The sequence below is a fragment of the Lycorma delicatula genome, chromosome 1 (genome assembly GCF_047948215.1).
Source record: "Lycorma delicatula isolate Av1 chromosome 1, ASM4794821v1, whole genome shotgun sequence".
Taxonomy (NCBI): Eukaryota; Metazoa; Arthropoda; class Insecta; order Hemiptera; family Fulgoridae; genus Lycorma; species Lycorma delicatula.
Window position 1 is genome coordinate 333,725,584 of NC_134455.1, and position 53,146 is coordinate 333,778,729.

General features: G+C 31.2%; 1 protein-coding gene across 2 annotated transcripts; it reads right to left on the reverse strand.

Annotated features, from left to right (window-relative positions):
- Positions 1-3,053: 3,053 nt before the first annotated feature.
- LOC142334280 (uncharacterized) lies at positions 3,054-38,937 on the reverse strand. 2 transcript variants are annotated; one of them, XR_012758819.1, is made up of 6 exons: positions 38,427-38,937; positions 32,977-33,153; positions 20,871-21,028; positions 16,422-16,553; positions 12,959-13,089; positions 4,979-5,099 (listed from the first exon to the last, which is right to left on the reverse strand). XR_012758819.1 is itself a non-coding variant. In XM_075382195.1 (5 exons), the coding sequence occupies exons 1-5, from the start codon at positions 38,646-38,648 to the stop codon at positions 4,925-4,927; spliced, it is 864 nt and encodes a 287-aa protein (XP_075238310.1). In that variant the 5' UTR covers positions 38,649-38,937; the 3' UTR covers positions 3,054-4,924. The 2 variants fall into 2 exon arrangements, 1 of the variants encoding a protein (XP_075238310.1); XM_075382195.1 differs by lacking the exon at positions 12,959-13,089 and having other exon boundaries at positions 3,054-5,099.
- Positions 38,938-53,146: the final 14,209 nt, after the last annotated feature.

Sequence of the window (53,146 nt, forward strand, 5' to 3'; positions counted from 1 at the left end):
ACTACTCTTCCAACCTTGTTAAAAGCATTGAATGCCCTTCCTTCAACCTGCATTTCATGATCCTTGTATTCCTGCTGATCATCAATTACTATACCCCAATAGCTCTGGATTTGGCTTGGCATACCTATGTTCATCTCTCTGATATTTTCAATGGCTTTCTCTGAAGGGCACCTTTAAGATCATTGCTGTCTTCTCCGCACTGAAGTTCATTTTGTGCTATTCACTCCATTTCCTTAGTACCTCCACTGTTCTTCACTTTTCCAACTGCATCCTGGAATTGGCTTTCACAGTTAGCACTGGGCGTCATTTACAGATACTCCTAACTTGCATCCCTTTGACAACTATAGCTGGACAAATGAGTCAAATTCTACAATTCACATTAATGGTTCCATATGCTTTCTTGTAGGCACCATCAGCTCAACTGTTTCTTCTATTCCACTGATTGACGCCTCAGTATTACCTTTTCCTTGAAGTAGCTCCATAGGGAGTTTACTCTTTCCCAGTCAATCTTCTTCTCGCAAACTGGTAAAACACTGAAGGCAGCTACATTTGGTCAAACACTCCTGAGATAACAAGAAAGATGCAGAATACTGAGTTACCTTCCGCGAACAAAGATGAAATCATATCCTCAGTACACCTACCAAGATGAAAACCATTGTCTGATGATCTTAACCACCATCATTGTGATCTGAAAGAAGGCTATTCTCATTAATTCTACCATAATATATGCTGTTAAACAGGAATTTCTTACTCAACTTCCCTAATACTGGTAACAATTTTAGAGGCCTATATGACTTTGGCAAGATCAGGTCTTTCCCCTATCCTTTGTACAAATATTTTCATACTTCCAAATTTCCAGCAAGCTGGAAATTTCCCACTCTAATAAAACATTGAACAATTGAAAAACCAATTCTTGTTTACAGTGCGGGAAAGCCACTCTCACCAATTCTGCTGTTACACCCTCAAACCTAGGAGCTTTTCCATTTTTTCAGTGGATCAAGTCTGAATACTTATCTGGGCGAATGCCATCCATACTGTCTCCAATCCTCTAGTGGTATTCACTTTCTTCAAATTGATTATAATCAGGAAACAGTTCATCCAGAAATTTCATTACTACAAATTGCTTGTTGGTAACCATTTTCCCTTGGAATTCCATGGCCATCAAAAGCACTTCTTCCTTTCACTTACCAGTAAGCAGGTGATAACTATTCCTTATGGGTCCTTATTGCCCTGGTCTGAGACGAATGAATGCCAAGAATCTTGTTTCGCTGCTCTTACTGTGTGTAAGTACTTATTCCTGGCTCTTCTATACTCCCTACAGTTACAATCTCTAAGGACCGGATCCTGTCCTGATTGGGCGTGACTTCCTTTCCTCAGACTGTTATGCATATCTTGCAGCTCAGCATTCCATCAGAATGCAACTTTTTCCCATCATAGATCAAATGGAGATCAAGTGGAAGATTGGACCAAGAAGTGGAAGCATGGTGCTTCCATGCCTCCACAACTAGCAGAAAAAGAAGATAAATAAAAAGAGAAAAGAAGATAAATAAATAAATAATAAGAAGATAAAAAGAAGTTAAATGCCTTGGAAGAGAGCCTGTTGAATCAACAGGTTGTTGAAGGGAAAACTCTTCAGGAAATTGTGGAATTATTTAATGCAATAGTGACCGAAATAGATGAGTGGATAAGGACAAAAAAAACATGATACAGAAGACTCAGTTGTGGATCTAAACCAAGTAAGAAAATTCAGGTTCTTGAATGATTGGTGGTAAGGAGAGGGGCAGGATCATGGGCTTGTTGAAGAATTGCGACTTGCAAGTTTAATGAATGGTGTTAAAAGCAGAGATAGCAGAAAGCTGAAACTGTGGAAGGAGGGCTTGAAAGTTGTAAGCATGAGATAAAATCTGACAGGAATCAAGATTGCTACTCAGAGAAATGACAAGGGGAAAAATAAAGGAGAAAACCACTAGACGGACTAATGGTAATGCCGAAAGTAGAAAAGCAAATGTGTAGATGATCGTATTTGATGTGTCAAGAGACCTGGCAGAGGATGACTGATAACCATATGGGTGCAGAATACCAGCCTAAGAAAAATGAGTTCAGTACAGTCGTAAAGGTGGCTTACAAGACTGGACAGAAGACCAGCAAGTTCATGCACTACATCACTGTGGTAGAGAAAAGCTTAAGAGAGAAGTTCCTCAAGACTGGCAAGGTATTCATTCATTGAGTACCAAGTCTGCAAGATAAAGGACTTTCTAAGAATAACAAGGTGCTCAGAGTTGACAGTAAAAATATGCTAGCAATATTAAATTAACTCTTGAAAATGAAATCTTCATTTGCCAAAATAATTTAGTTGGCAAATGAATATTTCATTTATCTTATGTTAAATAATGCAGATACAGATATACCCTATTTTATTTACTCTAGGGGGACTGAAGATTTGTCCATTAAGTATTTAGTTTATATCAATATACTTTCAAGATTATATTTTCTAAAGTACTTGTCATCTGCAACTATTATGTTCTAAGGAATGTACAGTTCATGGCACCTTGTTAATATGATTAACTTATCAGATAAAGTGCATATGATTCTGATAAATTGCTTTTTATTGTAAAATTTTCCATATCTTCCATTCAAAACGCAGTGTTTTTTTAAAAAGACAATATATCTTTTCAGTTGGATGGAAGTATTTTTCATTAGACTGAAATGGAATAATGGTAGAAGCTTTGGTACCTTCAGGTGGTTAATAAACTAAAAGCCTTTTGAAACAAAAGCATCTGACAATATTTTCTTCTTTCCTATTAATATTTTACATATGCTTTACAAATGAAAAATATTTTTTTCTTTTGAATACGGAGAAATTTATTTATCTTTTATCACATATGATACAGTGGGATTCCATGAAAAATGAAAAGAGCATTTTATATAATAAAAGATTTACTCAGTTTGGTAAATTTCACTGGTATATTACACTATATACAGTATATATATATATATATATATATATATATATATATATATATATATAAAACTAACTTAACCATTATGTAAAAATAAAAAAAATTCATAAATTATGTATAAAACTACAGTAGAATATTTAGCTATGAAACTTGCTAAAACAATGATTTTGTTGAAATATAAAAACATTTTTACATCATAAAAATGAAAATTTATTCACACATATCTTTTAATATAGAACACTCTTGTAAACTGTACTTCCTAAAATTACCATATAAAGCAATGTTGATGTTCTGTTTTTCATTTTGTTGGCTGAAGTTCATCCAGCTTTTACTTTTCCATGAAAGGTTATGATTGTCATGTATTTTTTACCTATTAATTCCTTTTCTTTATTAGTAAACAACTTTCTGTTTACAAGTGTAATTATAATCTAACAAGAGTGATGGAGTAAGTCTTACAACAGAGGAAAAAAAACAATTTGTGTATCAGTTTTGAATCTGATACATCGATAAATGAAAATGGTTTAAATAATAATCCATGTTTAAAGTTAAATTGTGTTATTGTTTTTATTAAGTGTACTATAAAAGTTAGGAAGAAAAAAAAATACCTTGGACAAGATGGATTTTACTGAGGGAGGATAACAACCACATATTTGAGTTGAGCCTTTAGTCCATAAATGTATATCGGTGATCTATAACTATTTTAAAATCATTTATTCAAACCTCGAAGCCTTTCAACTGTCATCTGTTTTACATGTGATGCTTAATTTAAGTAGTTTGATACTATGGGCTTGGTTAAGTGTGGATTCTCTGAAACAGTATCTACGGAAAGCAAAAAGGGATAATTTGCATAAATTGCAACAGCTTTCCACTTAGCCTACACTGTAGTTACTGATGCGGATCTGCAACTTTTAATTGTTAATGGCCTTTCCAAATATAGGTTTGGCCCATGTGTTAAAGCAAAATGAATTACTGATGATATGCCCATTAATACAAATGCCTCACTGAAATGCATTCAAATTCAAGGCAACCCGGATAGCTTTAATTATAATGATGATACTGAATTTGTTGATTTTTAATATGATACGTTGGAGGTTTTATGAACCCAATTTTTATAAGTGGAGAAATTGAAGATATAATTTCAACAAGATGGAGCTACATACCATGTTGCCAGCATGGTCGTCTTACACGACATGTTTTTTAGTTGTCTTATCTTCCATTTCAGTGATATTCCCCAGCTGCTCTCTTCATATCTCTTAGCCAGTAATTCTCTGGACATATCTTAAGAAATGAGAGTTTTTTCCACCAGACCTCATACTTCAGATAAACTGAAGGAGACAATCTGGACTAAAAATAAACATTACATCTTATCCTTCAAAAGGTTACAGGCAATTTTTTACAGGAGTTCATTGAGAAGCATGGCGGAATCCTCCCGCATAAAATTTTCTAATCATAGGTAACAAAATCTACTAAATTTATTCTTTAAAATATGTAACATCTTTATATCAAAGTAGAATAAAGAACACAATTTGATTTTTAAATGTTCAGTTCTTTTAGGGAACTTCTATAATTTAAAATTTTGCAAAGTAGCGCATATGTCATTGTAACAGGAGGCTTGGACATCCCCCTAGTTATAGTTTAGAAGGATGGAGTGAAAACAGAAGTTATTAAAAATTAAATTGAAATTTGATTTAAACAAGATTTTTCAGTTCTGTAAGAAGGCAAGTTGATGCCCTGGGATGAAGTACCTAGTAAGAAGCTGCTCAGTACATAGTATCAGTAACAAATCAGATAACTTCACAAGACAATTGTTTCTATATTAAAGATAATATATCAATATAAAATTACCTTATCCTTATAAATGGACAAGATATGAGTGCACACATGAGCACACATGAGCACACACACACACACACACACACACACACACACACACACACACACACACACACACAAATATTTCTTAACTAAACAGGCAAATGAACAAGAAATGCAAAGTTATCTTGTTCACAGCTTACATAATCTCTCTTTATATAATCTAAGAAATGCACTTTTTTCTTCAAATGTTGAATTGTTTGAAAAGTGATAGGGCATCCAGATACAAATAAGTAATCAAGCTCTGTACAGTATTCACCCACCATTCTGAAAAAAGTAAAATGAATTTGAAAAGTTTTAACAAATCCTGTGATATAACAAAAAAAATAATACAAACATTTTCATAGAAAGAAGATATTGCTTTTAAAAACAATAATTTACACACTGGTAAATCATGAAGAAGTGTGCTAATCCATAAGAAACAAAAGCACCATTGAGGCATTCATCTGCAGAAATCAAAGAAAATTATGGAAAAACAATGATCAGAACAGAAGAATCATAAAATACAAATATAATTGCAATAAATAACTAAACTTATGTTCTAAATAAAATAATCAAAATGTAATTCAACATAAGAAAAAAGTGTTTATAATTCATAATAATATTAAAAAACCCATTAGATGTTAAAATTCATTAATAACATAAAAATAAATAAATAAAACAAAAAAAAAGAAGATCTGCTGTAGTAAAATATAAATTGTAACAGAATATGCAAAACAATAGACTATGTAGAGTACTACAGTAACAAATACGAGGGTTATTTTTTTTCAAGGACCAATCGGCCGCAAAATAAAAACCCGTGCAAAAATCGGATGAACCTTTACACATATGTGTTGCACAGTGTCTCTAGTATGGCCTTCAATCACGCTGCATCACTTCGTTTAGTTCTGAACACGCAGCTAGCACGTAAACATGTCTACAAAAATAGCATCTCCCGCCAAGTGTGAAGTGCGTGCGGTAATTCGATTTCTTCAGGCTGCGAGGTGTAATGCAGCTGAAATTCATAGACGAATAAGTAATGTGTACGGTGAAACTTCAATGAGTGACAGCAAAGTGCGACAATGGTGCAGGAACTTTAAAGCAGGACATTCAGATGTTCATGATGCAGGCAGTCAGGGAAGGAAGCGAGTGTCAACCGATGATCTCATTGAGCGGGTGGATGAGGCAATTTGAGAAAATTGTCGGTTCATAATTTCTGTATTGAGTGATTCGTTTCCTGAAATTTCAAGGCCAGCTCTATACACCATTGTGAGTGAGAGACTTCAGTACTGCAAACTGTGTGCGAGATGGGTTCCCAAGATGCTGTGCGACCATCACAAAACAATGAGAATGGACGCCTCCCTAACACTTCTCCAGCGCTACCACAATGAAGGAGAAGATTTCTTGAACAAAATTGTCACAGGGGACAAGACATGGGTCCATTTCAAAACTGAAGAAACAAAAGAACAATCCAAACAGTGGATGCATTCTCATTCTCCCAGTAACCAAAGAAGTTCAAGTGAACCTTCTCCAACAGAAAGTGTATGGCTACTGTGTTATGGGACCGGAATGGAGTTCTCTTGATAGAATTCATGGAACGTGGCACAACCATCACTGCTGCCTCATACTGCGTGACTTTTCAACGTCTATGAAGGGTAATTCAGAATAAGTGGAGAGGAATGTTGTCATCAGGCATTGTCTTTCTCCATGAAAATGCTCGACTGCACACTGCAGCTGTAACAAAGAAGCTCCTGCAGCGTTTTTGTTGGGAAGTGTTTGATCACCCACCATACAACCCGGACTTGGCTCCATCCGATTTTCACCTCTTTGCTTACAAGAAACGCTGGCTAGGATGACAACATTTTGGCACAGACATCAAGTTGCAGACCACCGTAGAAACATGGCTGAAAACACAGACAGCTCTGTTCTATGATGAGTGTATTGGAAAGTTGGTACCACGCTACGACAAATGTCTAAATCGGAGTGGCAACTATGTAGAGAAATAGCGTACCTATGTAAGTACTTGTTACAAATAAAAACTTTTTTATTTTCACTGTGGTTTTAATTTCGTGACTGATCGAACCTTGAAAAAAAAATAACCCTCGTATAATAAATTAATATAATACCAAGAAAATAAGTAAATAGAATCAATACAATTTAAACGGTTTGTTTTTAACATCCGTTTAACCTTAAAAATTATAGGGAAAAAGGAGTTTTATGCCACATTGCCTTCTGAAGGGGTCATGGTCGTTAGCTTTCCTAAAATTAAATATTGCAATACTGGAACAGATTTTTAAAAATGTGTTTTACTTTCTGGAAAAATTAAAAAACAAAAAACATAATGTTGTCCAATAGGTACAAACCTGCTTGCCCTTTAAGGGCATCCCGCTCCAGTTAATTAATATTTGTATACTTGAAATATTTAATCCCCTATTTTCCTGAAGATCATGTTTCTTGAGGGCAGTAAAATCTTTGATCACCCACTGGGTTGGTCTAGTGGTTAAACTCGTCATCACAATCAGTTGATTTTGAAGTCAAGAGTTCTAAGGTTCAAATCCTGGTAAAAGCAGTTACTTTTTTATGGATTTGAACACTAGATTGTGGATACCGGTGTTTTTTGGTGGTTGGGTTTCAATTAACCACACATCTCAGGAATGGTCAACCTGAGACTGCGCAAGACTACATTTCATTTACACTCATACAAATCATCCTTTGAAGTAATTTAACCTTATGACAGTTTCAGAGGCTAACAAAAAAAAAGAAGTAAAATCTCTAACAGCCTCCATTCCTCAGCCATCTAAATTAAAAAAATCTTATGTGGACACTACATGGCTTCCTTATACACCTATTAAATTACATATATACATTTTTTACAATCAGAGGTAAATTAAAAAAAGAGTTAAAAAAAAATCTGTTTACAATCTGAGGTTAGTATTAATAAATCAATATATTTAAATAAAAAAAAAAAGAAAAGGAATTGAAGTCTGATTCCAACCGATGTGCCCTCCCCTTGTATGATCCAAATACTTCATTAATTTAAATTTTATTTGGCTAAAACTCTGGAACAAAATGAAAATAAATATCACTTATGATATATTGCTGAAAAGCTCTCAATGAGGGCTGATTACTGCAGTTAAAAAAAGTAAAAAATCCAAATTGTTTGGGTTTTAAGGCTTTTTTTAGATACTTTTGGTCCAGTCAATTGAAATCAAAAGGGAAGGTGCACAACTAGATGTTACAACAGATCTAAATTCAAAATTTCAACATTCTACGGCTAATCATTTTTGGGTTATGTGAGATACATATGTACGTACAGATGTCACACTGAAATAATGATTTTCAAAACCATTTTTTTTTTAATTTTTCAAAATGTGTTATATCTGTACTTCAAAAATTAATAGAAAAAAAAACAGTGATGTGTTCTGGAAGTTCTTATCCTTTGATTTTCAAGAGCCTCCGGCCTGTTAGCCGTTTCAATTAACAAAAACTAAATTTTTTTAATTCATACTATTCTTTTTAAAAATGATTTATCTTCAGACAAAATTAAGCAAGTGGTTCAGGCATCTTGTCCCCTACTATGCCTCTAGCATCCTTATTGTGAACAAACTATTTCTTTTTTTACGTTTTACTTTCAGAAAAATGTTTCCTAAGTACTTCCAATTCCTTGCCTCTCATGAGCATTTATAGCTTCCAAACTGCCTCAAATAATAAATTAAAGATTTTTCACATTTGAATTACTTTTCTTCTTATAAATATTTTATACCTTCATAAAAAAAAAACAAAACGGAACAGATTCTTGCTTCTGTAGTAGTCACGTCTAACCCTTAATTTTTTTAACATTAAAATTTGTTATATTCAAACTACTTTTAAAAAAAAATGAGATCCACCTTCTAAAAGAATTAAACAGCGAATGGTAGAAGATAAATTTAGTTTTTTTGCTCACAAAAGTGTTCATGATAATCTTTTATTATCCTATTTTGTAATATTTCAATCAGTTAAATTTTTTTTATCACAACAGCACAACCAAGTTTAATAAAATTTCCATGATTTCAATTATGTATAACAAACCGTAATCAAAATTCTATTTTTTAAGATGAAATATTCTGAAAGGGCAATCCACCTAATAAATTTTACGTAATCCCTCTTTGCAAAATAAATTTGTGATTTATATCAATTGATTTTGTAAACAATATTTACTGCTTCTGCAATTTTATTTATTAATGTTAGTGTCTTCCCCCACACCAACCAGGTGAATCATGTACTTCTGCTGGTATTAAATTATATAAATAAGAACAATGATGACAAGGATAACGACAATGATGACAGTGTTGAAAAAAAAAATTAAATGAATTTATTAGACAACCTTGAAAATATTAGCACATAATTAAAACACATTTGAAGATCTAAATAAAAATGAATGTGTAACTCAAAATACGTTTAAATTATATCACTGTAAATTCTTTAAAGAATTAGTTTAAAATTAGTACAGAAAATAAAAAAATGACCACATGTTAAGTTAATATGGTTTGAATATTTGTTTTACACTTAACATTTTTGAAATTTCATGAATAAATCAAACTATCTCTTACAACCTATCAGACACTGGAACATGTATTTAGAAAAAACCCACAAAATTACTTTTTTATTTTTCTTTCACAAAAAAAATTTATTTTTTCTTTTGATAGATGTGTTGGTATGATTTTGTGTCAGAAGTAGTAGGTGTGGATAGGTGAATTGTGAGCTTCAGTTCTGTAAGGAAATGATTGTTCCTTCTATTACAGTTCAGCTTCTCCTAAGATTTTTTTTTACCAGATATCATCGTGTCGGCTCTAGCTGCTGATTCTGCCCAGACTTACTTGCTCCTATCTTACATTTTACTTGCTGGCAGGTCCTTTGCAACTACCTCCAATCTTGGTGGTCATCGTCATCAAGTCCATTCTATATAGTTTTAAGTAGAGATTCACATCTACTTAAGCTCTGCAGTAGGAAAGCTTTAATCATCGAGCTCAAGAACAGTTTATGAAACAATAGCTACTTATAGTGATTCTCAATTGTATTTTTGAATTTATTGAAGGTGTGCACCATTTCGCAGACTACTGTGCCTTGGTTGCAGCTGCTGCTGGTGATTTGGAGGCTTCCTCTTTATTTTTAAGCACTGAAAACAAATCAACAGTCATCTCCACTACAGTTCCTTCTCCAAAGTTCCATGATAGTCCTTTGTTTGACGATGTGTTTATATTGTATCCAGTCACAGATAATTAAAGATACTATTATTATCTTCTTAGATATTTCCTGATTCTGATCATCCTGTTGCTTCCCAGACTTCTGCAATTCCACCTACAAAAACATTTGGCTCACATTTATTACACTGATTCTGGTTTTTCCACCTCAGACATCTGATTGGCAACCCTTTTACTCTATTCTTTCTCTAAAAATTGTAACAATCAAGTTTAAGGTGTAACAAATCTTCAACAAACCACAAAAACATATTGTTGTTTAACACCATATTATCATGATTATTTTTTCAAAATTATAAAAATTTTGACTCTGGAGTGTAAAGATGGAGCCATATCTCATCACATGTGACAGTGCATCTCAAAACATTGTCTTCTTCTTGTCAAAACTGATTCAGCAGTCTCTTACAGATCTCCAACCTGATCTGTTTTTGATCAACAACCTTGGAACCCATCGAGCACTAATTTTTCTAAAGCCAAGATAATCAGTGATAATAGATTGAACACTCATAGCTGATACCCAAACTGACACGATTTCTTCAACAGTGAAGTGGTGATCATCTTCAATAAGCTCTCAAATGGCACAGATGTTGTCAGCTGTGAGACTTGACCTTGGGCGCTGATCATGACTTGTTTTTCTACATTTTATCGCCCGCCCTTAAATTGTCTGGCCCTTGTATAAACTCAGTTCTGGGACTGTAATATCCCCAAACTGTACCTTTAAACAAGTTAAAATTTCCATAGGTTTAATGTCTTCATTAGTTAAAAACTTTATGATTATATGTTGTGCAACAGACAACAGAACCTCTTGCTCGCTCATGGCTGTACTGACGACAGAACAGGAGCTAACTAACAGGTTCTACCTCTCTAACACACAGAACATTACCCACCCTCCCACTCTGCCATCCAGCTTGGAACTGCTTGCTGTGTAGAATAGCAAAATTACTGTTTAAATCTGATTCACCCTAGTATTTATTCAATATGAAGAGATTTCAATCAAACTTTAAAATGTTTAAATATTTTAATTCATGTTTAAATTAGTTACCACTATACTGTTAATTTGATCCTATCTTTTTGTTTGTTTATTGAATAAATTGTTTTTTTGGTTTGTAAATTAATTTAATTATTAAAAAATTTATTTGTTTTAAACAATGGTAATTACAAAATATCCAACAGGTAACAAAAGCAAAAAAAAGTGCATTGATCAATAAATGATAACAACCACCAAGGGAATTTGAGGACAGAACAATAACCAAATTCTCCTTCAATGGTAATATTACTTGTTGAGAAAAAAAAAAACATTCCCTCTACTTGACTTTCCATTTAATTAATACCATCATGCTATTTTGTACATACTGTAATACGTTATGCCTTAACATATGTCTAATCAACCTTTTGTATAAGAAATAATTTGGTATCTTAAATATCTAGTACTGCACATATGTCTGCCCATCAGGTGGTCTAGTGGTTGACTCGTCATCGCAAATTAGCTGATTTCGAAGTCGAGAGTTCTAAGGTTCAAATCCTAGTAAAGGCAGTTACTTTTATACGGATTTGAATACTAGGAGCATGGATACTGGTGTCTTTGGTGGTTGGGTTTTCAATAAACTACACATCTTAGGAACAGTCAACCTGAGACTGCACAAGACTATACTTCATTTACACTCACACATATCATCCTCTGAAGTAATAACTTATGGTGGTTCTAGAGGCTAAACAGAAAAAGAAAGTGCACATATGTCTAACTCAAAACTGTTAGATGGTGAATGTGATACATATATTTCTGTCACCAGATGTGTTTTTTGATTTTGTTAAGCAGTTTATGTAGCATGTTTCTATCAATGTGGATGTGTAGCCATAAACTTGTAACAGATGTTTTATTGTTCTGAGTATCAATGTAGTGATTGGATGACAAAGGTAAATGTATTGGGCGATGCAACTTGCATAAGAAACTGCATGTTTATGCTGTTAGGCTAGTCAAATGTGTTGTGTAAAGTGCATCAGTGTTGTAGGTTTACTTTAAGTCTTAAAGGTGTGTTTGTAATTTGTTTTTGGTATGATAAGATTAAAGAAAGTAAACTGATTGCTGCATTCTATATTCTGTAATGAAATTTAAATTGAGATATAAATTGCTGATGGATGCAGAGTCACATTTTCTCACATAAAAAGTATATAATCTTAAGAAACAAATAAATTAGCTGGGACAAATGACTTTAGAATTAATCATTGATTCAATAATTCTTTTTGCTGCATATCTGCTATTTTTGTGAGCGAGTGTGTGTATTAAAAATTCAATACAGTGAAGACAGACAAACCATTTATTTGAAAATAAAATTTTATACTTTTTGATATAAAAATATTATGTCCTTGAAAAGGGAGACAGCATTCTGATATTTTTGTAAGTAAATGATTAATAGGCAAATGAATGATGTTATCTAAGAAATAAATGATTCTAGCAATTCTAACAGCTTCTTCAATAAGGATGACTCTCAGTATTTACTGGATCATTCAATTTATAACCCTATATGAGATTATTCCATTGGACTTAATGCAAGCCCTGGTAAACTTCCAGTTTTACTTTAAACTACTTCCTGGAAATTACTGCAAGACATATATTGTTTATTTTTTACCCATGATAACAATGATGCTGAAATAATATTTCAGTCAACATGATTTTATCAACAATCACATCAAATTTCTCTTAAAACTTCTATTTTTTACTTCTGGAAGATAAGTGTACAACAAATACTAACATTCAATATAACAAAATTAAGATATCAATAATACTGGATGAAATTCTCTATCAATAATGCAACAGCAGGGAAAATTTGAGTTTTACCCTTGTCATCAATTTTTCTTTTTGCAACAATTCTTTTATACAATAATTTTTCTCTTCACAGGTGTATTAATTACCTAAAGAGTTCATTGCAACCTCTAATTCTTTACTATATAAAAGTAGCTTTCTCCAGAGATCTCTACCATTTTATACACTTCACAGTTAGTGCAGTCTTTATCATTTTTATTTGTATTCTTCCTGCATTCATCTATAGATTTAAAAAAAAAATATTTATTTATTCATAATTATAAATAAACATGTATAATATTAGCAATAAAGAACATATACCCAACTTATTTAAATATTATTTTAGAAAAATTAAAATTTACACAGTTTACTTTGTGAAAAGCAGGAAAAATTCTGTTCTTTACTAAAAAAAATTGCAATATTACTATGGCTATAAATAACATTGCTCTTCTTTTGTACTAAAATGGTATGTCCGCTAACAGAACGTATTTCTGATTATAAAGCATCCATAAATAAAAAAAAATACTCAAATATTTCAAATACAAACACTAAAGACAAATTTATCTTTTACAAAGAAAAAAGATATAAGAAATAAAAAAAATCCTTTATAAAGAGAAAATAATTTTATAAAAATACTTACAGTAGGTCCCTAGTTTAGTTAAGAATTACAAACTGGCCTGGAAGCTTTTGCTTCAGATGAATTATATGTAAATTGTATGCGAGTGATTAGTGTACAGAACATTTTTTAGTAAGCAGAAATGCCATTTAAGCATGTTATTGTGTTTCTATAAAATCGAAACAAATAATTCTTAGTTAAAAATGAACAGTCTATAATTTGTTTTGTTTTGCTAATCTAAAATCATCAAAGAAATCAGAAATTATTTTTTAGGAATTTAATGTTGAGTGACTTTAAAAACTATAGCCACATATTAATTGCACTAGAGTAGGCCAAACTGATGACTGTGATGTTTTATCAAGTTTAAAGGGTCTAACAGTAAAGCCTAACAGGACAAGGAAGGGAGGGGGTGGTGTGGTGACTGGGACTGTCACAAGGAGGGTGTCTTGTGATGAAACGGCTTTAGTATGTAATTGAATAATATAATTCATCTTTAGACTATGTTCATTTAATATATTGTATTTGTCAGCGTATGAATATTTTATACAATTAACCACACTGATACCTCAAAACAAACTTCTGATGAATAAACCAAGACCTCAACACCTTTAAAAAATATTTGTAAACACTAAATTTAACTGAACTAACATAAATTAGATCATTCATATTATTAGAGTATATATGTACTAGAGGGCTGATAATTAACGCAAAATATAATTTCAGAGTAAGTTGTTAACAATCTATAATTACTTAATAACCAGATTAATTTAAACAGGTAAAAACACTACTATTTATGATTTTTAATTATTTTAAACCTGTAAAATTCATAAAATTAATCTAGTTGTAAAATTAATTTTGAACTGAAATGAACTTGTTAATAATCACTTTAGAAGAGATATTTTCCCATATTTTTGTAAGATATTAACTTATTATCAGTAACTAATTTTAGCCTAAATATTTTTTTGTACTTAAACAAAGGTTATAAAAAATTATCATTATTTGTTTAACATAGTAAATGATATTGCTCAGTATAAACAACACAGGAAAAAGATGTAAATTAGAGCTATTAGAAGGTTGTATTAGAAGTAAGACATGACATTATAAGCAGCTATAAAAAAAGTGAGTTGAACTTTGAAAGTTTTATGGTTTCTTTCTGCACAGCATTTTTTATATGTGAATATCAGCTTCGTACATATTGAATGGGTTTGTATGGTTGTTTTTTTTTTTTAACAAACCCATTCAACAAAAACATTTTTAATGTTAACAGAAGGATATTTAATCAGCAATAATAAAAAAGTATCAGATAGTTTTATGCACAGCAGGAGCACAATGCAGGCAGATGTACTGTAATTTATTGATTCTGAAAATCAGAACAAATAATATTGCGCTTTTTGTATAATTAAAACTACATAGACAGCACATCCTGGTTTAACAAAATAATTTTTACTTTCTCAAATTTACATAATTAGGAAGCTGAATGAATATACATACCCAGTATGTCTGCAAAGTTCCCAAACTAAATTAAATAAAAATACAGAATTAAAGATAAACAAATTTACTTACATCAGCCCTTCACATAGAACCTTCTCTAGTTATACACTTGTTGCAACACCGGTAGAGTCTGTCAAATGCTCTGGGGAAATCACTTTGTGAGATTGCTTTCAACTGCTCGGTGCAAGCCCTTTGGATGGCTGGAATGTCGTTGAAAAAGCAGCCTTTCATCCTCAACTTGAGTTTCAGGAATAGAAAATTGTCTGCTGGAGCCAAATCGGATGAATAGGGTGGGTGGAATAAGACGGTGATTTGATTTGTGGTGTAACGTTTTAAAACTGTTGCCATGTGTGCTGGGGCATTGTTGTGCAAGAGAGTCCAACTACCCAGATCCTGGTACTCGGGCCAGATTTGACAAATGCGATACGTCAGGCGTTTTATTACTTCTAAATAAAATTTAAGATTCATGGTTTGAGCAGTTGGGACAAATTCATGATGAATCAGGCCCTTTGAATTGAAGAATGCAATCGTTTTCACTCTTGATTTTGGATGCCTGACTTTCACTGGTCTTTGTGCTTCAGGACTCAACCAAGCAGTGGATTGACACTTTATGGATCATATATGAAGCACCAGCTTTCATCCTCAGTTACAATTGTTTGTAATTGCTTGCAAAAAATTCAGGTCCCTATCGGCAGTTTCAAAGAAGTCTTGAGCGCAAGAGACAGACCTGTTTTTGTTCTTTGGTCAAGAAGTATGGAACGAAACAGGAGCACACCTTTCGGCGGTTCATTTTTTCTGTTAGATTGTATGTACTGCGTCTTTATCAATGTTTAGCTTATCTACTGTCCCAAAAGGTAAGGTGAGGTTGTTCAAGCAGGAGTGTGGACACTTTTGCAATGTTTTTGTCATGAACAGCTGTTGACAGCCTCCCTCTTCGTTCGTCATCATCCAATGACTCTCTACCATCTTTAAACTGCTTCCACCATGTGTATGTTGTAGTACGAGATGTGGCTTAATCACCAAATGCTTTCTATATCAGAATAAGTTTCAATGAAAGATTTTTGAAGTCAAACACAAAATTTTATTGCGCTTTTCTGTTCCATGTCACGAACTCACACAAGGTCACATGAACACAATGTACACAACCGAATATAACTTGAGACTAGAGTGATGAAACGTGACAAAATTTTGTATACACACTCATCAGACATCATACGACAAAGTTCCTTGATTGTCTGAGAGATGGTGCTACTTGTATCGACTACAAAAATTTAGTTCGAGAACTTTTCAGACCTACTGTGTAGGCTCAAGGCCATTGCACTCAAAGCAATATTATCTATATGCAATGCATACCGTATAGCTTGGATTCAAGTTTGAGATATATATATATAATCTTTAAATTATCCACTAAAACTAAGTATATATAGTACATGAACACCTTCATCTACAAATTTCAGAATACTTACGTGGCACCGTAGCTAGTAACTTGATAACAACCATTAATATTTAAAAGTTTTAATTTTTTATTACAATGAGCTATGACTTCCATTGTTGAATCTGATATACACTGTAGGCCAGACAGGTTTAATTCTATTAAGCTGAAACATTACATTAAAGTAGTTATTAAACTTTGAAACTAAAATAAAGTTCAATTTTGTCAGAGTTAGGAATGCTTACTACTTAATGACTATATATCACCCACCCTTCAGAAAAAAAATAAAAATATTGTAATAACAGAAAATTTTTTCAAAAAATTTTCCACTTTCAGAGCCACATAAAAACCTCAGTATTGAAGCAATCATGACTATCCTTGGCGTCTTCTGGCATTCAATTAATAGCTTCTGGAGGACCTTATGAATAATGTAAATTTAAATATGGAAAATATTAATGTTTGCTGAAATTGAAGCACATAACTGAACTTTTCTCTAAATGATTGACAATGGTTTGTACTCATTTGTGTCAAAAGTGGGATATTGAGAGTGGTAGAGTTAGAGTGTCAACGGTAGTTTATATTTGGGAAAAAGGAAATTTTAGAGTGGGTGTTGTTTTTTCTTAAGGCTGTCCGTTTATACTTGGATATTTGATTTACTGCAGTGGGTCAGCTCTTCATACTAGCTGCCAAGAAGCAGTTAGAAGTTTTATTGTTCTGATTAAAAAGTAAAATGTGATATCTATTTGTTTATTGCAACAACTGTGTAGTGTCCGGGCAATGATAACGCTGAAGCTTTTTTCACCCAGAAAAAACCAAAAAGAAAAAAATATATATCTGTTTAAGGTATATTTGTCAAATTTTGTTTTAATTAGCTGTTGTTAGTTTTACCTGCTATAAAAACAAGGGACAAATGGATGAGCATTTACAAAATTACATCGAATGCTAGCACTGCATTAGAGGTTGAAGATCAGAGATGGTTATGGCAATTTATCATCAAATATCAACATCACTTTACAAGAGAAGAATCCTATCGCTGTACAAATAAAGTGTATCACCATATCAACACAGGAGATGGCCAGGCAATTCATCACCCACCACTATGCTTGCCTCTAGCAAAACAAAATGAAGTCAACTAGATGGTAAAAGTTAAAAAAGATAAAGGAGTTAATGAGAATTTGGGTAGTCCTTGGTCCTCTTCTGTTTTCAAGAAGAAGAAGGAGAAGAAGAAGAGTTACCTGCGTTTTGTGTGGATTACAGAAGACTGAAATGTTATAAAGGACTGCTTTCCTCTACCCTGAACTGATGACACTCTGGACATGTTTCAAGGTAGAAAATGGTTCTCTACGGTAGTTTTGAAGAGTTGATACTGGAAAGGAAGACTGGATTTCCTACTGCATGAGGTCTGTAGCAATTCACAGTGATGTCTTCTGGACTATGCAATGCAACAGCAGTATTTGAACAACTAATGGAATCAGTCTTGCATGATTTAATCTAAGAATCCTGCCTAGTCTACCTGGATGATGTGATTGTAGTCAGTCATTCTGTAGAATATCTTCAAAAGAAGAAGTCTTATAAGTTTTACTTACGAAGTCTAACTTATGAGAAGTCTTCAGACAGGCTGCAAGATTGAAATCTGAAGCTGAAACTCAAGAAATGTGATCTCTTTCATAAAGAGGACCAATACTTGGGTCACATTGTCCCAGTGAAAGGAGTGGCTACACTCCGAAAAATTAAAAGCTGTACGCGATTGGCCACTGTCAAAGAACAAACATGATGTGAGAAGTTTTCTTGGACTATGGTCATAATATCGTCGTTTTATAAAAAGTTTCTCCAACACTCCTAAGCCACTGACAGAAAACAATTAATTCAGATGGGGTAATGGAGAAGTCGAATTGTTTGAACTCTTGAAGATGAATTTATGTTCAGCTCCAATCCTCAGTCCGATGATAGAATCGTCATTGATATAAATGAAAGCAACAACTGTTGAATCAGTGGGGTACTCTTGCAAATTCAAATTGGAGAAAGAGTAATCGGCTATTTCAACAAAACCAAAGAAACTACTGTTTGATATATTGAGAACTATTTGCTGCAGTAAGAACACTAGAGCACTCTCACAAGTATCTAAATGGAAAGCACTTCACATTGATTACTTGGCAATCATGTGACTGCTCAATTTTAAAAGTCTTGAGGGACAAACATCACATTAAATATAATTCCTTCAAATATGACTTCAAGACACAGCATCAATCAGGAAGAAAGCATTCAAATGTGGATGTTCTTTCCAGATGAGCCTGTAATGATGACTGTAGTCACTGCTACAAGGTAGAACAAAGAGATGGAGTTACAAATCTATGTTGAATCACTACTAAAGCAGCTACAGGCTGGTGGAAAGAAGAAATGAGAGAAACACAATTAGCAGATGCAGATATTGCCCCAATATTAACTGAGAAAGAGGCTAGAGAAAGACCAAAATGGGAAATCAACTATCAAAGTTTAGTGTACTAAAGTTATTGGGTTCAATGTAATTCTCTGGTAGTGAAGGATGGTGTACTCTACTGGGAATGGCAGTCCACAGATAGAAAATGATCCATTCTACAACTTGTTCTCCCAACTAGTAAAGTGAAGAAGGTTCTGTAAGAAATTCATGGCAGAATGTTGGGAGGTCACTTAGGCATCAATAAAATGTTGGACAAGGTATGACAACACTACTACTGGCTCCATTTATGAGATGACATTTTGTTGAGAATTAGTGTAACCTGTTACCCGTGTGAGAATAGTCAAGACTGCGGAGCCAAGGCCACATGCAATAGTACAACATGGGAGTACTATATGAGCCATATTGCTGAACTGAAGAGGAAATAAGTATCTGCTAGTAACCATGGATTACTTCACTAAATGGCTGGAAGTCTACGCAGTAACAAACCAGTAGTATCATTGGTAGCAGATACTCTGTGTATGAATTCTTCTGCAATTTTGGAGTAACAGGACACAGTTACCAAGGAATCTTGACTTTTGCAAAAAAATCTTTGAGTGTTTTGGTGTATGAAAAACGAGAACTATGTTGCTTCATCTACAATCAGATGGTACTGCAGAACATTACATCTAAGCATCTAAGGAAGGAAGGAGGAGCACCTAATCTCGGTTAATCAGTGTGACTGGGACCAGAAACTTCTCTTTCTAATGGCTTACAGAGCAGCTGTGCTTGAAACCATGGGCATTATACCCACCAAGATGACCTTCAGAAGAGAGCAGAGGTTACCATATGACTTGCTCTTTGATTCAACAGCTAGGAAACAGCAACCTTCAATACAGTATGCAGCAGAATTGGTTAGTCACCTAATAGAAATTCATTGTTATGCTGGACAACATTTGAAGGGCCAGTGATTGCATGAAACCAAGATATAATCTACAGGAAAATTGTTCTGGGTTTCAAGAAGGAGACTGAATCTGGCTCTATAACTGAAGAAGACAATCGGAATATGTTCAAAACTTCAGACTATTTGGGAAGGACCTTACACTGAATTGAACAGAATCAACGTTGTAGTCTACAGAATTCAGTGCAATCCGAGAATGAAGAAGGTTGTCGTTCATCTAGATCGCCTGCTACCTTATCAGGGGGCTGTCTGGGATGAACAGCTTGAAGGAGGGGCAGTGTAATAGATAGAAGAAAGAAGAGAGAAAATAAAGAAAGATGAATCTAGAAGGAACAACTAAATGATTCTTTCTAGAAAAGAACTTATAGAAAAGTGTAGAAGGCATATACAATATAAATTATTATGCTTGAACAATCAAAAGGGTTGGCTACTGGCTGTGCAGCCCAGGACGTATAAATACTGCCTGGAACTAGCAGAGAGAGTAGTTTTCAAGTTCGAATTTGGTGCAGAGTGCATCACGAGTATTCAATTCTGGACAGTAGTTGAAAACAAGAAGCCTAAGGTAACTTATTTGTGAAGAGGAGTGAAAGTGACAGTATTCTATTCACTCATAAAATGTAGGATAATTCTTTTGTCAATAGTATATAAATAATACTTGTAGACAATGAATTATATGAATTTTAGATATTTCTATTATCTTATTGTTAATGCAATATTAGTTTCTATTAGTCATTATAAAGTTAATAGTCAATCAGACTGTTTGGATTTATAATTTTATTGCCATTAAATTTGTTTTTAATTTGAATATATATATATATATATATATATTTATTTATCTATTTTACATACTTTTAGAGTAATAAATTGTATTTATAAGAGATTTTTATGTCTGTTAGTCTCTCAATGTCCTTGTTGAACAGCAAACATGTGACAATAAATATATATATATATAAAGCTGGTGGTAAAAATTAAATTAGAAAACAGGTTAAAAATTAACTTTTTTATAAAGGTGCTGCTACAAATACCATGTAATGAATGAAGGTGACAGTGATATAACACAATTGCATAATCAAACATAGGTAAAATTACATAACAATCCAAAAACTTACTTCTTAGATCTTTGCAGCAAGATATTGATGGCTTGAGAATTACCAATGCTACAACTGCTCAAACTGAGAACCTCTAACTTGTCATGATGTAATGCAAGTGCTTCCAAGCAACCAGTTGTTAACCAGAGACAATGTTCTAACTTTAAATACTTCAAATCCTGAAATTTATAATATACAGTGAACATGTTACTGAAAAAAAGGAATCTTTTCATCACCTGACATTACAATTAATCTGCTCTTTGTCTGCATGTATGTTATATTGCTTAAATATAGTTATTTTATAACTATCATTAAGTTCATTATTTGTTTTCTGTGAATTTATTTTGGAAGGGGAACTTATATATAATCTATTTTTGGAAGTAGGCCAATAATGGAGTAATTACATAGTGGGAAAATTAGTTGGAAAAATGACCATACAGATAAATGAGCATCTAAAAAGAAGGTTTTAACTACTGTTTTATTTTAATTATACAATCCATGACATGTATCCTTAAATCAAATTACTGAATTAACAAGCAGACACTGATTAACATTTTTCTTTTTAGAAAAATGAAGCAGGTAAACTGGAGAAAACCAAGTGAATAAACTCGTATTCCAAATGTTACAAGTTTTTATCTGAGTATTATAAGATTTTGAGTATCATGCGACTATTATTGAATTTTACAAAAGTATATAAGATTTTGAATAGTTATATCCAAAATATAACTATTCAAAATCTAAAAATTTAAGTACACATGCCTAGTAAGTAGAAAGAACTCTTTAGGGTAAGTTTGCATTAGAGTCAAACTCTGATCAAATACTTAGTAATAATACTAAAACATTATTCTGTCAAATATATTCCACAGTTAATGTTCTACAAAACCAGATCTATTGTACTAGAAATATCATACCAGATGATTCTACCAGATGCTAAAAGTAAAAACAATCATTATTGACGGCTTCAAGTCATTACACAAATTTCAGAACATGACAAATTTAAAAGATTATGAAAATAAAATAAGTAGTTATTTACAGATGTAAAATTCCACTTTCAGTTATATGGGTTGCATGCTGCCTTGTGTTAACCTTACAAGCTAAGAGCACCTTAAATTCATCTACATTTATTAATCATTTGGCCTCAGTCTTGACTTTCTCCAACTACCAATACATCCTAAGATAAATAAATTCAAGGGTAATAAGCACAAATAATTACAAGGGTGAAATATTATTTTCAAGTCAGCAGCCAGAGATTTAACTACTTAAGAAGAATTGGTAATGGTGGCAGCAGTAAAGAAAACTGCCATCAGATGAACATTAATTGGGATTAACATTACGATTAATGAAATCAGAAGGTAAACACTGATAAGAAAAACATCCTAGGATGGCTACATCTAAATTCCAAATTTTGAAGAAACTTCCTTGTTACTTCAGTACATTTCCATATATAATCAATCTAATTATCTTGGAAAATTATGTAATAACTGCACAGGATTATAACTTGATGAATTCAAATATAATATTTTGTTATACATGAAGAACATTTAAGTATTTATAAATTTCAATGCATAAGATATTAACATGCTAATATTAAATATAAAAATATTATTTTAGCATAATAAGAAGTCAGCTGTGACTTATGTAGCCAACTTATTCTGTACATAAGCTTTTATAAAATGATGCAAGATTAGTCATACTATCAACACTGCTGTAATATATTACAATAAAAATCAAATTTTTTTTTTTTTCAATTTGGTTAGCTCCTTAATGAATCATATTAATAAATAAATCCATTACAAAACAGGTTTCAGAGGTTTTTTTTCATTATTCAGAAGTGTTAATCACTTTTGTCTAAGATACATGATATTATTAGTTATTACTTAATTTAAAACTGATATTTCTTTCAGGTTACTGATGACCCCTATTATAATTATAATCATCTTCAGTTCCTTTTAATTCCAGTTTCCTCAGGTTGGGCCTTATACAAAATTTCTCCATCTGTCTTGATCCATGAACCACTTTTCTTCCATTACTCTCACCTCATCTCCTCTCTTGCTTCCTCTCTCCACTTCTTCCATCATCATCATCATCTTCATCCATCTCATTCTTGGTTTATCCCTTGGTCTTCTAGCTGTTTCCTGTGCATGCAGCATTATGTTTGGTAAGCTTTCTTCATTCATTCTTTCAATATGCCCAAACCATCAGAGCTTAGATCTTCTAACTGACTAAATAAGGGTTCCCAATTTCAGTTCCTCTCCAATAATACTGCTCTTTACCATATTGCTTCTTGTTTTCCCTAGTACTTTTCTCTTGAATTTCATTTCTGCTGCCTGAACTTGATCCTCCTTCATTTTACCACCTGTCCAGGTTTCTGCCGCATAGGCAAGAATTGGCACAAAGTAGGTTTGATACATAACTCTCTTACATTGCACAGATACCTTCTTATTCCAGACTGCAGTTCATACTGATAAAATCTACTTGCCTTCTGTACTTTTGAATCGAAGGCTCCTTAACCATTCTCTCACTTCTCATAAAAAAAATAAACTGTTTCCAGATAAGTAAACTCTTTACCCTTTCCATTTTTCTACTATTCATAATTATATCCATTGAATTTCCATTTCTTCTGTCTTGCACAATCACTTTAATACTTTCTCAACTTTAAACTGCATACCACATTTCTGAATTTCTTCACTCCACACACTTATTGCACACTCTACATCCCTATGAGAATTCTCCTACAACCAGATCTTCTGCAAGTAACAAGTTGCGTTCGTTCCTTCTGCTATTTCACTTTTAAGTTTTTGATCCCACCCATGGTTATTATAAACAAAGTACTTTTTTTTTTGTCTTCAGTCATTTGACTGGTTTGATGCAGCTCTCCAAGATTCCCTTTCTAGTGCTAGTCGTTTCATTTCAGTATACCCTCTACATCCTACAACCCTAACAATTTGTTTTACATATTCCAAACGTGGCCTGCCTACACAATGTTTTCCTTCTACCTGTCTTTCCAATATTAAAGCGACTATTCCAGGATGCCTTAGTATGTGGCCTATAAGTCTGTCTCTTCTTTTAACTATATTTTTCCAAATGCTTCTTTCTTCATCTATTTGCCGCAATACCTCTTCATTTGTCACTTTATCCACCCATCTGATTTTTAACATTCTCCTATAGCACCACATTTCAAAAGCTTCTAATCTTTTCTTCTCAGATACTCCGATTGTCCAAGTTTCACTTCCATATAAAGCAACACTCCAAACATATACTTTCAAAAATCTTTTCCTGACATTTAAATTAATTTTTGATGTAAACAAATTATATTTCTTACTGAAGGCTCGTTTCGCTTGTGCTATTCGGCATTTTATATCGCTCCTGCTTCGTCCATCTTTAGTAATTCTACTTCCCAAATAACAAAATTCTTCTACCTCCATAATCTTTTCTCCTCCTATTTTCACATTCAGCGGTCCATCTTTGTTATTTCTACTACATTTCATTACTTTTGTTTTGTTCTTGTTTATTTTCATGCGATAGTTCTTGCGTAGGACTTCATCTATGCCGTTCATTGATTCTTCTAAATCCTTTTTACTCTCGGCTAGAATTACTATATCATCAGCAAATCGTAGCATCTTTATCTTTTCACCTTGTACTGTTACTCCGAATCTAAATTGTTCTTTAACATCATTAACTGCTAGTTCCATGTAAAGATTAAAAAGTAACGGAGATAGGGAACATCCTTGTCAGACTCCCTTTCTTATTACGGCTTCTTTCTTATGTTCTTCAATTATTACTGTTGCTGTTTGGTTCCTGTACATGTTAGCAATTGTTCTTTTATCTCTGTATTTGAACCCTAATTTTTTTTAAATTCTGAACATTTTATTCCAGTTTACGTTATCAAATGCCTTTTCTAGGTCTGTAAATGCCAAGTGTGTTGATTTGTTTTTCTTTAATCTATCTTCTACTATTAATCTGAGGCCTGAAATTGCTTCCCTTGTCCCTATACTTTTCCTGAAACCAAATTGGTTTTCTCCTAACACTTCTTCCACTCTCCTCTCAATTCTTCTGTATAGAATTCTAGTTAAGATTTTTGATGCATGACTAGTTAAACTAATTGTTCTGTATTCTTCACATTTATCTGTCCCTGCTTTCTTTGGTATCATGACTATAAAACTTTTTTTGAAGTCGGACGGAAATTCCCCTTTTTCATAAATATTACACACCAGTTTGTATAATCTATCATCGCTTCCTCACCTGCACTGCGCAGTAATTCTACAGGTATTCTGTCTATTCCAGGAGCCTTTCTGCCATTTAAATCTTTTAATGCTCTCTTAAATTCAGATCTCAGTATTGTTTCTCCCATTTCATCCTCCTCAACTTCCTCTTCTTCCTCTATAACACCATTTTATAATTCACTTCCTCCGTATAACTCTTCAATATATTCCACCCATCTATCGACTTTACCTTTCGTATTATATATTGGTGTACCATCTTTGTTTAACACTTTATTAGATTTTAATTTATGTACCCCAAAATTTTCTTTAACTTTCCTGTATGCTCAGTCTATTTTACCAATGTTCATTTCTCTTTCCACTTCTGAACACTTTTCTTTAATCCACTCTTCTTTCGCCAGTTTGCACTTCCTGTTTATAGCATTTCTTAATTGCCGATAGTTCCTTTTACTTTCTTCATCACTAGCATTCTTATATTTCCTACGTTCATCCATCAGCTGCAATATATCGTCTGAAACCCAAGGTTTTCTACCAGTTCTCTTTATTCCGCCTAAGTTTGCTTCTGCTAATTTAAGAATTTCCTTTTTAACATTCTCCCATTCTTCTTCTACATTTTCTACCTTATCTTTTTTACTCAGACCTCTTGCGATGTCCTCCTCAAAAATCTTCTTTACCTCCTCTTCCTCAAGCTTCTCTAAATTCCACCGATTCATCTGACACCTTTTCTTCAGGTTTTTAAACCCCAATCTACATTTCATTAACACCAAATTATGGTCGCTATCAATGTCTGCTCCAGGGTAAGTTTTGCAGTCAACGAGTTGATTTCTAAATCTTTGCTTAACCATGATATAATCTATCTGATACCTTGCAGTATCGTCTGGCTTTTTCCAAGTGTATATTCTTCTATTATGATTTTTAAATTGGGTGTTGGCAATTACTAAATTATACTTCGTGCAAAACTCTATAAGTCTGTCCCCTCTTTCATTCCTTTTGCCCAGCCCGTATTCACCCACTATATTTCCTTCCTTGCCACCCGGAGATCCGGACGGGGGACTAGTTTACCTCCGGAATATTTTACCAAGGAAGGCGCCTCCATCATTGCTATTTGAAAATGCAGAGAGCTACATTTTCTTGAAAAAAAAGCAGCTGTAGTTTTCCATTGCTTTCAGCTGCGCAGTACTCAGAGGACTGAGTGATGTTGATATGGCCGTTTAAGTCATTCTGACTCACGCCCCTAACAACTACTGAAAGAGCTGCTGCTCTCTTTCAGGGATCATTCCTTAGTCTGGCTCTCAACAGATACCTCTCCGATATGGTTGCACCTTCAGTCCAGCTACTCTGTATCCCTGAGCACTCAAGCCTCCTCACCAACGGCAAGGTCTCATGATTCATACAGGAGGAAAACAAAGTACAGATATCACAATTTCTTGCCTCAACCCATTCTCTATCCCAAAGCAATCTGACTCCCCAGCCTTGACCTGATACAACTATGGCTCTCCTCATACATAGGTTTAACGATATGGATGTGTGCTTTATCCACATTTCTTTCTTCTAGCACCTGCCATACAACTTCCCTATCCACAATATCATATGCCTTTACTATGTCCAGAAATGCATACAGTAAATGTAATCCCACTTTTTCTCACTTAATTGTCTCAGCACTAGTAAGAAAGTATTTTTCATCTGTATTGGATTTACCGTATCAGAATCACAAATACTCCTCTTCCTACTTCCTTCCATCTTATGTGATTTTTCAGTATATTTTCAAACTTTACCACATGTAAAAGTACTGTAATAATACCTATGTAATTACTGCATACCATATTGTCTGTTTCTAAATATGGGGATTATTATTCCCTTTTTGTAGTTCTTCTAGAATCACCTTTATTTTCCTTATAATTCTGAACAGCCTGTATGAAAATAACCGAACTTTGTTTTTTATTAATTTTACAGATTATTGATCCTTATCCCCTTCAAAGTACTTCCCTTCCCTATTTATGTATTTTTCCCAGCAATGTTTCTACATCGTGAAGCAGCCCTGGATACCTTCATTTGAAATGACCTTTAAGGTCCGTGACAAATTTGCTTTCATGTCATCAGTAGTCTCAAAACAGTGTCCTTTCATTAATGATTTTAATTTTGGAAATAAGAAAAAATTGTAATGAGCCAAGTCTGGTGAGTAGTAAGGCTGAGGGAGGACAGTCATGTGATATTTGACACAAAACTAACGAACTGACAAAGCTGAGTGTGTGGGCGCATTGTCATGGTGAAGGAACCATGAGTTGTCTCGCCACAACTCTGGGCTCTTTTTGCAGATTTTTAACTGTTGTAAAACACTTGGATAGTACATACAGTTTACTGTTTCACCTTGAGGCAAGAATTCAAAATGCACAATTCCACTAAATCGAAAAAACAGAGAGCATCACTTTGACACTGGATCAAGACTGATGTAGTTTCTTGGGGCGTGGAGATCCTTTGCCAATCCATTGTCATGAATGAACTTTTGTCTCGATGTCATAGCTGTAAATCCAACTTTCATCTCCTGTTATCATCTTTACCATGAATGTTCCATCATCAACAGTTTGTTCAAAAAGTTGTTGAAAAGTGTCCACTTGATGTTCTTTCTGCTGTTTGGTTATCAAACAAGGAACAAACTTGCTGCAATTCACTGCATGTTCAATTTTTCAGTAAAAATGTCATTACATGATCCAATTGAGATGCTAACCTGTTCTGCAAGTTCTCTGATAATCAATCAGCGATTTGCACACACACCAGATCATTGATTTTCTAAACATGGGTGTCATCAGTTGAAGTTGAAGGTCTTCCTAGTTGACTGACGACTACTTTTAAATTGAGAAAACCATTTGTAACATTGCATATGACCCAGATCATCATCTCCGTAAGCTTGTTTCAAAAGTTGAAATGTTTCTGTGAAAGTTTTCCCTAGTTTCATGTAAAAGTTTACGTTGTACCATTGTTCCCAAAAATTATACATTACAAAAATCGCTACTAACACTTAAAACATGTTGCACTCAAATAACAATAACATGAAAACTAAATGAGATATCAATAATCCAAGAACATGTGGTTACAGAGGAGGTTATGTGGAACACAATGCTACCAACCGCAAGTCATTAAATAAAATATGTTCATTGGCACATAGTTAAAACTGTTAGGTTATGTTCTGAACAGACCTCATACAATCACTGTAAACCAGAAAAACTCCAGCAGCTTTCACCATCTTGGTGCTTACCTCATAAATTCCTGGTGCTTTGCCCCTTTTCATTTTTCTTAAAGCATCCTCTATTTACTTCATTATTACGTAATGACCCCTCTTCTGTCCCCACTTCCCTCAGCACTGTTCTGACCTTTTCCTCCTTTCTTCCTTCCAATCAATTTTGGTTAAGGAATTCACTAAAATATTCTTTCCATCAACAAAGTCTTTCTTCCTCCTTTACTATCACTGAAGTGTCCTAGATTGTTCTTAATAAATTTTGTATCTTCTCTTCCTTTTATTTGATTTTTAATGACATCAAAATCATCTACTTATTCCCTTATGAGTTTCTTTCCAGCTCTTCTATGAACTCTTAAACATTTCTCTTCTTTCTGCTTACAACTTTCTTACATTCCCTGTTTGCTTCCCTGCACTATCCCTGATTTATTCTCATGGATTTGTCTCCAAGTCTTCTACTTTTCAACTGCTGTCCTTAGATCATCATTTCACCAATCTGTTTCCTTTCCGAATGCTTCTATCATATACTTGCTCTGCTACATCCACCATGGCCTTCTTGAAGCATCCCCACTCTTCCTTTGCCTCTTTATTTCTTCTTTAGGTACCATTCCTTACCCCTCCTTCAAACTTTTCCCTTACCTTAATTACTTTCAATTTCCAGAATTTAATTTTTCTTTCCCTCATAATCCTCACACTGGGAATTTTTCCAAAACGAAGCATAGCCATTACCACCCTATGGTCTCCTCCAACCATTATTTCTTCATTCATCACAACACATGCATCAGTTCCCTCTTTATCCCTCTCTGTCTCCACTAACACATAGTCAATTGCCAGTTTTGTTCTTCTCTGTCACCTCCCACCCATATCTCATTACCTTCTTTCTATTCTTCTTATCAAACCATAAGTTACCCACTATGAAGTAATTCTGTTCACAAAACTGTATCATTATTTCACCTTCCCCATTTCTTCCTTCATATCTATATGGTCCCAGTACCTCCTCTATTCCATTCCTTTCTTTTCCCACCTGGACATTCATGTCTCCTTTATTACTTATCCTCTATTCAGTTTTCCAGTTTCTCTAAAAACTGTTTTGTATTTTCCTCAGCACATTCCACCTGTGGTACATACACCTATATGATATCCTGGGTCATACCTCCAATCTTAAGACTTAATTCTATCATCTATTGCCTCCACCCTATCTGTGCACTCCTTTATTCCTTACTACAATAAAGTCAACTCCACTTTTTGCCTTTTACCCACTACTCCAATTCAGAACATATTCTTCCCTGATATCTTTTTTACCTTTTCCCTTCAATTTAGTCTCACTTAAACCCAAAATTCTCATTCTTTTTTCTTTCATACAATCTGTCAGTTCCTTTGTGTGGTCAGTTATCCTGTTACATTTTACGGAGATAATTATCTAATATTGATAAAATATAAATGAAAAATAAACAATAATGGAGTAATTAGGTAATAGGAAAGTTAGTTAGAAAAAGAATCACACAGATAAATGAGTATCTAAAAAGGTTATAATTATTGTTTTATATATATATTCTTTTTTTGAATATTCAAATAATTCATTAACATATTGATCCCTGTGTTTATAAATTTTAATATTTTATGAAATATAAACCACCAAAACACATGATTAGATAAGATAAACTTACCAAATTAATTTTCAGTTACTAGATTTCATAGTATGCTGCACCTTTAGTTGGTATTAAATTTTATCTATTACATTAAAACATATTCTTTCAATTGTTGGTCATTTTATTTGAAATTGCTCTAAGTTTATAATATTATTCAAAATATAAAATATGACTTCAAATAAAATGACAAACAATTAAAAAAGAATTTTTGATGTAATAGAAATAGAATTTAATACCACCAAAAATGTGTGATACCACGAAAACTAGTTATTGGAAATTAATATGGTACGTTTAAATTATCTAATTACTGTATTTTGGTGGTTTATATTTCATATAATGTTTTATATATATATATAAAACTTTTTGAAAATTCATAAAGCTTTTTTTGTGATTTTCAAATAATTACAATGAAGAAAATGATTTTAAAGTGATAAAAGACCCCACAAACAAATATTTGAAAACTGTAAAGGATTTACTTTCTAAATATAAAAAAAATATTTAATGATAATAAATTAAGTTATCGTTCAAGATTATATCCATATGTACAATCACCCACAAAACTTACTGTATTACCAAAGTTACATAAAACAGATATTCCTATAAGACCGTTAATAAATTTCAAGACAGCACCTGCATATTTTATAGCTAAAATAGTAACTACAATTCTTAGAATAAAAATGAATCATGAGTATAAGTATGGCGTTAAGAATGGTTATCAAGTAGTAAATAAGTAAAATTGTATTAAAGCTAATTATAACTCTAATGGAAAATTATGATGTCACCAACATGTATCTTGGTATACCAGTTGATAACGCAATAGAGACAAAAAAAACAATATGAAGGAAACCCAAGTGTATACAAATGCTTTGAGCACCATTGTGAGGAATATTTGTCTCCAAAATTATTTCCAATATGAGAAAAAATGTTATTCATAAAGATTTACCAATGGGTTCACCTGTTTCTGTGATTATGTCTGAAATACTATTTGAAAGTATTACAGTTCATGGTATATTGAGTGAGCATGAAGTGCTATTATGGATGAGATATGTAGATGATATTTTGGTTATACGAGGTCTGTAAATAAAGTAATGAAACTAGTTTTTTTTTTGAGAGCCAAAGTGGCAACGTTGTAAAGTTACTAGTACACATATGGTTATATAAACAGCTGATTTATATTAGATATTAATATTTTTAGTCTATTGTTGCCATGTGAGACGTAAACAAACTTTTCGTGAAATGAGTTTTTGTTGTGCATTACAAAAATGAGTGATAGTAATTACGAGTATTGTTGTGCAATCAAGTTTTGTGTTAAATTTGGTGAGAGTGCTACTCAAACTTTTTCAAAATTGAAAAGGGCGTATGGAGATGATGCTCTGTCACGAGCCCATGATTTTAGGTGGTTTAAAGTATTTTCAGATGGCCGGGAATCACCCACTGGGTTGGCTAGTGGTAAACACATCTTCCCAGATCAGCTGATTTGGAAGTCAGAGTTCCAGCATTCATGTTTTTCTTTGCCAAAAACTCATTAATTGAGAGTGCAGTGTGAGCACTCTCAATTAATGAGTTTTTGGCAAAGAAAAACATTCCTGTAGTTCCTCAACCATCTTATTCACCTGACTTAAGTCCCTGCAACTCTTTCCTGTTCCCAAATTTAAAAAAAACCTCAAAGAACACAATTTTGGAACAGTAGAAAATAAAAAAAAAATTTAACCAACCATCTTAAGGATATTCTGGTTTCTACGTTCCAACACTGCTATGAAGAGTGGAAAAACCGTTTAAAGCGTTGCATGGCTTCCCAAGGGAACTATTTTGAAGGTGATAGAGTCTATGTATAATTGGATTGTAAATAAAAAGTTTTTCTGAACCAGTCTCATTAGTTTACTTACAGACCTCGTATATAATCCAGTTATAAATAATGAACATTTGATCATTTTGAATAAACTTAATAATTAAAATGATAATTTAAAATTTACGTGCAAAATGGAAAAGAACATAAAAATACATTTTTAGATATTGAAATTGAAATAAATGAAAGCAATGTTATAGAAACATCAGTTTATAGGAAAACCCAAAATGAATGATATATACACGTAGATTCTAAATCATCTATGGCCACAAAAAATTGGTACATATAAAAAAACTTGACTTTTAAAGGTTTATATTATATAAGGTACAGTGATAACAAACTTAAGAGAGAAAAAAATGTAATAAAATAAATACCACTGTTTAATGGTTTTGATGTTAAAGTTATAGAAAAGATATACAGAAAGCAGAGAATTAAGTACCATGGTAGTTTTACACAATTACAACAAGAAAATACTGATTGATACTTTTTTCTTAGAATACAGTTATACAAATTAAATAATAGAAAATATTACTATGATATGTTTAAGATAACAATAAATGTAAAAAAAACTAACAAACCAAATAACCATATTATAAAATATATAAAGAATAATGATTTAAGAGGAATATATAAAATTAAGTGTAATGACTGTAATACAGTTTATATTGCTAAAACTAACAGATCTTTTAAAAAGAGATTTATTAAACATTATAATGCTTACAGAAACAGAAAGAGGGGTTGTCTAATTTGGCCGACCATTTATTGTGTAAACATAGTATTAGTGATTATAAAAATGGTTTAGAAATTTTGGAAATTTGTAACAACAATAGAAGATTGAGGATATTTGAAAAATATTATATTTATAAATTTAAACAAAAGTGTGAAATGATTAATCAACAGATCATTTAATTAGACATAATTGATTGTAGCAGATGGCAACAGTGTTTATGCATATAGTTGCGTATCATTTTATCATTCCAGTTGGCAATAAATTATGTTGTTCAAGTTTTGTGGTTATTAGAGTTATTAGGGTTATTATGCTAACCAGATTCACCAAAGTCACACAGTCTCAGAAAAACAGATCTACATATAAACAACAGCAATATAATACAGTTACAAATTATTCCAGTTAAATATAATAAAAGACGATAATATTGCAATTATTATTAAAATACTGTACCTTCAAAAAGATTATAACTGGCTGTAATGCAGCACTAGTCAAGTTACAGCAAAAACTAAGATCCACACTAGAGATAAATTTGTTATTTAATATTATAGATTTCAACAGATCATTGGTTAACCAAGAATAATTTCTCACAAATAAACTTCTTAACTGCGTACAATTTTGAACTAAAACCTGAAAAGTACCAATGCAATGAAAGTATTTTAATTTACTCAAATAATTTAAAACACATTTAAATCATAACAATCTAAAAATAAACTTAACTAAATAAAGTATTTACTCAATGCAATATATTTTTAGTAAAAAAATAAATAAATAAAATTTAACACTTCAAAACAGAAGGAGCTACACTGCAATCGTAGTATTTAAACATAATGCAAGAATAACATTTACAACAATTTTAAACATTATAATGATACAGTAAAATTAATTTTTACAAGAACTTTTTCAAATTGTTTGTTATGAGATACAATATAAAATATATATATATAAATTACATACAGCTACTACCGATTACTTTCTCATCAAGCAAAGTGTAACCAGATTGGCATGAAACAATAATGTTATAATATTTACACATCTAAAAATTTCATAAAAAGAAATGTTAAGTTTAACAATAACTCAGGGACTAATAAAATAAAATAATCTACAACCAACTATTTGTCTCTGATATTGAAGTTATATAAACAATGCTATAAAAATTAAACAAGATAATAAAAACAAATTAACACAAACACTGGTTTATTTTTTTAAAGAGATTTACTTGACTGCAATATATAAAATTAGAGATCTTTGATTCTTTGAAAAAACTGAGAAATCCAAAGAAGGATATAAATGAAGTGTGACTGATGAGTTGCTACTTAAGTTGTTCAAGATTCCAATAATGTACCAATATAATTACATTATATTAATGGGCTGTCAAATCATTGTTTGGGATCATAATTATCATTTATGTAGACAATATTTGGTAAATTAAAATCTTGAATTTATTAATTTATAAATAAAAAATAAATTTTTGTAATTACAAGCTGAACGAAACTTTAAAATAAAACCTTTTTTAAAAGCTTCAAAATGTTTTCATCTCTTTGGGCCAATCTCAGTGACTGGCGCTGCTGTACTCATTCAGGTGTCAGTTGATTTTACTATGCCAATTTTTTATAATGTGGTTGAAAGATGTATTGGATATGAATTATGTCTGTTCACTTAAAATATTGTTTTGTGTATGCTTTATTTAATTTAATACTTAGTTCGAAAGATTATCTAATAAAAAAATAAAAATTCTGATAAGGCTTCATATAAAAACATAAATTATAAAAGAAAGATTGAAAACCTATACTAATTGGTCATTTTGGGGAAAGAAGTTATTATGTTCTGAAGAAAAGGAGTGTAAAGTGTTAAGAGTGAAAATAAATACCAATTATATTTTATTAATAATAATAAATAAATAAAAAATAAAAATAATGATGATGGTGAAAAAAAAAATAGTACTAAATCTCTCAGAATGTTTAGTCACAGTTAACGCACTATATGATAACATACAGGTACATTTAAAACATCTTCATTTTAATGACCATAAACACATTTGGAAAACTAGCTGTGTGCAAGAAGTATTTTTTTTAATGATTCTGTATTAAAGATTTAAAAGTTGACTTGTAAAAGGCTTGTTAAAAGTTGATGAAATTTGTAGAGTTGGTGATCAAAAAAGGCAAAATTTGGCTGTTTGGTGATGACAAAACTAACAGTAAGGAAATTTGGAGGTAAATTATTTTATCAATAGAACACAGAACTGGGAAACAACATTATACAAGGAGTCAGAAAGATAGGATGATACGAATGGAAATAATAACTAGAAAATTCTGCATAATGATATTATTTCTTAAGAAAGATGTTGCTGCCTGAATACATGGTGTATAATGATAGTGTCACATCAGATATGAAAAAAATTGTTTAATTGTGGAAAAACCATCCTGACCTCCATAGGGGAATACAACTGCCTTGTGATGATCTCAGCCACACCACCCCCACTATTCTTAGCCTTGATGGGCTTTACCAAAGGTCGTGTTTTAGACCCTCTAAACCTGAAAACACATTACAATCATCAGCTTGGCCTCTGTCAGGATGTCACCGAAGCAAATGCCTTGGGAGAAATTTCCATCAGTGTATCTACACAACTTACTATGGTATGGCCTGGCCTTTGTATGGTTTCTTCCAATCACAACCACTATCATAACTACAACTCTCAACCATCAAATTAACCGATTTGCAGAAGTGCAATCCTCTAACACTAAAGGTTTTACATAAAAATTCTTCCCATATCTAACTTCAATTAGACTACACACTCAGATCATTACTTAATTGAGAACATCAAAAATACTATTCTCATATCAACAAAACAAGTGTTGATCACAACATCAACAATTTTGTCCTACAATTCACTTTACTCAAAGTTTTCTTGATTTACTCAAAAATCAAGAAACAAATTCACACATTTAACAAGCTTCTAATGAAAACATAGCCTCCCTCTCTCAGCTCTGGTCTGCTTTCAGGAGAGAGGTCAAAGCCAACACATTCCTGGGCCACAGCTCCATCACAGAATTCTCAATACATCCATTCTCATCTAACAACTAACATCTCAACTAACTGGGACTCTATGCCGAAATGACTAGGCGTAGTAAGCACACAAGCGAGCCCCCAAAAAATTTATTTTATTTTATTTCTTTTTTTTTGTTATTGATATAATTTTTTTTTATTCTATCCATAACAGCAACCCCCTCAGATATCCTCCACAGGGCTAAGAATAGAAAATAAGTAATTATGTTTTACATTCCCTTTTGGTTTTCTGAGTAACTTGCACATCAAAACCAGAACTGATCCTCATAAGCTTTCTTAGTACTTTGGTACGTTCAGCTTCATACCTGAGACAGATATATAAGACATGGTACACATTATCAATGGCCCTACACTCTGGACACAAGCCTGAATTAATCAAACCAAATTTGAAAAGCACTATGTCCAGAAAGAAACTGTGTGTAATAGGCAAACTGTGTAACATAACCATGATTGGTTGTATAAATCCACTTAACAACCTGCACACTTTTCACCTAGGAAAATTACCATGCATGTACTGACCATTGGATGATTCATCTGACCTGCCATAAATGGGAAACGGTTTTCTATTTCTTTCATGGGCTCAGAGGTAAGTTGGCCTAAAATAGTAAAATGGATGGCGTAATAATTCATGGAGGGAGAGACTCTGAAGATGTGGAGATTGACGAGCCCACTGAAGGATTGGAAACAAACATACTCCTGCTACACAAAAAAAAAGATAAACTAGTGTAGAAAGTATAGAAGTATTTTCCTACTTGATTCTAATTAAAATTTTTATCAGACCTATTATTAAATTATCTAAAACTATACATCCTGTTATTAACCTAGAGAATATGGGGGCAGTTTTGTCAAGGGAAAACCACAATGGATCAAATATTGTTTCTGAAGTAATCTATTTCAAAATGCAGATTTTTGGGAATGGTATACATATTCTACTCATTGTTTCTCAAAAGGCATATGAATGTTTGATTAGGATTAAGATAGGGGCGGTTATGGAATTGAAAGAAATATTTGAATAAATTAAAACAAATGACAGTACTGTGTTGTTGGCTTAAGGGAAAGAGTAATGTTGAAAATGAGCCATCAGAAAATTTTAAAATAACTTTAGGAATATGACAAAACTATGGCATTTCCCTCATATTTCTCAATTTAACAAGAGAATGCTTTCTAACAAAAGCAAAGGAGCTGCAATGTGATCCTGTTTCAAACACCACAGAGTAAATGAAGTATACTTTCTGAGATGGAAGGAAGGGAATTTATTATTCAAGTGGTGGACAGGAAAAACATGTGAAAGAGGACTTAGATTGAGATATGACAAGCTTGGGGGAGTGAAAAAGCACTGACTACAGATTAACAGGTATGGAGATGAATCATTGGCCAGAACCAATCTGGGGGTCAAATGGCTATCATGGAGCTAAGATAAGGTACACATGCTAAAGTTAAATAATCTACATTAACGCAATTAAGTAAGAACCATATAAAGGAGTACAAAATCAAAGTAATAGTATCTAAAGTTAAACACATGGTCTTAATTCTTCTGACCTACAACCTATAAAATTAGCATGGTCTGATGTGAAAAACTGCTTTGGTGCTCTTAGTGTAAATTTAAGATAGAAAATGTTAAAAGGTTGTGCATAGAAAAGTTTTCTTTGGTAACTGTGACCAAATGGAAGAAGTGTGAAAGTGCATACTAAAATGATTAAAGATTAGTATAATGAAGTAGAAGGGCCAATAGATGAAATAAGAAAATTGATGAGTAATGACAGCAGAGGGTAACTTTATAACAAATAATGATTTTTATGATAATACATTTTTATAATTAAACATTCTGGTAAGTATGATATCTTTCATACTACTATTATAGTTTATATAATTATAACAAAATAATTATGAAATAGACTAAATTAACTAATTATTATTAATGACTAATTAACTTTATTAACTTTCAACAAGAGTGTATATTATCATGACATTTTTATATAATAAAGTGGTGGTTTAAACATTTTTAAACAGTTGAGTGTAGTAACCTCTATTATTTTTCAATACATACTTTCAGTGTAAATAAACTTACAAACAAGGTAGATTGTCGTCTTATCGCTCATCCCTTTTCCTTTAATTTAGATTCCTTATTTCTATTTTTAACTTTCAGTGAATTTAGGTTTGAATCTACTCAGCCCATGCTGAGGATGCCAAGTTATGGAAATAAGTATATCTTTGATGTGATCTGCTGAGGTGGGCTATTGTTTTTAATATGGTGGTTGTGTTGTAAACTAAATCACTTAAGTCCCTGTTAGGTAAAGCTGAGGCTTTGAATCCCTCCTAAAATACAAGTAAGTTTTGATAAAGTTAATATCTTAAAAAACTGCTAAAAACACACTTGTTATCAAAATAATCACACACTTATTTTTTGAAGAGATTGTACAAAACAGATCTTACCTCATTTAAATAAACATAAAATTCAATTGAATAATGATTAGTAAACCTTATTTTTCTTTTATTCTTATTATCAGTTTTAATTTAAAAGGTTTTTCTACGTAAGGAAGTTGAAAAACAATCCGCATTTTTCTGAGAATATTATTTTTATATTTGGAGATCAATCACTTTTAAACAACAATGCAACACTTTCATTTGGTTCAACATAAACAAATTCTGTACCGCAGAGTGCAGGTATAAGGTTTGTACACTATCTTTTATTACTAAATAATCCTAATACTAAATTTATCTTTTATCTGGTAATATAAAATATCTTAATAATTTTAAATCTCTGATAAAAGTATCGCTGTATCTGAGAATTTATAGGTAAATTAAAAATTAACACGAATAACATTATTAAGTCTTACCATAAAAGCAATTGGGCTAAAAACCTTGTTGTATCTACTTAAATCACAAGTTTTCATTTGCGATAAATAACAATCAATTAATTTCTTACAATCTTTTGATATCCCGCGTAAAGTAAATATATCTCGCAATGATAAGTACGAAAAAACATGAGGAAATAAAACGTCGTTCCATAAGAGAGAAGTGAAAGACAAATCATACTTTTCATATGTATTCGATTCCATAATAAAGTGCTGAATTATCACAGTAACAAGACAGTTAATATCAACTGCATATTTTAATTAACTTCATGACAAAACTAGTATAACACAAAATTAGAAAATTAAACAAAAATTCTAATCTACTGTCAAACTGAGGTTAATTTGGTCGAGGAAACAGGAAGTAACGAGGTAACTATTGAAGGATAAGTTATGACAACACAAAAGGAACATTCATCGAACAATTTAAGGTGTAAGACACTAACACCAAGAGATGAAAACTCCAAAGTTAACCTTAAAATGATAAACTGATCAAAACATCAAAAACTAATTTCTTTCTGCAAGTCGATTCCCTTAATAGTCTCTACTATCGATATTTTTAAATTACACCATTACGTTTTCGATAGTTTTAATTTAATAGTAAATTAAATGACTTCTTCTTATAGAAATTACATTACTACTTGTTTCTATAATAGTACAGTTCTTTAGTTCTATTAATGTGTATTATGAGATAATTTTATATGGCAATAGAGAAATTACATAAATAGCTACAATAAAGCTAAACCAAGCTAATCGTGTTTAATTTTGCATTTTTTATATGAAATGTATATATTTATACATATATCGGGTTTTTTAAAAGAGAGAACCGATTTCATAACTTAATATTTTATTAAGAAAATTTAATACAAAATTCTTACCAAATCATATTTATTCTACTCATAATCAAGTTTCATTTCCAGTATTACAAGTGTTCAATGTGACCTCCAGCAGCAGCATGGACAAGATGATAAGAGAATTCCTCCCAGACGCGTAGCAGCAACATGTCACGATCCACTGAGTTGATATTCGATGTTTAAGGTCATCGATGTTTGTGGGTAGCGGTGGACGAAAAATAAGATCTTTAACATGTTCCCACAAGAAAAATTCACATATGGTTAAATCTAAAAATCTGGCAGGCCAAGCACAAAGAGCAAGATCTTGGGCACCAAGTTTCGACCAATCCATCCTGGGGAACTTTTTCATTCAGCAAAGCTTGTACAACCAGGTGCCAAAGAGACGATGTTCCATTTAGTTATAAAATGAAGTCATCCACATCTGCTTGCTGTAACAAAAAGAGCAAGTTTGGGAGCATTTTGAAAAAAGTTTGTCCTACAATTGTGTTTACCTCGAAGAAAAAGGGACCATAAACCTTGTCATTACACACTGCACAGCACACATTCACCTTAGGATAATCTTGCTCGTACTCAACTGTTACATGTAGGGGTTACAATCCCCAAATGTGAACATTATGATGATTGACTGTGCCATTTAAGTGAAAGGTCGCTTCATCAGTGTAAGTTGGTCTTCCATTTTCTGCAGCATCAATTAGCAAAATTTAAATCGCTTCCTTTTATCATTAATGGAAAGTGCTTGAATGAGCTGCAGTCTCTATGGTTTCATATGTAGACATCTTCTTGGCACATGCCAGATAGTTGATTGAAGAATTGCAAGCTGACAGCTAGCTCGATTTGTGGACTTCTGTGAGCTAGGCTGAAATGCATTACTAATTCTCTTCAACTGCTTCTATGAAACCCATGGTCATCCTGGAATTTTTCCTTTAGAGAGACATCCAGTTTCTTCAAATTGTCGAAACCACCGTCGAATCTTCTTCAGAGAAGGCGGATTAATGTTGAATTGCCTTCAAAAAGCACTTGCACCATGACATTTTTGCCTTATAAAATTATTGAAATTGTTTTTGCGAACTCAAGAACACAGAATGCTTTTTGTTGTTGACTCGCCATTTTGAGGTCACTATAACTGATGCGCTTGTGCAGAAGTTATTGGAAACAGAAACCTACTCTATCAAATGATCTGTGACTCATTCTATAATGGTTCTATTGAATTGAAAAATTACATCTTGAAATTATTTAATTTTATTATAATATAACTATTAAATGCATGTATAAATTGCTAAGAGTGGAATAGAAGTCCTGATGTAAGCTGAAGAAAAGACATCATCAAAATACATGCTTGTAAAATGAAGCTTTTAGCTATTATGAAACGAAGAAAAATAATTATGAGAATTACAAGCACAAGCATAATAAGAGATTAAAGGGTCAATAATTTAATAATGGAGGAGGAAACTTTAGAAGAGACTGCAATGATCAAAGATTTTCTTTCAATGATCAATGAAAAGATTATATAAAGAAAATGTAGGAATGGAGATATCTTGGATGATGCATGAGATGGAAATTCAAGAAAATAAGTAGGGGAGGAGAATAAGTAACAGGAATTTAAAGAATTACATGCTGTATACAAAGGTGGGAGAATGAAAGGATGCTATGAACAGAGATGGTGGTAGGATAGAAAGAAATGGTAAGGCTTATGTTTCAAATGGGCCCAGACAGTGGCAGCAAACTATACATCATTATGATAATATTGTTAAATGATCATGTAGGTTTAATAAAAGGGGCCTGTTATTATTTTTTACACAAACCTCCACTAAAAGCTTTTCTGTAATTTTTATTTTAAACGTGGCAAGAATGTTTGCTAGAATAGCTGCAGTAATTTTCAAGAAATAAATTCAAATTTTATTTTGTTTCTTCTAAATGAGTGACAATGTTTTATGAATATTTGAAAAATCTAAAATGATAGAAAGTAGAATATGAACAAAAAAAACAAACTATTCGAAACTCTTCCACAGATATAGATTCTGGATTTGAACCCAGAATCTTCCATGTTTAAAACAGAGATTAACTTGATTAACTGTCCTGTATTTGTTAATCCTGTTAGAGAATTTGTGCAAATTCCATTTCTATTTATTCGAGCTATGACTGAGGAAAGGTAATAACGTTTTATAGTCGATTGTGTAATTTTAGTGTAAAAATTAGTGACACTTGGAAGAAGTATCTGGAGACTTCCAGATATCTCATCCAAGTTTTTTGAATCAGTTCCTCTGTCCCTACCAGAGTAGTAGTTTTAATTCCTCTTCATTCTTGTACTAATTAGATAATTCCTCTACATTAGTATGTCACTTTGGTTATGTATTTCAAGAATTTCAATCTGGGTTGGGGGATAATAAGTAATCCTTTTGTTTTTGTTCATCAGTTATTGTTCTGCTTGATAACTTCAGACTGGACTAACAAATTTTTATGAAATTTTGTACGACGACTTGTAAATACACGTCATTAATGCCATTTAATTTAGTTGGTCTAGAAAACTGGTTCTCAAACTGTGGTATAAGTGCCACAATGAATCTTGAAGCTGGATTACAACAGCTAGTATGGTCCTGTTATCCAAACTGAAAATATTCAGTTTAGTTTTCATGTACAGAAGCAATTGCTTTCATGTAAATACAACTTATTGTCTTGTTACTGGATGGTATTGTAGATTACTTATATTTTGTAATTCTGCTGTTTATATTTTATAAATGATTAAATATTTTGCCACAAAAAGAGATTTTATGTTATATATTTTTAAATTTTATAAAAATGTAGGCCTATTCTCAACAAGTGTCAACAGACAAATGCTAAATGATAAAGTAACTAACATTACAATTGTCTAACATATAAAAATATAACTTATAATTTATCGTGGTTTTTTTAATCATAAAAATAGTCATGGACAAGCCAAGTACAACTCAGGAAATGAGTCAAAATCATATCAAGAAACAATATTGTTATAATGTTTGCTAGGTGCTCATAATTTTCAAATACAGAAAGCTAATGTAAAAATAAATAATTACTTATAAGCCTATATTGTTGAATGCTTGAGTATAATTTGATTAATTATCCTGTATTTGTTGATCCTGTAAGAGCATTTGTGCAAATTCCATTTCTATTTATTCGAGCTATGACTGGGGAAAGGTAATAACGTTTTATAATTGATTGTGTAATTTTAGTGTAAAAATTAGTGACACTTGGAAGAAATATCTGGAGACTTCCAGATATCTCATCCAAGTTTTTTGAATCAGTTTTGTCCCTACCAGAGTAGTAAGTGCAGCAACAGATTATGTTACATTATTCTTTTTAATGCTAAAGAATGCTTTAGATAGTACTATACCAACATGTGTTTTGATACATAGTAGTTAAACAGTTAGTTTCATTAATACCTTAATCAATGAATTAAAATCATTGACCTTTTTCTGTACTTAATTATGTAAGATAAACATTATGTATCTTTGTCAACAAGATGATTCCAAAATTTGAGCTTACGACCAATATTCAATTAAAGCTATGAGTACACCCTTGTTCAAGACTAGTGGAGAATAAAGGATATTCTTTCCTCACTGTAAAACCAAAATTTAGTAAAATCATTTGAAATGAATATTATTTATCAGAAATAAATATTACATTTTAAGTTGTAAGAATCATATGTATAACAAACAGAAAAGAGTACACACTATTGTTTTTAATCATAATTTATTACAGGATCATATTTAGTTATGATATTTTTTTACATATTGCTTGACATTCAGTATTTAATGAGAAACACAGAAAACATATACATGCAATGAAGCTAGTATTTTAATATTTAATAAACATCTGAAATTCATGCTATAACAATAGCATGAATTTCATATTTTAGCACGAATTATATTCGTGCTAAAACAATTTTTAAGCACAAACACATGTACAAAGTAAGTTATTCATTTACATATAGTGCAAATAGTATACATAAAGTATACTTCATAAAAATTACAAAAGGGAGTGATTTATTTTTTTAATTTATGCACACTCAGAAAATTGCCCATCTAAGGGAACAACGTATGCCAAGTTGCAGTAGAAACATATCTTACAACATTAACAAACTTATTACACTTATAGCATTTGTGCTCTATAGAAGATATTTTTAATATTCAGTAGCATACCATATATCCAGAATCAGAAAGTTGGTTGTGAATATTTCTGATTTTAACACATTGACTGCAGATGAAATTTTTTTTAGCCCGAAACAGAATCATATTCAACCTCATTCAAATCCTTTTACACATTCTGCGCTTAGAAATTGTGTGTTCTTTGCACTTTTTCATCAAAGGAAATTAATAGACATATTTTTACATTATATTATTTATATTTCACTTCATAAAAATTGCCTCTTTATGAAGACAAGATTGTTTACATGTTGAAATGCAAAGTACTATTCATTGAAAGTAACATATTACCCACACGGCTTACCAAAGAATAATACAGATCTATGGTTTCAGCATAGGATAGCATAATTATTGTTATTTTTTTAATAAAAAAAATATTTTGTAGAATAGATAGCAGAAAGAAAACTATGCTTTTAACAAATGCAGAAAGTTGTAATTTGAAGATCTTTGTATATAAAAGTGTCAAAACAAACACCCAAGTATAATATGTTATAATTTAGTTGAGGCTGATTGAAGAATCCACTCAAGTATAATATAATTATTTTCACCTCAGCAGTCAATGTGATATTATTATCCTAGTTTGCTCACAGTTTTCTCAGGTAGTGCATCATTTTAACATAATAAGGAAATAAGGTACATAGACTATTCATACATCTAACAACTAATTTATATCCCATTTGGGCATTAACATTCACGGTAAAACTTCTAACATACAATGCATAATATAGCAACAGTAATTCATTTTTTTATTTCTTACTGTACACAAAATTATTTTCATAAATAAAAGTAAAATGAGTACTTGGCAGTGTTACAGAATAATATATCAACCTAGTCATAAAGTAAGTAAAACATATTTTAAAAAGTTTTAGTTAATTTACTAAAAGCAATTTGAATTTAGAATTGTCAACAAATGAATAAAAATTTTCTTAAATAAATAATTAATGGTTTTATTCCAGAAATGTTAAGCTTTTAAATCATGGAAAAGTAAGCACCTATATAATTAAAAATTTATTAGTTACCTTTTTTTGTATTTTAACACCCATTTGAAAGTTTTTCTGGGGTGTTTTGACAGATTTTAATGCCAACCACCTAGATGGAATAGAGTATAAAGTTTGTAGTGCATGAAAAGATGGATAACATGTCTGACTGGGATTTGAACCCAGAATCTTCCATGTTTAAAACAGAGATGATATACTCCACTGTAGAGGTCAGTAAATGAAACAATTACATTAGTGAATAACTTTCATTCCTTAAACTGTATTATACAACCAAATTAATTTGAATAGATTAGTTTTAAATGTAAATAGAAGCACATGATTACAATGTAGTCTAATATAAGGATTTACTTTTAAAAAGGTAGGTTAGAGTTGCTTTATCTGAGAAAAAGCACTGTGTCCAGCCATAAGAAAGAACGGGACAGATAGTAAAATGCAACAGATTAATTTGCCTCTATGTTTTAAACAATGTCTTACATACAATGCAGTAGTGGGAATTAGGAAAGATATTATGATTGATTTTCAACAATTTTTCATCGTTGCTAGTTGTAGTGTATAAGACTGCCTTGAGTTCCATATTCCTGAAAGTAATGTATGGATGCAGCCACTATGGCTGCAATGATGCTTGGTCCAATGCAATACACTGTGAAATAGATGACCAATAACATAGTTATTTTGAATTGTAAGTTTACTTCTGAAATTTTATTTAAGCATCATTATTTACATATTTTTCTGCAAATCTGGATTGTATGAAAATACTAATATTCATTAAGAATTTTCATATAGATTAAAGGTTAAATTGGTTAAGGAAAACTAAATTTCTATGAATTAAATAGAACTGAAAAAATGTTTATTTAATTTAACATTTTTCAAATGAAAAGCTGATAAAGAATTATTTATGGGCAGTGAATTAAAGTTAAAGAAATTTGGCATTTTAAACTTTGCTTGATTTGTAACAGATTTACAACCAAAGGTTTTTGTTTCACAGAAATTAAATTTTGGACTAAAGACAATTTTGTAAGAGTTTAAGACTTAAAATTTGAAGCTAAACCCACAGTGATTTATGTTTAATAACATGAGCAACTTGGAATAAAGCTCAACTAAGGAGCATCATTATTAGGGCAGTGAATGAATTCAAACACAGCAGGAAGCCAAAATATATCAACAAATGCTGAAATGTTACAAATACCAAATAATGTCACCATTTTTTTAATAAAATAATGTTACTGTAAAGCAGCTCACAAAGAAATATCAAGAAAGAATAAAAAATAGACACTAAATGAACAATTCCCAATTCAAACAAATACATCCTACAGTTCACATTAATACCATATCATTAAATCTGTAATTATTAAACTTTTCATTAATTACATAGCAGTCCTTGCATATAATCAGCTAGGTATATATAAACAAAATGATGTTACATGCAACACTTGAGAACAATGTGTTCATAAGAACATAAAACAACTTTCTGATAAAATCAAGTTTGTACACACCATGTAATTCTACACTAGCAACATGTGACTAACAGTATGATATATGACTCTACTTTTTACATAAAATTACATCTACTAGGAATCATCAATGTATTTGTCTTTAAAGAAACCAAAAGTTTACTTTTAACTGTAACCAAAACTAGCTTTCTTTACCAAAGTTGATAAAGAAATTTACAGTTGAGTCAGCTGCAGTAGACATTTACCCAATTTATTATTATTCAGTATATAATAAAAGAATAATAATTATAATTTAGTAACAGTTAGTCACTCAGTGACATAATTCTGAAAAAAATTGTACATTTATCAAAGTTCTGTAGAATAATGAAATACTAATTCACCAGCTGATGATCTCAAAACATTTTTGCTTAAATGCAAAAAAACTAAATGAAAAATTTGGTTTTAATGTATAGATATATTACACGATAAAAGAATAACATAAAATCAACAAAGAAAAGAGTAACAATCAATTCAACCATTATGCAGGGTTAAAACTATGCATCTTTTTTTAGGGAAAGTCCAAAAACTGATATGAACTATAGTAGTAAAAATCGAAGTACAGGGTTGCCAACAAAATTCAAAAGAAAAACAAAATAACAACAGATTGCATATCATAACCTTTAAAAAAGCCATAACAGAGCAAAACTAATATGTGTACAATGATAAATATTACACTCAACCTGCCCTACTTAGGCTTACCCTTTTTAGCCTATTGGAAGGAATATTTTTACTACACATAGAAATCGTGCAAATACTATACAATGGAAACATAAGAAGACACTAATGACACTGATATATTAATGATTGATTCCATATGCTAAGCCCATTATAAAAAACACTGCGCAGTAATATTGTAAATTTGTTACATTAATAGATAAATTAGAGACTTTCACATCAATCGAGAAACAAAAAAACAATTTTCCAATTATATTATTAAGATTAAAAATTTTTTCATGGGATAGAAATTACAACAGAAATAAACAAAATTATGGTGACAATGGTCATTTGCATCATGTTTTGGATTAAGTGGGAACGTTCATGATAGAATTCATGGTTCAAACAATGGATAGAAAGCAATAAACACAATAACACACTGTAAAATGTTATGAATGTTGTTCAGTGCAATTGAAAATGGCATAAAAAGCAGTGTGATGAGCAAGGGTACTGTCTATATTTGAGAAAAAGCCAGAACCAATTATATAAGTATGATTTGATGAGTAGATTAGAATTTGCTCATTGTATGATGATGGGACTGCAATCAACCATTACTCAGATAAAATGTTGCACCATGTGATTACCATCTATATTTTCATTTAAAGAATTTCTTGTAGATCAACTGTTTGATGATGATGATACCGAAATGCTATTGGAGGAAATTAGAAAATGATTAAATTCACAGGTGGTCAAACCCTGAAAGGAAAGTAATAGAAAAACTTGTGCTACGATAAAATGATAAATGTCTTAACACTACACAATGACTAATAGATATATATTTTTTTTTATTATTATACAATAAAATTATTATTATTTTTTCAAGTAATTGGTACTTACTTTCTGCATCTTATAAAAGCTATGAGTGGTAAATTTAGAAAAATATATATTTACTGTGTTCATGTATGGTTCATAATTGTGGAACAATGAGGCTGTTTAATAGCTTATTGTTTTGCAGTGAGTGCTCAAAGTTTTGCAGTTTTAAGATGGTAAAGTAAAATTTGAAATTTGATAATATCCACTGTAAAGTGATTCATGTTCATAAAATAAAATGAAACACAGAAATTAGAAATTTGGAAGAAGAGTTTTCAGAATTAATAAAATAAAAAAAATCAGTATTACTGATCAATAATGTAAAACCATAACATTTATAAAATGAATTAAAAAACATGCACTACTTAAAATGTATACTGTTTAAATACTGTGCATGTATATCACTTCTTGGAAGACATTTCTACAAGTAGAAAGTTAGTTCATGCAAACCTAAAAAGCATTACATTATATTTTTAATATTATATAAATCTATGAAACTAAGGATACATTTTTCTGGAAAAAAGTTACTTTTTTAAGTTCTGCATATGCAGATTATTTACTTCATATGCAATTATTTACTTGAAACAACAACTTTTTTCTTCATACTTTTTTTTAAATATTTATTCTTAAATAACTTCAAAAAAATTAAAAATATTACAGCTTAATTAAAAATACTTATACAGTATTTTATAAAAATGGTGTTCTTAAATACCCTGCATAAACATAAAGAAGCATATTATTATGATATTATTATTAAAACTCTGCTATTTAATAATACTCTTCTCTATTTACATCTATGTTGTAACAGACATTCTACACTAACTTATAAATAATAAAAATGAAATAAGAAAATTAATAACTATAAACAATTTTCAAATATATTAAAATGAAGATGAAGGCAATATGAAAAAATATATATATTTGGCAATGATGGAATAAAAATCATATGAAAAAAAAAAAAAACAGCTGCAAGAAACTATGTTCATTTTTAATACGATTTATAGTAACATAATCAAATTAAAATTTTAACACTAAACATACTTCAGTAAAATATGTACATTTTACATTTTAACAGATCTGTCTAAGAGAGGCCATAACTATGGCACAATTAGTAGTTGTAGGCAATCAGCTATGAATCCTGAGGCATTCTTGAAAGCAGCATAATTAATGTCAATGACAAGTTCCTTGTGCAAGACACATTTTTTTGGGAGCATAAGGAATGAAATGGTTTCCATTGTGTTATTCACTGAACCAAATATGTTGTTTCTCATTAGCATGCCAAACCTACTGAAATTTGCTTGACACTCCCCCACATTTCACATTTCATTTTCACTCTTATTAATTAAAGGGACTATAAAGTATACATCATTACTCTCACAGAAAACCGCTCTGATTGTTGCCTCTAATAGCTTAGGTGTTTTAAAGCGTCATAGCCATGACAAAGGTACATTCTAAAGCCATAAATTAATTTACCTTTTCTATTGTAAAATAATCTATTGCTTATGCTGCTGCTATTCTTTAGATTACATAGAAGGGAATTAGAAGGATTTTAGATGGTAAGGGGATTAGATATGAACATTGATGAATTTATGCAATTCATTTTTTACAATAGTTGCTTAGTATTATGTGTATATATACTTATATAATTATAAGTATATATAATTATATGTAATTAATTATGTCTTATCACATATTTGGTAAATAAAAGGTTATATACAACTATCTGATAATTTCATTCGATACTAAATGAATGAATTATTTTATAGTAATGTAGTTTAGAAAGAATCTCAATGATAAAATATAATGGGTCATCTCTATTCTAAAATGTTTAGAATAAAAAAATTATATTTATTATAGTGTGAAAAATCATTAAACTATTGCAGTCCTAGCTTGAAGTGATGTAGATATTGTTTTATATGGGTGTATAAGTGGACATATAGCAGTAACTGAATATGGATGAGCAAGCAATATAATAAACTAATGTGCTTACATGTTTCCAGTATTAAGACCGTCAATAAAAGACTAATGTTCATATAGTGAACGATGTAAATTTTTTTACTCATAAAGTAAATAAAATATTGTGATAGATGAACCCTAGATATTTCATGAAAATGTTGATTAAAAACTTAAAATGCTAGTTAAAACTTAAAGTGTATTTAAATTTTTATCTACTTACACATTTATTATTAAACTTATTAAAACTTCTTAATGTATAATATTTTTATAATTTTATTTTCAGGATTAGTTAAATTATTCTCATATTAATTAATTTGAATTTGTTATTTATTTTTAAAAAAGTAAGTTGTTTAATTTAAAGTCAAATACTAAATAATTTATAAATCGACTATAAGAAAATTTTATTTAGAGAAATAAAAACGGCATCTTAAAATGTTAACTGTGTTCCACATACAACTACGTATTCATAGTTTCTATAGTGAGATAGACATGTACATGGTGTAGAGTCAGGTTTAGAATGTTCTAATATTACTTATAGAATCACTATTTCCATTGAACCAAATTTATTAGGTTCAAATCCTAATAAAAGTAGGTTTCAATTAATCACATCTCAGGAATGGTTGATCTGAGTCTGTTCAAAACTACACATTTACTGGTACATTCACAGTTATTGATGAGTTGTTAATGACATTAATTGTTGATGCGACTATACATAAAAAATATATATCATTGAACCAATACTAGTTAGCAGCCTCAGTCTATATAGTGACAGTAGAGCTGTTCCCAATTTACATTTCAACTTATCTACTCTCTCAATTCTTCAGTTATAATCAACAAATTATATATATATATTTCTTCTTTTTTGTAACAAAATGTTTATATGACTAGTTGATTTATGTTAAATGGATATAAAATAATACTAAGTATTTTTATTTTAACATTTTTAATATGCATTTATATAAAGCAAACTAATTTATTTACTCTAGAATACAGCTTATAACAATCAAGAATTTATTCTTAAATTCTTGATTTAACAATCAAGCTTATTTTAATTAAAATAAAATAACATGTGCAATCAAATGACTGTTATTACGATACATACAGTAGTAACATAACTACCAGTATTAGTTATACTACAAATCCAACAGTTACACTGGAAAATTGTCCTTTATATACTTACAACTGTTGTACTGGAAAATGATCCAAAAGTATACCTACTACTCTAGCTAATTATTTCATTAAATTATAAATGTGGTCATTCATCATCAAAATGTACTCCAGTTATGCTGGTGGAAATATTAAACTGGCAGATAGGCAAAAAATACTTTATCATATCAAAACACATCTCTAAACAATTGTTATTTCTTTTATAAAATCAGTCCTTAGAATGGATTGTTAATTCTTTTTTTCTCAATTTCTTTCCGTTCTGCTGTATAAAATTAAGCAATCTTTCGCCATTTTTTTTTGCTAGTTTTTTTATCTCCTTCATTAAATTTTATATTAATCTTCCCATATAAAGTTACTTTCTACACTTAATTAAATTACCAAGTTACATAAATATGAGTGTCTTACTATATATCCCTCTACTCTAGTTCTACCATTGGGGACTTTTTAAATGTTTATTTTTTTTTTAGATTCATTTTAAAATCTTTTTCGTTTTTAGTTTTTTTACCAGCCTGTTTCCAGCATACCTTTGTAATAGTATGTGCAGGAATACCCCTATCTCTCTGGTTTTTACATAAACTATATTTTGTTATCAAAAAGTGTTACTCTTTATCACTTTTGAAGAAATATTTAATTTCTAAATCTAAGTTTGGTGCTACCAGAACATTTTCCTACATTAAAACTGTTTGCTTGAGTTACTGCTTTTTAACAAATCTTTCCATCCTTTGAAAAGTACTCCACTGACTTCCAAAGTGTAGAGGTAGGATCTCTGCCTTTCGACCTGAATGTTTTGGGTTCAAATCCCAGTTAGGCTTGGCATTTTTCACTCACAAAATTCATGACTCATCAATAATAGAAAATTAATTAAGTGGGTTTGAACCTGAAATTATTACATGAATGAATGAATAAGTAAATAAATATTACATTCTTTTCAATTATTGTGATATAAATATCCTCCTCCCATAAGTTTACTGTTTCTGCATTTCAATACTTCTTTTTTTTTTGCTACTTTTCTGATATTGAATTTCTTTTTAACTAATGAATCCTTACCATTCAGTTCTTTTAATTCATTTTTAAGTGCAGCTAGTAGAATAAGAACTTTTGGCAATTTCATTTTTTCCTGACTGTGACTCTACTCTCAAATTTCTTTTCATTTGCTGTACCATTTCATGAAGTGAGAAGGAAAAGAAGCAAACAACTGCATATTTTTCCCATCTTTTAATTGAAGGTTGTTTCTCATGGTTCTTCTCTTTTCACTGTTCCAGGTTTCTTGGATAGTAAAATATTTTTTTTATTCTACAATAAATTTTCTTTTTCTATTTAAACCCTATTTGCACTTTATTTTATTACAAATGTTTCTAAAAATATTCTCATAATCTAAAAATGCCAGTGAATACTGTGGATGTAGAGCTTTATGGAAAAATTCTTAGAGATCTACTTTCACTCTAAAAAAAATGTATGTCTTATTGTTTGCTACTAATTTTTAAAAAAATAGAAAGTTAAAAAAACTAATATAAGAATTTACATTTTTGTACTAAGAAAAACTTCTGGATAATGTATTTAATCAGTCATTTTTGAATAATTATTATTGTTGTGAAATGGATTATTTAGATTTATTGAATTACTTAATAATAGTAAATTTAAGAATAGCAAATTTTATTCTGTTAAATTCATAAATTTTGATTTTTCTAAATGATCAATAAATTCCTCTGTACTATTCAGTACTATTATTTTATTTCCACCTCAAGCATAATACACACATACATAGACTCAGCACTACATTTCAATTTAACATTGCATTATCAGTACTAAGTTACCAGCAAATGCTAAAAAAATTAAAAACAGATAAATATATATTTTTAATGCAAACTACCTTCTTGCTTAGTCAAAAAGTAAATTCACATACTTTCCTCCTCTCTTGTTTGTATGCATATCAGTCTCATATATTTTACAACTGTGCATAAACTGTTGTACATTATTCAGGTAAATTATTGTGCCAGTGAAATATGGATCTCAGATGGATGACAACACACACTGAGTTAATTTAAAAAAAATTAAATTTAGCTATTCATTACATAACTTACAAATATATTGTTACAGTGTATGTCATTAGTACAGTATGAGTAAACATACCTCCAAAATTTTAAGCTGTAAATGAAATATTAGTATAGGTCTGACTGTGCACAATAATAAAATGTTACTTAATTTTCTAGGATAACCAGATCAAAATAATACTGATATAAAAAATTTTAGGCAGTGAGTAATCAGGCATCATTCAGGTTACCTGTACATATAAAAAATTTATTAAACATTTTGAATGACAATATTTTTATTTGGTGTTAATTATGTAGTGGACGGTTTACAAATTATTCAAATTAACACATACTTTATTTGAAGTTAAAGTTAAATTAAAGCTGTTGATTATTACAGTATATATTACTACTAAAACTAACAGTACTAATAATAATAATAATAATAGTAATAATAATAATAATCCAAAAATCGTAAATTTATAGATTTACAAACAAAAGTTCATTAATA

Excerpts from the sequence above, each read along its gene's own strand:
- LOC142334280 (XM_075382195.1), bottom strand. The coding sequence starts at position 38,648 with ATGGAATCGAATACATATGAAAAGTATGATTTGTCTTTCACTTCTCTC. Across the intron at positions 33,154-38,426 it reads TTAGCCCAATTGCTTTTATG|GTTTTAGTTCAAAATTGTAC; the intron begins GTAAGACTTAAT and ends GGTACTTTTCAG. Across the intron at positions 5,100-16,421 it reads GTTACTAGCTACGGTGCCAC|AATGGTGGGTGAATACTGTA; the intron begins GTAAGTATTCTG and ends TACTTTTTTCAG.